We start from the raw sequence: 72089 nt of genomic DNA on the forward strand, positions 1-72089 counted from the left end.
GACGATGAAACACAGAAATTGCATCGGAATTAATTACGAAAGGAACAATGCCGACTTAAGTACAAGAAGACTGACTCTTTTAACTGACTATGTTTTGAACCATTCCTGTGACACTAGTTATAGATTCCGATGCATCACTTCACGTTAACTGTATCCCTCTGATCTTCTTATTGATGATGAAACACAGAAATAGCATGGGAATTAAATACAAAAGGCACAATGCCGACTTAAGTACAAGAAGACTGACTCTTCTTACTGTCTCTGTTTTGAACCATTCCATTCACACTAGTTACAGATTCCGATGCTTCACTCCAGGTTTACTGTATCCCTTGTACCTTCTTATTGACGTTGAAACACAGAAATTACATCGGAATTAAATAGAAACGGCACAATGCCGACTTAAGTACAAGAAGACTGAATCTTCTTACTCTCTATGTTTTGAACCAATCCTGTGACACTAGTTGTAGATTCCGATGCTTTACTTCAGGTTTACTGTATCCCTTATACCATCTTATTGACGATGAAATACAGAAATTGCATCGGAATTAAATACAAAAGGCACAATGCCGACTTAAGTACAAGAGCACTAACTCTTCCTACTGTCTACGTTTTGAACCATTCCTGTGACACTAGTTATAGATTCCGATGCTTCAGTTCAGGTTTACTGTATCCCTTGGGCCTTCTTATTGACGATGAAACACAGAAATTGCATCGGAAGTAAATACAGAAGGCACAATGTCGACTTAAGTACAAGAAGACTGACTCTTCCGACTGTCTATGTTTGAACCATTCCTGTGACACTAGTTGTGGATTCCGATGCTTCACTTCAGGTTTACTGTATACCTCTGACCTTCTTATTGACGATGAAACACAGAAATTGCATCGGAATTAAATACAAAGGGCACAATCCCAACTTAAGGACACGAAGATTGACTCCTCTGACTGACTATGTTTTGAACCATTCCTGTGACACTAGTTATAGATTCCGATGCTTCACTCCAGATTTACTATATCCCTTGGACCTTCTTATTGACGATGAAACACAGAAATTGCATCGAAATTAAATACAAAAGGCACAATGCCGACTTAAGGACAAGAAGACTGACCCTTCTTACTGACTATGTTTTGAACCATTCCTGTGACACTAGTTATAGATTCCGATGCTTCCCTTCAGGTTTACTGTATCCCTCTGACCTTCTTATTGGCGATGAAACTCAGAAATAGCATCGGAATTAAATACAAAAGGCACAATGCCGACTTAAGTACAAGAAGACTGGCTCTTCTTACTGTCTATGTTTTGAACCATTCCATTGACACTAGTTACAGATTCCGATGCTTCACTCCAGGTTTACTGTTTCCCTTGGACCTTCTTATTGACGATGAAACACAGAAATTGCATCGGAATTAAATAGAAAAGGCACAATGCCGACTTAAGTGAAAGAAGACTGACTCTTCTTACTGGCTATGTTTTGAACCATTCCTGTGACACTAGTTATAGATTCCGATGCTTCAGTTCAGGTTTACTGTACCCCTTGGGCCTTCTTATTGACGATGAAACACAGAAATTGCATCGGAAGTAAATACAAAAGGTACAATGTCGACTTAAGTACAAGAAGACTGACTCTTCCGACTGTCTATGTTTGAACCATTCCTGTGACACTAGTTGTGGATTCCGATGCTTCACTTCAGGTTTACTGTATACCTCTGACCTTCTTATTAACGATGAAACACAGAAATTGCATCGGAATTAAATACAAAGGGCACAATCCCAACTTAAGGACACGAAGACTGACTCCTCTGACTGACTATGTTTTGAACCATTCCTGTGACACTAATTATAGATTCCGATGCTTCACTCCAGGTTTACTGTATCCCTCTGACCTTCTTATTGACGATGAAACACAGAAATTTCATCGGAATTAAATACAAAAGGCACAATGCAGAACTTAAGGACAAGAAGACTGACTCTTCTTACTGACTATGTTTTGAACCATTCCTGTGACACTAGTTATAGATTCCGATGCTTCACTCCAGGTTTACTGTATCCCTTGGACGTTCTTATTGACGATGAAACACAGAAATTGCATCGGACTTAAATAGAAAAGGCACAATGCCGACTTAAGAACAAGAAGACTGACTCTTCTTAATGACTATGCTTTGAACCATTCCTGTGACACTAGTTACAGATTCCGATGCTTCACTTCAGGTTTACCGTATCCCTCTGACCTTCTTATTGACGATGAAACACAGAAATTGCATCGGAATTAAATAGAAAAGGTACAATGCCGACTTAAGTACAAGAAGACTGACTCTTCTTACTGTCTATGCTTTGAACCTTTCCTGTGACACTAGTTATAGATTCCGATGCTTCACTCCAGGTTTACTGTATCCCTTGGACCTTCTTATTGACGATGAAACACAGAAATTGCATCGGAATTAAATACAAAAGGCAAAATGCCGACTTAAGTACACAAAGACTGACTCTTCTTATTGTCTATGTTTTGATCCATTCCTGTGACACTAGTTATAGATTCCGATGCTACACTCCAGGATTACTGTATCCCTTTTACCTTCTTATTGACGATGAAACACAGAAATTGCATCGGAATTAAATACAAAAGGCACAATGCCGACTTAAGTACAAGATGACTGACTCTTCTTACTGACTATGTTTTGAACCATTCCTGTGACACTAGTTGTGGATTCCGATGCTTCACTTCAGGCTCACTGTATACCTCTGACCTTCTTATTGACAATGAAACACAGAAATTGCATCGGAATTAATTACAAAGGGCACAATGCCTACTTAAGGACAAGAACACTGACTCTTCTTACTGACTATGTTTGAACCATTCCTGTTACACTAATTATAGATTCCGATGCTTCACTCCAGGTTTACTGTATTCCTTGGACCTTGTTATTGACGATGAAACACAGAAATTGCATCGAAGTTAAATAGAAAAGGAACAATGCCGATTTAAGTACAAGAAGACTGACTCTTCGTACTGTCTATGTTTTGAACCATTCCTGTGACACTAGTTATAGATTCCGATGTTTCACTTCAGGTTTACTGTATCCCTTGGACCTTCGTATTGACGATGAAACACAGAAATTGCATCGGAATTAATTACGAAAGGAACAATGCCGACTTAAGTACAAGAAGACTGACTCTTTTAACTGACTATGTTTTGAACCATTCCTGTGACACTAGTTATAGATTCCGATGCATCACTTCACGTTTACTGTATCCCTCTGATCTTCTTATTGATGATGAAACACAGAAATAGCATCGGAATTAAATACAAAAGGCACAATGCCGACTTAAGTACAAGAAGACTGACTCTTCTTACTGTCTATGTTTTGAACCATTCCTTTCACACTAGTTACAGATTCCGATGCTTCACTCCAGGTTTACTGTATCCCTTGTACCTTCTTATTGACGTTGAAACACAGAAATTACATCGGAATTGAATACAAAAGGCACAATGCCGACTTAAGTTCATGAAGACCGACTCTTCTTATTGACAATGATTTTAACCATTCCTGTGACACTAGTTATAGATTCCGATGCTTCACTTCAGGTTTACTGTATACCTCTGACCTTCTTATTGACGATGAAACACAGAAATTGCATCGGAATTAAATACAAAGGGCACAATCCCAACTTAGGGACACGAAGATTGACTCCTCTGACTGACTATGTTTTGAACCATTCCTGTGATACTAATTAAAGATTCCGATGCTTCACTCCAGGTTTACTGTATCCCTCTGACCTTCTTATTGACGATGAAACACAGAAATTGCATCGGAATTAAATACAAAAGGCACAATGCAGAACTTATGGACAAGAAGACTGACTCTTCTTACTGACTATGTTTTGAACCATTCCTGTGACACTAGTTATAGATTCCGATGCTTCACTCCAGGTTTACTGTATCCCTTGGACGTTCTTATTGACGATGAAACACAGAAATTGCATCGGACTTAAATAGAAAAGGCACAATGCCGACTTAAGAACAAGAAGACTGACTCTTCTTAATGACTATGCTTTGAACCATTCCTGTGACACTAGTTACAGATTCCGATGCTTCACTTCAGGTTTACCGTATCCCTCTGACCTTCTTATTGACGATGAAACACAGAAATTGCATCGGAATTAAATAGAAAAGGTACAATGCCGACTTAAGTACAAGAAGACTGACTCTTCTTACTGTCAATGCTTTGAACCTTTCCTGTGCCACTAGTTATAGACTCCGATGCTTCACTCCAGGTTTACTGTATCCCTTGGACCTTCTTATTGACGATGAAACACAGAAACTGCATCGGAATTAAATAGAAAAGACACAATGCCGACTTAAGTACAAGATGACTGACTCTTCTTACTGACTATGTTTTGAACCATTCCTGTGACACTAGTTGTGGATTCCGATGCTTCACTTCAGGCTCACTGTATACCTCTGACCTTCTTATTGACGATGAAACACAGAAATTGCATCGGAATTAATTACAAAGGGCACATTGCCAACTTAAGGACAAGAACACTGACTCTTCTTACTGACTATGTTTTGAACCATTCCTGTTACACTAATTATAGATTCCGATGCTTCACTCCAGGTTTACTGTATCCCTTGGACCTTGTTATTGACGATGATACACAGAAATTGCATCGAAGTTAAATAGAAAAGGAACAATGCCGACTTAAGTACAAGAAGACTGACTCTTCGTACTGTCTATGTTTTGAACCATTCCTGTGACACTAGTTATAGATTCCGATGTTTCACTTCAGGTTTACTGTTTCCATTGGACCGTCTTATTGATGATGAATCACAGAAATTGCATCGGAATTAAACACAAAAACCACAATGCCGACTTAAGTACAGGAAGACTGACTCTTCTTACTGTCTATAATTAGAACCATTCCAGTGACACTAGTTATAGATTCCGATGCTTCACTTCAGGTTTACTGTATCCCTTGGACCTTCGTATTGACGATGAAACACAGAAATTGCATCGGAATTAATTACGAAAGGAACAATGCCGACTTAAGTACAAGAAGACTGACTCTTTTAACTGACTATGTTTTGAACCATTCCTGTGACACTAGTTATAGATTCCGATGCATCACTTCACGTTAACTGTATCCCTCTGATCTTCTTATTGATGATGAAATACAGAAATAGCACGGGAATTAAATACAAAAGGCACAATGCCGACTTAAGTACAAGAAGACTGACTCTTCTTACTGTCTATGTTTTGAACCATTCCATTCACACTAGTTACAGATTCCGATGCTTCACTCCAGGTTTACTGTATCCCTTGTACCTTCTTATTGACGTTGAAACACAGAAATTACATCGGAATTAAATAGAAACGGCACAATGCCGACTTAAGTACAAGAAGACTGAATCTTCTTACTCTCTATGTTTTGAACCAATCCTGTGACACTTGTTGTAGATTCCGATGCTTTACTTCAGGTTTACTGTATCCCTTATACCATCTTATTGACGATGAAATACAGAAATTGCATCGGAATTAAATACAAAAGGCACAATGCCGACTTAAGTACAAGAGCACTAACTCTTCCTTCTGTCTACGTTTTGAACCATTCCTGTGACACTAGTTATAGATTCCGATGCTTCAGTTCAGGTTTACTGTATCCCTTGGGCCTTCTTATTGACGATGAAACACAGAAATTGCATCGGAAGTAAATACAAAAGGCACAATGTCGACTTAAGTACAAGAAGACTGACTCTTCCGACTGTCTATGTTTGAACCATTCCTGTGACACTAGTTGTGGATTCCGATGCTTCACTTCAGGTTTACTGTATACCTCTGACCTTCTTATTGACGAAGAAACACAGAAATTGCATCGGAATTAAATACAAAGGGCACAATCCCAACTTAAGGACACGAAGATTGACTCCTCTGACTGACTGTGTTTGGAACCATTCCTGTGATACTAATTATAGATTCCGATGCTTCACTCCAGGTTTACTGTATCCCTCTGACCTTCTCATTGACGATGAAACACAGAAATTGCATCGGAATTAAATACAAAAGGCACAATGCAGAACTTAAGGACAAGAAGACTGACTCTTCTTACTGACTATGTTTTGAACCATTCCTGTGACACTAGTTATAGATTCCGATGCTTCACTCCAGGTTTACTGTATCCCTTGGACGTTCTTATTGACGATGAAACACAGAAATTGCATCGGAATTAAATACAAAAGGCACAATGCAGAACTTAAGGACAAGAAGACTGACTCTTCTTACTGACTATGTTTTGAACCATTCCTGTGACACTAGTTATAGATTCCGATGCTTCAGTTCAGGTTTACTGTATCCCTTGGGCCTTCTTATTGACGATGAAACACAGAAATTGCATCGGAAGTAAATACAAAAGGCACAATGTCGACTTAAGTACAAGAAGACTGACTCTTCCGACTGTCTATGTTTGAACCATTCCTGTGACACTAGTTGTGGATTCCGATGCTTCACTTCAGGTTTACTGTATACCTCTGACCTTCTTATTGACGATGAAACACAGAAATTGCATCGGAATTAAATACAAAGGGCACAATCCCAACTTAAGGACACGAAGATTGACTCCTCTGACTGACTATGTTTTGAACCATTCCTGTGACACTAGTTATAGATTCCGATGCTTCACTCCAGGTTTACTGTATCCCTCTGACCTTCTTATTGACGATGAAACACAGAAATTTCATCGGAATTAAATACAAAAGGCACAATGCAGAACTTAAGGACAAGAAGACTGACTCTTCTTACTGACTATGTTTTGAACCATTCCTGTGACACTAGTTATAGATTCCGATGCTTCACTCCAGGTTTACTGTATCCCTTGGACGTTCTTATTGACGATGAAACACAGAAATTGCATCGGACTTAAATAGAAAAGGCACAATGCCGACTTAAGAACAAGAAGACTGACTCTTCTTAATGACTATGCTTTGAACCATTCCTGTGACACTAGTTACAGATTCCGATGCTTCACTTCAGGTTTACCGTATCCCTCTGACCTTCTTATTGACGATGAAACACAGAAATTGCATCGGAATTAAATAGAAAAGGTACAATGCCAACATAAGTACAAGAAGACTGACTCTTCTTACTGTCTATGCTTTGAACCTTTCCTGTGACACTAGTTATAGATTCCGATGCTTCACTCCAGGTTTACTGTATCCCTTGGACCTTCTTATTGACGATGAAACACAGAAATTGCATCGGAATTAAATAGAAAAGTCACAATGCCGACTTAAGTAGAAGAAGACTGACCCTCCTTACTGATTATAGTTTGAACCATTCCTGTAACACTAGTTATGGATTCCGATGATTTACTTCAGGTTTACTGTATACCTTGGACATTCTCATTGACGATGAAACACAGAAATTGCATCGGAATTAAATACAAAAGGCACAATGCCGACTTAAGTACAAGGAGACTGACTCTTCCTACTGTCTATGTTTTGAACCATTCCTGTGACACTAGTTGTGCATTCCGATGCTTCACTTCAGGTTTACTGTATCCCACTGACCTGCTTATTGACGATGAAACACAGAAATTGCATCGGAATTAAATACAAAATGCACAATGCCAACTAAAGGACAAGAAGGCTGACTCTTCTAACTGACTATGTTTTTAACCATTCCTGTGACACTAGTTATAGATTCCGATGCTTCACTCCAGGTTTACTGTATCCCTTGGACCTTGTTATTGACGATGAAACACAGAAATTGCATCGCACTTAAATAGAAAAGGCACAATGCTGACTTAAGTACAAGAAGACTGACTCTTTGTACTGTCTACGTTTTGAACCATTCCTGCGACACTAGTTATAGATTCCGATGCTTCACTTTAGGTTCACTGTTTCCCTTGGACCTTCTTATTGACAATGAATCACAGAAATTGCATCGGAATTAAATACAAAAGCCACAATGCCGACTTAAGTACAAGATGCCTGACTCTTCTTACTGTCTATATTTTGAACCATTCCAGTGACACTAGCTATAGATTTCGATGCTTCACTTCAGGTTTACTGTATCCCTTGGACCTTCTTATTGACGATGAAACACAGAAATTGCATCGGAACTAAATACAAAAGGCACAATGCCGACTTAAGTACAAGAAGACTGACTCTTCATACTGTCTATGTTTTGAACCAATCCTGTGACACTAGTTGTAGATTCCGATGCTTCACTTCAGGTTTACTGTATCCCTTGGACATTCTTATTGACGATGAAACACAGAAATTGCATCGGAATTAGATACAAAAGGCACAATGCCGACTTAAGTACAAGAACACTGACTCTTCCTACTGTCTATGTTTTGAACCATTCCATTGACACTAGTTACAGATTCCGATGCTTCACTCCAGGCTTACTGTATCCCTTGGACCATCTTGTTGACGATGAAACACAGAAATTGCATCGGAATTAAATACAAAAGGCACAATGCCGACTTAAGTACAAGAAGACTGACTCTTCTTACTGACTATGTTTTGAACCATTCCTGTGGCACTAGTTATAGATTCCGATGCTTCACTTCAGGTTTACTGTATCCCTTGGCCCTTCTTATTGACGATGAAACACAGAAATTGCATCGGAATTAAATACAAAAGGCAAAATGCCGACTTAAGTACACGAAGACTGACTCTTCTTATTGTCTATGTTTTGAACCATTCCTGTGACACTAGTTATAGATTCCGATGCTACACTCCAGGATTACTGTATCCCTTGGACCTTCTTATTGACGATGAAACACAGAAATTTGCATCGGAATTAAATACAAAAGGCACAATGCCGACTTAAGTACAAGAAGACTGACTCTTCTTACTGACTATGTTTTGAACCATTCCTCTGACGCTAGTTATAGATTCCGATGCTTCACTTCAGGTTTACTCTTTCCCTTGGACCTTCTTATTGACGATGAATCAACGAAATTGCATCGGAATTTAACACAAAAGCCACAATGCCGACTTAAGTACAGGAAGACTGACCCTTCGTACTGTCTATATTTAGAACCATTCCAGTGACACTAGTTATAGATTCCGATGATTCACTTCAGGTTTACTGTATCCCTTGGACCTTCGTATTGACATGAAACACAGAAATTGCATCGGAATCAAATACAAAAGGCACAATGCCGACTTAAGTACAAGAAATCAGACTCTTCTTACTGTCTATGTTTTGAACCAATCCTGTGACACTAGTTGTAGATTCCGATGCTTCACTTCAAGTTTACTGTATCCCTTGGACCTTCTTATTGTCGATGAAACACAGAAATTGCATCGGAATTAAATACAAAAGGCACAATGCCGACTTAAGTACAAGAACACTGACTCTTCCTACTGTCTATGTTTTGAACCATTCCATTGACACTAGTTACAGATTGCGATGCTTCACTCCAGGCTTACTGTATCCCTTGGACCATCTTGTTGACGATGAAACACAGAAATTGCATCGGAATTAAATACAAAAGGCACAATGCCTACTTAAGTACAAGAAGACTGACTCTTCTTACTGACTATGTTTGAACCATTCCTGTGGCACTAGTTATAGATTCCGATGCTTCACTTCAGGTTTACTGTATCCCTTGGACCTTCTTATTGACGATGAAACACAGAAATTGCATCGGAATTAAATACAAAAGGCAAAATGCCGACTTAAGTACACGAAGACTGACTCTTCTTATTGTCTATGTTTTGAACCATTCCTGTGACACTAGTTATAGATTCCGATGCTTCACTCCAGGTTTACTGTATCCCTTGGACCTTGTTATTGACGATGAAACACAGAAATTGCATCGGAATTAAATAGAAAAAGAACAATGCCGACTTAAGTACAAGAAGACTGACTCTTTGTACTGTCTATGTTTTGAACCATTCCTCTGACGCTAGTTATAGATTCCGATGCTTCACTTCAGGTTTACTCTTTCCCTTGGACCTTCTTATTGACGATGAATCAACGAAATTGCATCGGAATTTAACACAAAAGCCACAATGCCGACTTAAGTACAGGAAGACTGACTCTTCGTACTGTCTATATTTAGAACCATTCCAGTGACACTAGTTATAGATTCCGATGATTCACTTCAGGTTTACTGTATCCCTTGGACCTTCGTATTGACGATGAAACACAGAAATTGCATCGGAATCAAATACAAAAGGCACAATGCCGACTTAAGAACAAGAAATCAGACTCTTCTTACTGTCTATGCTTTGAACCTTTCCTGTGACACTAGTTATAGATTCCGATGCTTCACTCCGGGTTTACTGTATCCCTTGGACCTTCTTATTGACGATGAAACACAGAAATTGCATCGGAATTAAATAGAAAAGTCACAATGCCGACTTAAGTAGAAGAAGACTGACCCTTCTTACTGATTATAGTTTGAACCATTCCTGTAACACTAGTTATGGATTCCGATGCTTTACTTCAGGTTTACTGTATACCTTGGACCTTCTTATTGACGATGAAACACAGAAATTGCATCGGAATTAAATACAAAAGGCACAATGCCGACTTAAGTACAAGAAGACTTACTCTTTCTACTGTCTATGTTTGAGCCATTCCTGTGGCACTAGTTTTGGATTCCGATGCTTCACTTCAGGTTTACTGTATACCTCTGACCTTCTTATTGACGATGAAACACAGAAATTGCATCGGAATAAAATACAGAAGGCACAATGCCAACTTAAGTACAAGAAGAGTGACTCTTTCTACTGTCTATGTTTGAACCATTCCTGTGACACTAGTTGTGGATTCCGATGCTCCACTTCAGGTTTACTGTATACCTCTGACCTTCTTATTGACGATGAAACACAGAAATTGCATCGGAATTAAATACAAAGGTCACAATGCCAACTTAAGGACAAGAAGACTGACTCCTCTTACTGACTAGGTTTTGAACCATTCCTGTGACACTAATTATAGATTCCGATGCTTCACTCCAGGTTTACTGTATCCCTCTGACGTTCTTATTGATGATGAAACACAGAAATTGCATCGGAATTAAATAGAAAAGGCACAATTCAGAACTTAAGGACAAGAAGACTGACTCGTCTTACTGACTATGTTTTGAACCATTCCTGTGACACTAGTTATGGATTCCCATGCTTCACTCCAGGTTTACTGTATTCCTTGGACCTTCTTATTGGCGATGAAACACAGAAATTGCATCGGAATTAAATACAAAAGGCACAATGCCGACTTAAGTATAAGAAGACTGACTCTTTCTACTGTCTATGTTTAAGCCATTCCTGTGACACTAGTTGTGGATTCCGATGCTTCACTTCAGGTTTACTGTATACGTTTGACCTTCTTATTGACGATGAAACTCAGAAATAGCATCGGAATTAAATACAAAAAGCACAATGCCGACTTAAGTACAAGAAGACTGACTCTTCTTACTGTCTATGTTTTGAACCATTCCATTGACACTAGTTACAGATTCCGATGCTTCACTCCAGGTTTACTGTATCCCTTGTACCTTCTTATTGACGATGAATCACAGAAATTGCATCGGAATTAAATAAAAAGGCACAATGCCGACTTAAGTACAAGAAGACTGCCTCTTCATACTGTCTATCATTTGAACCATTCCTGTGACACTAGTTATAGATTCCGATGCTACACTCCAGGTTTATTGTATCCCTTGGACCGTCTTATTGACAATGAATCACAGAAATTGCATCGGAATTACTTACAAAAGGCACAATGCCGACTTAAGGACAAGAAGACTGACTCTTCTTACTGACTTTGCTTTGAACCATTCCATGTGACACTAATTAAAGATTCCGATGCTTCACTTCAGGTTTATTGTATCCCTATGACCTTCTTATTGACGATGAAACACAGAAAAAGCATCGGAATTAAATAGTAAAGGCACAATGCCATCTTAAAGCCAAAAAGACTGACTCCTCTTACTGACTATGTTTTGAACCATTCCTGTGACACTAGTTATAGATTCGGATGCTTCACTCCAGCTTTGCTGTAACCCTTGGACCATCTTATTGACGATGAAACACAGATGTTTCATCGGAATTAAATACAAAAGTCAAAATGCCGACTTAAGTACACGAAGACTGACTCTTCTTATTGTCTATGTTTTGAATCATTCCTGTGACACTAGTTATAGATTCCGATGCTACACTCCAGGATTACTGTATCCCTTGGACCTTCTTATTGACGATGAAACACAGAAATTTCATCGGAATTAAATAGAAAAGGCACAATGCCGATTTAAGTACAAGAAGACTGACTCTTCCAAATTTCTATGCTTTGAATCATTCCTGTGACACCAGTTGTGCATTCCGATGCTTCACTTCAGGTTTACTGTATCCCACTGACCTTCTTATTGACGATGAAACACAGAAATTGCATCACACTTAAATAGAAAAGGCACAATGCTGACTTAAGTACAAGAAGGCTGACTCTTTGTACTGTCTATGTTTTGAACCATTCCTGGGACACTAGTTATAGATTCCGATGCTTCACTTCAGGTTCACTGTTTTCATTGGACCTTCTTATTGACAATGAATCACAGAAATTGCATCGGAATTAAATACAAAAGCCACAATGCCGACTTAAGTACAAGATGCCTGACTCTTCTTACTGTCTATATTTTGAACCATTCCAGTGACACTAGCTATAGATTCCGATGCTTCACTTCAGGTTTACTGTATCCCTTGGACCTTCTTATTGACGATGAAACACAGAAATTGCATCATAATTAAATACAAAAGGCACAATGCCGACTTAAGTACAAGAAGACTGACTCTTCTTACTGTCTATGTTTTGAACCAATCCTGTGACACTAGTTGCAGATTCCGATGCTTCACTTCAGGTTTACTGTATCCCTTGGACCTTCTTATTGACGATGAAACACAGAAATTGCATCGGAATTAAATACAAAAGGCACAATGCCGACTTAAGTACAAGAACACTGACTCTTCCTACTGTCTATGTTTTGAACCATTCCATTGACACTAGTTACAGATTCCGATGCTTCACTCCAGGCTTACTGTATCCCTTGGACCATCTTTTTGACGATGAAACACAGAAATTGCATCGGAATTAAATACAAAATGCACAATGCCGACTTAAGTACAAGAAGACTGACTCTTCTTACTGACTACGTTTTGAACCATTCCTGTGGCACGAGTTATTGATTCCGATGCTTCACTTCATGTTTACTGTATCCTTGGACCTTCCTATTGACGATGGAACACAGAAATTGCATCGGAATTAAATACAAAAGGCAAAATGCCGACTTAAGTACACGAAGACTGACTCTTCTTATTGTCTATGTTTTGAATCATTCCTGTGACACTAGTTATAGAGTCCGATGCTACACTCCAGGATTACTGTATCCCTTGGACCTTCTTATTGACGATGAAACACAGAAATTGCATCGGAATTAAATACAAAAGGCACAATGCCGACTTAAGTACAAGAAGACTGACTCTTCTTACTGACTATGTTTTGAACCATTCCTGTGACACTAGTTATAGATTCCGATGCTTCACTCCAGGTTTACTGTATCCCTTGAACCTCGTTATTGACGATGAAACACAGATATTGCATCGGAATTAAATAGTAAGAGAACAATGCCGACTTAAGTACAAGAAGACTGACTCTTCGTACTGTCTATGTTAGGAACCATTCCTGTGACACTAGTTATAGATTCCCATGCTTCACTTCAGGTTTACTGTTTCCCTTGGACCTTGTTATTGACGATGAATCACCGAAATTGCATCGGAATTTAACACAAAAGCCACAATGCCGACTTAACTACAAGAAGACTGACTCATCCTACTGTCTATGTTTTGAACCATTCCTGTGACACTAGTTATGCATTCCGATGCTTCACTTCAGGTTTACTGTATCCCTCTGACCTTCTTATTGACGATGAAACACAGAAATTGCATCGGAATTAAATACAAAAGGCACAATGCCGACTTAAGTACAAGAACACTGACTCTTCCTACTGTCTATGATTTGAAAGATTCCCGTGACACTAGTTATAAATTCCGACGCTTCACTTCAGGTTTACTGTATCCCTTGTACCTTCTTATTGACGATGAATCACAGAATTTGCATCGGAATTAAATACAAAAGGCACAATGCCGACTTAAGTACAAGAAGACTGACTCTTCTTACTGTCTATCATTTGAACCATTCCTGTGACACTAGTTATAGATTCCGATGCTACACTCCAGGTTTATTGTATCCCTTGGACCGTCTTATTGACAATGAAACACAGAAATTGCATCGGAATTACTTACAAAAGGCACAATGCCGACTTAAGGACAAGAAGACTGACTCTTCTTACTGACTTTGCTTTGAACCATTCCTGTGACACTAATTAAAGATTCCGATGCTTCACTTCAGGTTTATTGTATCCCTATGACCTTCTTATTGACGATGAGACACAGAAATTGCATCGGAATTAAATACAAAAGGCACAATGCCGACTTAAGTACAAGAAGACTGACTCTTCTTACTGTCTATCATTTGAACCATTCCTGTGACACTAGTTATAGATTCCGATGCTTCACTCCAGGTTTACTATATCCCTTGGACCTTCTTATTGACGATGAAACACAGAAATTTGCATCGGAATTAAATACAAAAGGCACAATGCCGACTTAAGGACAAGAAGACTGACTCTTCTTACTGACTATGTTTTAAACCATTCCTGTGACACTAGTTATAGATTCGGATGCTTCACTCCAGCTTTGCTGTATCCCTTGGACCTTGTTATTGACGATGAAACACAGAAATTGCATCGGAATTAAATAGAAAAGGCACAATGCCGACTTAAGAACAAGAAGACTGACTCTTCTTACTGACTATGAGTTGAACTATTCCTGTGACACTAGTTATAGATTCCGATGCTTCACTTCAGGTTTACTGTATCCCTTGGACCGTCTTATTAACAATGAAACACAGAAATTGCATCGGAATTAAATACAAAAGGCAAAATGCCGACTTCAGTACACCAAGGCTGACTCTTCTTACTGTCTATGCTTTGAACCATTCCTGTGAAACTAGTTATAGATTCCGATGCTACACTCCAGGTTTATTGTATCCCTTGCACCTTCTTATTGACGATGAAACACAGAAATTGCATCGGAATTGAATACAAAAGGCACAATGCCGACTTAAGGACAAGAAGACTGACTCTTCTTACTGTCTATGTTTTGAACCATTCCTGTGACACAAGTTATAGATTCCCATGCTTCACTTCAGGTTCACTGTATCCCTCTGACGTTCTTATTGACGATGAAACACAGAAATTGCATCGGAATTAAATACAAAAGGCACAATGCCAACTTAAGGACAAGAAGACTGACTCTTCTTACTGACCATGCTTTTAACCATTCCAGTGACACTAGTTATAGATTCCGATGCCGCACTCCAGGTTTACTGTATGTCTTGGACCTTGTTATTGACGATGAAACACAGAAATTGAATCGGAATTAAATAGAAAAGGCACAATGCCGACTTAAGTACACGAAGACTGACTCTTCTTACTGACTGTGTTTTGAACCATTCCTGTGACACTAGTTACAGATTCCGATGCTTCACTTCAGGTTTACTGTATCCCTTGGAGCTTCTTATTGACGATGAAACACAGAAATTGCATCGGAATTAAATACAAAAGGCAAAATTCCGACTTATGTACACGAAGACTGACACTTCTTACTGTCTATGTTTTGAACCATTCCTGTGACACTAGTTATAGATTACGATGCTACACTCCAGGCTTTTTGCATCCCTTGTACCTTCTTATTGACGATGAAACACAGAAATTGCATCGGAATTAAATACAAAAGGCACAACGCCGACATAAGGACAAGAAGACTGACTCATCTTACTGACTTTGTTGTGAACCATTCCTGTGACACTAATTATAGATTCCGATGCTTCACTTCTGGTTAATTGTATCCCTCTGACCTTCTTATTGACGATGAAACACAGAAATTGCATCGGAATTAAACAGAAAAGGCACAATGCCGATCTAAGTTCAATAAGACTGACTCTTCCTAATTTCTATGTTTTGAACCATTCCTGGGACACCAGTTGTTGTTTCCGATGCTTCACTTCAGGTTTACTGTATATCTTTGACCTTCTTATTGACGATGAAACACAGAAATTGCATCGGAATTAAATACAACAGGCACAATGCCAACATAAGGACAAGAAGCCTGACTCTTCTTACTGACCATGTTTTGAACCATTCCTGTGTCACTAGTTATAGATTCCGATGCTACACTCCAGGTTTATTGTATCCCTTGGACCTTCTTATAGACGATGAAACACAGAAATTGCATCGGAATTAAATACAAAAGGCACAATGCCGACTTAAGGACAAGAAGACTGACTTTTCTTACTGACTTTGCTTTGAACCATTCCTGTGACGCTAATTAAAGATCCCGATGCTTCACTTCTGGTTTATTGTATCCCTATGACCTTCTTATTGACGATGAAACACAGAAATTGCATCGGAATTAAATACAAAAGGCACACTGCCATCTTAAGGCCAAAGAGACTGACTCTTCTTACTGACTATGATTTGAACCATTCCTGTGACACTAGTTATAGATTCGGATGCTTCACTCCAGCTTTGAGGTATCCCTTGGACCTTGTTATTGACGATGAAACACAGAAATTGCATCGGAATTAAATAGGAAAGGCACAATGCCGACTTAAGAACAAGAAGACTGACTCTTCTTACTGACTATGAGTTGAACCATTCCTGTGACACTAGTTATAGATTCCGATGCTTCACTTCAGGTTTACTGTAACCCTTGAACCGTCTTAGTGACAATGAAACACAGAAATTGCATCGGAATTAAATGCAAAAGGCAAAATGCCGACTTAAGTACACGAAGGCTGACTCTTCTTACTGTCTATGCTTTGAACCATTCCTGTGACACTAGTTATAGATTCCGATGCTACATTCCAGGTTTGTTGTATCCCTTGCACCTTCTTATTGACGATGAAACACAGAAATTGCATCGGAATTGAATACAAAAGGCACAATGCCGACTTAAGGACAAGAAGACTGACTCTTCTTACTGTCTATGTTTTGAACCATTCTTGTGACACTAGTTATAGATTCCGATGCTTCACTCCAGGTTTACTGTATCCCTTGGACCTTCTTATTGACTATGAAACACAGAAATTGCATCGGAATTAAATAGAAAAGGCACAATGCCAACTTAAGTACATGATGACCGACACTTCTTATTGACAATGATTTGAACCATTCCTGTGACACTAATTATAGATTCCGATGCTTCACTTCAGGTTTACTGTATCCCTCTGACCTTCTTATTGATGATGAAACTCAGAAATAGCATTGGAATTAAATACAAAAGGCACAATGCCGACTTAAGTACAAGAAGACTGACTCTTCTTAGTGACTATATTTGAACCATTCCTGTGACACTAGTTATAGATTCCGATCCTTCACTTGAGGTTTACTGTATCCCTTGGACCATCTTATTGTCGATGAAACACAGATATTGCATCGGAATCAAATACAAAAGTCAAAATGCAGACTTAAGTACACGAAGACTGACTCTTCTTACTGTCTATATTTTGAACCGTTCCTGCGACACTAGTTATAGATTACGATGCTTGACTTCAGTTTTACTGTATCCCTTGGACCTTCTTATTGACGATGAAACACAGAAATTGTATCGGAATTAAATACAAAAGGCACAATGCCGACTTAAGAACAAGAAGTCTGACTCTTCTTACTGACTATGTTTGAACCATTCCTGTGACACAAGTTATAGATTCCGATGCTTCACTTCAGGTTCACTGTATCCCTCTGACCTTCTTATTGGCGATGAAACACAGAAATTGCATCGGAATTAATAAGAAAAAGCACAATGCCACCTTAAGTACAAGAAGACTGACTGTTCTTACTGTCTATGTTTTGAACCATTCCTGTGACACTAGTCATAGGTTCCGATGCTTCACTTCAGATTTACTGTATCCCTTGGACCTTCTAATTGACGATGAAACACAGAAATTGCATCGGCATTAAATAGAAAAGGCACGATGCAGACTTAAGTACAAGAAGACTGACTCTTCCAAATTTCTATGTTTTGAATCATTCCTGTGACACCAGTTGTGGATTCAGATGCTTCACTTCAGGTTTACTGTATCCCTCTGACCTTCTTATTGACGATGAAACACAGAAATTGCATCGGAATTAAATACAAAAGGCACAATGCCAACTTAAGGACAAGAAGACTGACTCTTCTTACTGACCATGTTTTGAATCATTCCTGTGACACTAGTAATAGATTCCTATACCTACTCCAGGTTTACTGTATGCCTTGGACCTTGTTATTGACGATGAAACACAGAAATTGAATCGGAATTAAATAGAAAAGGCACAATGCTGACTTAAGTACACGAAGACTGACTCTTCTTACTGACTGTGTTTTGAACCATACCTGTGACACTAGTTACAGATTCCGATGCTTCACTTCAGGTTTAGTGTATCCCTTGGACCTTCTTATTGACAATGAAACACAGAAATTGCATCGGAATTGAATACAAAAGGCACAATGCCGACTTAAGTACAAGAAGACTGACTCTTCTTACTGATTATAGTTTGAACCATTCCTGTGACACTAGTTATAGATTCCGATGCATTACTTCAGGTTTACTGTATACCTTGGACCTTCTTATTGACGATAAAACACAGAAATTGCATCGGAATTAAATACAAAAGGCACAATGCCAACTTGAGGACAAAAAGACTGACTCTTCTTACTGATCATGATTTGAACCATTCCTGTGACACTAGTTATAGATTCCGATGCTTCACTTCAGGTTTACTGTAACCCTTGGACCGTCTTATTGACAATGAAACACAGAAATTGCATCGGAATTAAATAGAAAAGGCACAATGCCAACTTAAGTACATGAAGACCGACTCTTCTTATTGACAATGATTTGAACCATTCCTGTGACACTAATTATAGATTCCGATGGTTCACTTCAGGTTTACTGTATCCTTTGGGCATTCTTATTGATGATAAAACACAGAAATTGCATCGGAATTAAATACAAAAGGCACAATGCCGACTTAAGTGCAAGAAGACTGACTCTTCTTACTGTCTATGTTTTGAACCATTCCTGTGACACTAGTTATAGATTCCGATGCTTCACTCCAGGTTTACTATATCCCTTGGACCTTCTTAATGACGATGAAACACAGAAATTGCATCGGAATTAAATACAAAAGGCACAATGCCGACATAAGGACAAGAAGACTGACTCTTCTTACTGACTATGTTTTGAACCATTCCTGTGACACTAGTTATATATTCCGATGCTTCACTTCAGGTTTACTGTATCCCTCTGACCTTCTTATTGACGATGAAACCCAGAAATAGCATTGGAATTAAATACAAAAGGCACAATGCCGATTTAAGGACCAGAAGACTGACTCTTCTTACAGACTATGTTTTGAACCATTCCTGTGACACTAGTAATAGATTCCGATGCTTCACTTCAGCTTTACTGTATCCCTTGGACCTTCTAATTGACGATGAAACACAGAAATTGCATCGGAATTAAATACAAAAGGCAAAATGCCGACATAAGTACACGAAGACTGACTCTTCTTACTGTCTATGCTTTGAACCATTCCTGTTACACTAGTTATAGATTCCGATGCTACACTCCAGGTTTATTGCATCCCGTGGACCTTCTTATTGACGATGAAACACAGAAATTGCATCGGAATTAAATACAAAAGGCACAAAGCCGACTTAAGGACAAGAAGACTGACTCTTCCTACTGTCTATGTTTTGAACCATTCCTGTGACACTAGTTATAGATTCCGATACTTCACTTCAGGTTTACCGTATCCATTGGACCTTCTTATTGACGATGAAACACAGAAATTGCATCGGAATTAAATACAAAATGCAAAATGCCGACATAAGGACAAGAAGACTGACTCTTCTTACTGACTTTGCATTGAACCATTCCTGTGACACTAATTAAAGATTCCGATGCTTCACTTCAGGTTTATTGTATCCCCATGATCTTCTTATTGACGATGAAGCACAGAAATTGCATCGGAATTAAATACAAGAGGCACAATGCCACCTTAAGGACAAAAAGACTGACTCTTCTTACTGACTATGATTTGAACCATTCCTGTGGCACTAGTTATAGATTCGGATGCTTCACTCCAGCTTTATTGTATCCCTTGGATCTTGTTCTTGACGATGAAGCACAGAAATTGCATCGGAATTAAATAGAATAGGCACAATGATGACTTAAGAACAAGAAGACTGACTCTTCTTACTGACTATGTTTTGAACCAATCCTGTGACACTAGTTATAGATTCCGATGCTTCACTTCAGGTTTACTGTATCCCATGGACCGTCTTATTGACAATGATACACAGAAATTGCATCGGATGTAAATACAAAAGGCAAAATGCCGACTTAAGTACACGAAGACTGACTCTTCTTAGTGACTATGTTTGAACCATTCCTGTGACACATGTTATAGATTCCGATGCTTCACTTCAGCTTTACTGTATCCTTTGGGCATTCTTATTCACGATAAAACACAGAAATAGCATTGGAATTAAATACAAAATGCACAATGCCGACTTAAGTACAAGAAGACTGACTCTTCTTAGTGACTATGTTTGAACCATTCCTGTGACACATGTTATAGATTCCGATGCTTCACTTCAGGTTCACTGTATCCCTCTGACCTTCTTATTGACGATGAAACAAAGAAATTGCATCGAAATTAAATACAAAAGGCACAATGCCAACTTAAGGACAAGAAGACTGACTCTTCTTACTGACCATGTTTTGAACCATTCCAGTGACACTAGTTATAGATTCCGATGCCGCACTCCAGGTTTACTGTATGCCTTGGACCTTGTTATTGACGATGAAACACAGAAATTGAATCGGAATTAAATAGAAAAGGCACAATGCCGACTTAAGTACACGAAGACTGACTCTTCTTACTGACTGTGTTTTGAACCATTCCTGTGACACTAGTTACAGATTCCGATGCTTCACTTCAGGTTTACTGTATCCCTTGGAGCTTCTTATTGACGATGAAACACAGAAATTGCATCGGAATTAAATACAAAAGGCAAAATTCCGACTTATGTACACGAAGACTGACACTTCTTACTGTCTATGTTTTGAACCATTCCTGTGACACTAGTTATAGATTACGATGCTACACTCCAGGCTTTTTGTATCCCTTGTACCTTCTTATTGACGATGAAACACAGAAATTGCATCGGAATTAAATACAAAAGGCACAACGCCGACATAAGGACAAGAAGACTGACTCATCTTACTGACTTTGTTTTGAACCATTCCTGTGACACCAATTATAGATTGCGATGCTTCACTTCTGGTTAATTGTATCCCTCTGACCTTCTTATTGACGATGAAACACAGAAATTGCGTCGGAATTAAACAGAAAAGGCACAATGCCGATCTAAGTTCAATAAGACTGACTCTTCCTAATTTCTATGTTTTGAACCATTCCTGTGACACCAGTTGTTGTTTCCGATGCTTCACTTCAGGTTTACCGTATCCCTTTGACCTTCTTATTGACGATGAAACACAGAAATTGCATCGGAATTAAATACAACAGGCACAATGCCAACATAAGGACAAGAAGACTGACTCTTCTTACTGACCATGTTTTGAACCATTCCTGTGACACTAGTTATAGATTCCGATGCTTCACTTCAGGTTTACTGTAACCCTTGGACCGTCTTAGTGACAATGAAACACAGAAATTGCATCGGAATTAAATGCAAAAGGCAAAATGCCGACTTAAGTACACGAAGGCTGACTCTTCTTACTGTCTATGCTTTGAACCATTCCTGTGACACTAGTTATAGATTCCGATGCTACATTCCAGGTTTATTGTATCCCTTGCACCTTCTTATTGACGATGAAACACAGAAATTGCATCGGAATTGAATACAAAAGGCACAATGCCGACTTAAGGACAAGAAGACTGACTCTTCTTACTGTCTATGTTTTGAACCATTCTTGTGGGACTAGTTATAGATTCCGATGCTTCACTCCAGGTTTACTGTATCCCTTGGACCTTCTTATTGACTATGAAACACAGAAATTGCATCGGAATTAAATAGAAAAGGCACAATGCCAACTTAAGTACATGATGACCGACACTTCTTATTGACAATGATTTGAACCATTCCTGTGACACTAATTATAGATTCCGATGCTTCACTTCAGGTTTACTGTATTCCTCTGACCTTCTTATTGATGATGAAACTCAGAAATAGCATTGGAATTAAATACAAATTGCACAATGCCGACTTAAGTACAAGAAGACTGACTCTTCTTAGTGACTAAATTTGAACCATTCCTGTGACACTAGTTATAGATTCCGATCCTTCACTTGAGGTTTACTGTATCCCTTGGACCATCTTATTGTCGATGAAACACAGATATTGCATCGGAATTAAATACAAAAGTCAAAATGCAGACTTAAGTACACGAAGACTGACTCTTCTTACTGTCTATATTTTGAACCGTTCCTGCGACACTAGTTATAGATTCCGATGCTTGACTTCAGTTTTACTGTATCCCTCTGACCTTCTTATTGACGATGAAACACAGAAATTGCATCGGAATTAATAAGAAAAAGCACAATGCCACCTTAAGTACAAGAAGACTGACTGTTCTTACTGTCTATGTTTTGAACCATTCCTGTGACACTAGTTACAGGTTCCGATGCTTCACTTCAGGTTTACCTAATCCCTTGGACCTTCTAATTGACGATGAAACACAGAAATTGCATCGGAATTAAATACAAAAGGCACGATGCAGACTTAAGTACAAGAAGACTGACTCTTCCAAATTTCTATGTTTTGAATCATTCCTGTGACACCAGTTGTGGGGTCAGATGCTTCACTTCAGGTTTACTGTATCCCTCTGACCTTCTTATTGACGATGAAACACAGAAATTGCATCGGAATTAAATACAAAAGGCACAATGCCAACTTAAGGACAAGAAGACTGACTCTTCTTACTGACCATGTTTTGAATCATTCCTGTGACACTAGTAATAGATTCCTATACCTACTCCAGGTTTACTGTATGCCTTGGACCTTGTTATTGACGATGAAACACAGAAATTGAATCGGAATTAAATAGAAAAGGCACAATGCCGACTTAAGTACACGAAGACTGACTCTTCTTACTGACTGTGTTTTGAACCATTCCTGTGACACTAGTTACAGATTCCGATGCTTCACTTCAGGTTTAGTGTATCCCTTGGACCTTCTTATTGACAATGAAACACAGAAATTGCATCGGAATTGAATACAAATGGCACAATGCCGACTTATGTACAAGAAGACTGACTCTTCTTACTGATTATAGTTTGAACCATTCCTGTGACACTAGTTATAGATTCCGATGCATTACTTCAGGTTTACTGTATACCTTGGACCTTCTTATTGACGATGAAACACAGAAATTGCATCGGAATTAAATACAAAAGGCACAATGCCAACTTAAGGACAAGAAGACTGACTCTTCTTACTGATCATGATTTGAACCATTCCTGTGACACTAGTTATAGATTCCGATGCATCACTTCAGGTTTACTGTAACCCTTGGACCGTCTTATTGACAATGAAACACAGAAATTGCATCGGAATTAAATAGAAAAGGCACAATGCCAACTTAAGTACATGAAGACCGACTCTTCTTATTGACAATGATTTGAACCATTCCTGTGACACTAATTATAGATTCCGATGGTTCACTTCAGGTTTACTGTATCCTTTGGGCATTCTTATTGATGATAAAACACAGAAATTGCATCGGAATTAAATACAAAAGGCACAATGCCGACTTAAGTGCAAGAAGACTGACTCTTCTTACTGTCTATGTTTTGAACCATTCCTGTGACACTAGTTATAAATTCCGATGCTTCCCTCCAGGTTTACTATATCCCTTGGACCTTCTTAATGACGATGAAACACAGAAATTGCATCGGAATTAAATACAAAAGGCACAATGCCGACATAAGGACAAGAAGACTGACTCTTCTTACTGACTATGTTTTGAACCATTCCTGTGACACTAGTTATAGATTCCGATGCTTCACTTCAGGTTTACTGTATCCCTCTGACCTTCTTATTGACGATGAAACTCAGAAATAGCATTGGAATTAAATACAAAAGGCACAATGCCGATTTAAGGACCAGAAGACTGACTCTTCTTACAGACTATGTTTTGAACCATTCCTGTGACACTAGTAATAGACTCCGATGCTTCACTTCAGCTTTACTGTATCCCTTGGACCTTCTAATTGACGATGAAACACAGAAATTGCATCGGAATTAAATACAAAATGCAAAATGCCGACTTAAGGACAAGAAGACTGACTCTTCTTACTGACTTTGCATTGAACCATTCCTGTGACACTAATTAAAGATTCCGATGCTTCACTTCAGGTTTATTGTATCCCCATGATCTTCTTATTGACGATGAAGCACAGAAATTGCATCGGAATTAAATACAAGAGGCACAATGCCACCTTAAGGACAAAAAGACTGACTCTTCTTACTGACTATGTTTTGAACCATTCCTGTGGCACTAGTTATAGATTCGGATGCTTCACTCCAGCTTTATTGTATCCCTTGGATCTTGTTATTGACGATGAAGCACAGAAATTGCATCGGAATTAAATAGAATAGGCACAATGATGACTTAAGAACAAGAAGACTGACTCTTCTTACTGACTATGTTTTGAACCATTCCTGTGACACTAGTTATAGATTCCGATGCTTCACTTCAGGTTTACTGTATCCCATGGACCGTCCTAATTACAATGATACACAGAAATTGCATCGGATGTAAATACAAAAGGCAAAATGCCGACTTAAGTACACGAAGACTGACTCTTCTTACTGTCTATGTTTTGAACCATTCCTGTGACACTAGTTATAGATTCCGATGCAACACTCCAGGTTTATTGTATCCTTTGGACCTTCTTACTGACGATGAAACACAGAAATTGCATCGGAATTAAATACAAAAGGCACAATGCCGACTTAAGGACAAGAAGACTGACTCTTCTTACTGACTTTGTTTGAACCATTCCTGCGACACTAATTATAGATTCCGATGCTTCACTTCAGGTTTATTGTATCCCTCTGACCCCCTTATTGACAATGACACACAGAAATTGCATCGGAATTGAATACAAAAGGCACACTGTCGACTTAACTACAAGAAGACTTATGCTTCTTACTGACCATGTTTTGAACCATTCCTGTGACACTAGTTATAGATTCCGATGCCTCACTCCAGGTTTGCTGTATGCCTTGGACCTTGTTATTGACGATGAAACACAGAAATTGCATCGGAATTAAATAGAAAAGGCACAATGCCGACTTGAGTACAAGAAGACTGACTCATCCTACTGACTGTGTTCTGAACCTTTCCAGTGACACTAGTTATAGTTTCCGATGCTTCACTTCAGGTTTACTGTATCCCTATGACCTTCTTATTGACGATGAAACACAGAAATTGCATCGGACTTAAATACAAAAGGCACAATGCCACCTTAAGGACAAAAAGACTGACTCTTCTTACTGACTATGTTTTGAACCATTCCTGTGACACTAGTTATAGATTCGGATGCTTCACTCCAGCTTTACTTTATCCCTTGGACCTTGTTATTAACGATGAAACACAGAAATTGCATCGGAATTAAATACAAAAGGCACACTGCCGACTTAAGGACAAGAAGACTGACTCTTCTTACTGACTATGTTTGAACCATTCCTGTGACACAAGTTATAGATTCCGATGCTTCACTTCAGGTTCACTGTATCCCTCTGACCTTCTTATTGACGATGAAACACAGAACTTGAATCGGAATTGAATACAAAAGGCACAATGTCGACTTAAGTACAAGAAGACTGACTCTTCTTACTATCTATGTTTTGAACCATTCTTGTGACACTAGTTATAGATTCCGATGCTTCACTCCAGGTTTACTGTACCCCTTGGACCTTCTTATTGACGATGAAACACAGAAATTGCATCGGAATTAAATAGAAAAGGCACAATACCGACTTAAGTACAAGAAGACTGACTCTTCCTAATTTCTATGTTTTGAACCATTCCTGTGACACCAGTTGTGGATTCCGATGCTGCACTTCAGGTTTACTGTATCCCTCTGACCTTCTTATTGACGATGAAACACAGAAATTGCATCATAATTAAATACATAAGGCACAATGCCGACTTAAGGACAAGAAGACTGACTCTTCTTACTGACCATGTTTTGAACCATTCCTGTGACACTAGTTATAGATTCCGATGCTACACTCCAGGTTTATTGTATCCCTTGGACCTTCATATTGACGATGAAACACAGAAATTGCATCGGAATTAAATACAAAAGGCACAATGCCGACTTAAGGACAAGAAGACTGACTCTTCTTACTGACCATGTTTTGAACCATTCCTGTGACACTAGTTATAGATTCCGAAGCCTCACTCCAGGTTTACTGTGTGCCTTGGACTTAGTTATTGACGATGAAACACAGAAATTGCATCGGAATTAAATAGAAAAAGCACAATGCCGACTTGAGTACAAGAAGACTGACTCATCCTACTGACTGTGTTTTGAACCATTCCAGTGACACTAGTTATAGATTCCGATGCTTAACTTCAGGTTTACTGTATCCCTATGACCTTCTTATTGACGATGAAACACAGAAATTGCATCGGAATTAAATACAAAAGGCACAATACCACCTTAAGGACAAAAAGACTGACTCTTCTTACTGACTATGTTTTGAACCATTCCTGTGACACTAGTTATAGATTCGGATGCTTCACTCCAGTTTTACTGTATCCCTTGGACCTTGTTATTGACGATGAAACACCGAAATTGCATCGGAATTGAATACAAAAGGCACAATGTCGACTTAAGTACAAGAAGACTGACTCTTCTTACTATCTATGTTTTGAACCATTCTTGTGACACTAGTTGTAGATTCCAATGCTTCGCTCCAGGTTTACTGTATCCCTTGGACCTTCTTATTGACGATGTAACACAGAAATTGCATAGGAATTAGATAGAAAACGCACAATACCTACTTAAATAGAAGAAGACTGACTCTTCCTAATTTCTATGTTTTGAACCACTCCTGTGACACCAGTTGTGGATTCCGATGCTTCACTTCAGGTTTACTGTATCCCTCTGACCTTCTTATTGACGACGAAACACAGAAATTACATCGGAATTAAATACAAAAGGCACAATGCCAACTTAAGGACAAGAAGACTGACTCTTCTTACTGACCATGTTTTGAACCATTCCTGTGGCACTAGTTATAGATTCCGATGCTACACTCCAGGTTTATTGTATCCCTTGGAACTTCTTATTGACGATGAAACACGGAAATTGCATCTAAATTAAATACAAAAGGCACAATGCCGACTTAAGGACAAGAAGACAGACTCTTCTTACTGACTTTGCTTTGAACCATTCCTGTGACGCTAATTAAAGATTCCGATGCTTCACTTCAGGTTTATTGTATCCCTATGACCTTCTTATTGACGATGAAACACAGAAATTGCATCGGAATTAAATACAAAAGGCACAATGCCACCTTAAGGACAAAAAGACTGACACTTCTTACTGACTATGTTTTGAACCATTCCTGTGACACTAGTTATAGATTCGGATGCTTCACTCCAGCTTTACTGTATCCCTTGGACCTTGTTATTGACGATGAAACACAGAAATTGCATCGGAATTAAATAGCAAAGTCACAATGCCGACTTAAGAACAAGAAGACTGACTCTTCTTACTGACTACGTTTTGAACCATTCCTGTGACACTAGTTATAGATTCCGATGCTTCACTTCAGGTTTACTGTATCCCTTGGACCTTCTTATTGACGATGAAACACAGAAATTGCATCGGAATTAAATAGAAAACGCACAATACCGACCTAAGTATAAGAAGACTGACTCTTCCTAATTTCTATGTTTTGAACCATTCCTGTGACACCAGTTGAGGGTTCCGATGCTTCACTACAGGTTTACTGTATCCCTCTGACCTCCTTATTGACGATGAAACACAGAAATTGCATCGGAATTAAATACAAAAGGCAGAATGACGACTTAAGTACAAGAACACTGACTCTTCCTACTGTCTATGTTTTGAACCATTCCTGTGACACTAGTTATAGATTCCGATGCTTCACTTCAGGTTTACTGTATCCCTCTGACCTTCTTATTGACGATGAAACACAGAAATTGCATCGGAATTAAATACAAAAGGCACAATGCCGACTTTAGTACAAGAAGACTGACTCTTCTTACTGTCTATGTTTTGAACCATTCCATTGACACTTGTTATAGATTCCGATGCTTCACTCCAGGATTACTGTATCCCTTGGACATTCTTATTGACGATGAAACACAGAAATTGCATCGGAATTAAATAGAAAAGGCACAATGCCGACTTAAGAACAAGAAGACTGACTCTTCATACTGACTATGATTTGAACCATTCCTGTGACACTAGTTATAGATTCCGATGCTTCACTTCAGGTTTACTGTATCCCTTGGACCATCTTATTGCCGATGAAACACAGAAATTGCATCGGATTTAAATACAAAAGGCAAAATGCCGACTTAAGTACACGAAGACTGACTCTTCTTACTGTCTATGTTTTGAACCATTCCTGCGACACTAGTTATAGATTCCGATGCTAAACTCCAGGTTTACTGTATCCCTTGGACCTTCTTATTGACGATGAAAAACAGAAATTGCATCGGAATTAAATGCAAAAGGCACAATGCCGACTTAAGTACAAGAAAACTGACTCTTCTTACTGTCTATGTTTTGAACCATTCCTGTGACACTAGTTATAGATTCCGATGCTTCACTCCAGGTTAACTGTATCCCTTGGACCTTGTTATTGACGATGAAACACAGAAATTGCATCGGAATTAAATACAAAAGGCAAAATGCCGACTTAAGGACACGAAGACTGACTCTTCTTACTGTCTATGCTTTGAACCATTCCTGTGACACTAGTTATAGATTCCGATGCTACACTCCAGGTTTATTGTATCCCTTGGACCTTCTTATTGACGATGAAACACAGAAATTGCATCGGAATTAAATACAAAAGGCACAATGCCGACTTAAGTACAAGAAGACTGACTCTTCTTACTGACTTTGCATTGAACCATTCCTGTGACACTAATTAAAGATTCCGATGCTTCACTTCAGGTTTATTGTATCCCTATGACCTTCTTATTGACGATGAAACACAGAAATTGCATCGGAATTAAATACAAAAGGCACAATGCCACCTTAAGGACAAAAAGACTGACTCTTCTTACTGACTATGTTTTGAACCATTCCTGTGGCACTAGTTATAGATGGGGATTCTTCACTCCAGCTTTACTGTAGCCCTTGGACCTTGTTATTCACGATGAAACACAGAAATTGCATCGGAATTAAATAGAAAAGGCACAATGCCGACTTAAGAACAAGAAGACTGACTCTTCTTACTGACTATGTTTTGAACCATTCCTGTGACACTAGTTATAGATTCCGATGCTTCACTTCAGGTTTACTGTATCACTTGAACCGTCTTATTGACAATGAAACACAGAAATTGCATCGGAATTAAATACAAAAGGCAAAATGCCGACTTAAGTACACGAAGACTGACTCTTCTTACTGTCTATGTTTAGATCCATTCCTGTGACACTAGTTATAGATTCCGATGCTACACCCCAGGTTTATTGTATCCCTTGGACCTTCTTATTGACGATGAAACACAGAAATTGCATCGGAATTAAATACAAAAGGCACAATACCGATTTAAGGACAAGAATACTGACTCTTCTTACTGACTTTGTTTCGAACCATTCCTGTGACACTAATTATAGGTTCCGATGCTTCACCTCAGGTTTATTGTATCCCTCTGACCTTCTTATTGACGATGAAACACAGAAATTGCATCGGAATTGAATACAGAAGGCACAATGTCGACTTAAGTACAAGAAGACTAACGCTTCTTACTGTCTATATTTTGAACCATTCTTGTGACACTAGTTATAGATTCCGATGCTTCACTTCAGGTTTACTGTATCCCTATGACCTTCTTATTGACGATGAAACACAGAAATTGCATCGGAATTAAACACAAAAGGCACAATGCCGACTTAAGGACAAGAAGACTAACTCTTCTTACTGACTTTATTTTGAACCATTCCTGTGACACTAATTATAGATTCCGATGCTTCACTTCAGGTTTACATTATCCCTTGGACCTTCTTATTGACGATGAAACACAGAAATTGCATCGGAATTAAATAGAAAAGGCACAATGCCGACTTAAGTACAAGAAGACTGACTCTTCTTACTGACTATGATTTGAACCATTCCTGTGACACTAGTTATAGATTCCGATGCTTCACTTCAGGTTTACTATATCCCTTGGACCATCTTATTGACGATGAAACACAGAAATTGCATCGGAATTAAATACAAAAGGCAAAATGCCGACTTAAGTACACGAAGACTGACTCTTCTTACTGTCTATGTTTTGAACCATTCCTGTGACACTAGTTATAGATTCCGATGCTAAACTCCAGGTTTACTGTATCCCTTGGACCTTCTTATTGACGATGAAAAACAGAAATTGCATCGGAATTAAATACAAAAGGCACAATGCCGACTTAAGTACATGAAAACTGACTCTTCTTACTGACTATGTTTTGAACCATTCCTGTGACACTATTTATAGATTCCGATGCTTCACTCCAGGTTAACTGTAACCCTTCAACCTTCCTATTGACGATGAAACACAGGAATTGCATCGGAATTAAATAGAAAATGCACAATGCCGACTTAAGTACAAGAAGACTGACTCTTCGTACTGATTATAGTTTGAACCATACCTGTAACACTAGTTATAGATTCCGATGCTTTACTTCAGGTTTACTGTATCCCATGGACCTTCTTATTGACGATGAAACACAGAAATTGCATCGGAATTAAAGACAAAAGGCAGAATGCTGCCTTAAGTACAAGAAGACCGACCCTTCCTACTGTCTATGATTTGAACCATTCCTGTGACACTAGTTGTGGATTCTGATGCTTCACTTCAGGTTTACTGTATCCCTCTGACCTTCTTATTGACAGTGAAACACAGAAATTGCATCGGAATTAATTACAAAAGGAACAATGCCGACTTAAGTACAAGGAGACTGACTCTTCCTACTGTCTATGTTTTGAAACATTCCTGTGGCACTAGTTATATATTCCGATGCTTCACTTCAGGTTTGCTGTATCCCTTGGACCTTCTTATTGACGATGAATCACAGAAATTGCATCGGAATTAAATACAAAAGGCACAATGCCGACTTAAGTACAAGAAGACTGTCTCTTCTTACTGTCTATATTTTGAAGCATTCAAGTGACACTAGTTATAGATTCCGATGCTTCACTTCAGGTTTACTGTATCCCTCTGACCTTCTTATTGACGATGAAACACAGATATTTCATCGGAATTAAATACGAAAGGCAAAATGCCGACTTATGTACAAGAAGACTGACTCTTCTTACTGACTATGTGTTGAACCGTTTCTGTGACACTAGTTATAGAGTTCGACGCTACACTTCTGGTTTACTGAATCCCTTAGACCTTCTTATTGGCAATGAAACACAGAAATTGCAACGGATTTAAGTACACAAGGCACTATACCGACTTAAGTAGAAGAAGACTGACTCTTCCTGCTGTCTATGTTTTGAACCATTCCTGTGACACTAGTTATAGATTCCGATGCTTCACTCCAGGTTTACTGTATCCCTTGAACCTTCCTATTGACGATGAAACACAGAAATTGCATCGGAATTAAATAGAAAATGCACACTGCCGACTTAAGTACAAGAAGAGTGACTCTTCGTACTGATTATAGTTTGAACCATTCCTGTGACCTTAGTTATAGATTCCGATGTTTTACTTCAGGTTTACTGTATACCTTGGACCGTCTTATTGACGATGAAACACAGAAATTTGGTATCGGAATTAAATAGAAAAGGCACAATGCCGACTTGAGTACAAGAAGACTGACTCTTCTTACTGACTGTGTTTTGAACCATTCCATTGACACTTGTTATAGATTCCGATGCTTCACTCCAGGATTACTGTATCCCTTGGACATTCTTATTGACGATGAAACACAGAAATTGCATCGGAATTAAATAGAAAAGGCACAATGCCGACTTAAGAACAAGAAGACTGACTCTTCATACTGACTATGATTTGAACCATTCCTGTGACACTAGTTATAGATTCCGATGCTTCACTTCAGGTTTACTGTATCCCTTGGACCATCTTATTGACGATGAAACACAGAAATTGCATCGGATTTAAATACAAAAGGCAAAATGCCGACTTAAGTACACGAAGACTGACTCTTCTTACTGTCTATGTTTTGAACCATTCCTGTGACACTAGTTATAGATTCCGATGCTAAACTCCAGGTTTACTGTATCCCTTGGACCTTCTTATTGACGATGAAAAACAGAAATTGCATCGGAATTAAATGCAAAAGGCACAATGCCGACTTAAGTACAAGAAGACTGACTCATCTTACTGTCTATGTTTTGAACCATTCCTGTGACACTAGTTATAGATTCCGATGCTTCACTCCAGGTTAACTGTATCCCTTGGACCTTGTTATTGACGATGAAACACAGAAATTGCATCGGAATTAAATACAAAAGGCAAAATGCCGACTTAAGGACACGAAGACTGACTCTTCTTACTGTCTATGCTTTGAACCATTCCTGTGACACTAGTTATAGATTCCGATGCTACACTCCAGGTTTATTGTATCCCTTGGACCTTCTTATTGACGATGAAACACAGAAATTGCATCGGAATTAAATACAAAAGGCACAATGCCGACTTAAGTACAAGAAGACTGACTCTTCTTACTGACTTTGCATTGAACCATTCCTGTGACACTAATTAAAGATTCCGATGCTTCACTTCAGGTTTATTGTATCCCTATGACCTTCTTATTGACGATGAAACACAGAAATTGCATCGGAATTAAATACAAAAGGCACAATGCCACCTTAAGGACAAAAAGACTGACTCTTCTTACTGACTATGTTTTGAACCATTCCTGTGGCACTAGTTATAGATGGGGATTCTTCACTCCAGCTTTACTGTAGCCCTTGGACCTTGTTATTCACGATGAAACACAGAAATTGCATCGGAATTAAATAGAAAAGGCACAATGCCGACTTAAGAACAAGAAGACTGACTCTTCTTACTGACTATGTTTTGAACCATTCCTGTGACACTAGTTATAGATTCCGATGCTTCACTTCAGGTTTACTGTATCACTTGAACCGTCCTATTGACAATGAAACACAGAAATTGCATCGGAATTAAATACAAAAGGCAAAATGCCGACTTAAGTACACGAAGACTGACTCTTCTTACTGTCTATGTTTAGATCCATTCCTGTGACACTAGTTATAGATTCCGATGCTACACCCCAGGTTTATTGTATCCCTTGGACCTTCTTATTGACGATGAAACACAGAAATTGCATCGGAATTAAATACAAAAGGCACAATACCGATTTAAGGACAAGAATACTGACTCTTCTTACTGACTTTGTTTCGAACCATTCCTGTGACACTAATTATAGGTTCCGATGCTTCACCTCAGGTTTATTGTATCCCTCTGACCTTCTTATTGACGATGAAACACAGAAATTGCATCGGAATTGAATACAGAAGGCACAATGTCGACTTAAGTACAAGAAGACTGACGCTTCTTACTGTCTATATTTTGAACCATTCTTGTGACACTAGTTATAGATTCCGATGCTTCACTTCAGGTTTACTGTATCCCTATGACCTTCTTATTGACGATGAAACACAGAAATTGCATCGGAATTAAACACAAAAGGCACAATGCCGACTTAAGGACAAGAAGACTAACTCTTCTTACTGACTTTATTTTGAACCATTCCTGTGACACTAATTATAGATTCCGATGCTTCACTTCAGGTTTACATTATCCCTTGGACCTTCTTATTGACGATGAAACACAGAAATTGCATCGGAATTAAATAGAAAAGGCACAATGCCGACTTAAGTACAAGAAGACTGACTCTTCTTACTGACTATGATTTGAACCATTCCTGTGACACTAGTTATAGATTCCGATGCTTCACTTCAGGTTTACTATATCCCTTGGACCATCTTATTGACGATGAAACACAGAAATTGCATCGGAATTAAATACAAAAGGCAAAATGCCGACTTAAGTACACGAAGACTGACTCTTCTTACTGTCTATGTTTTGAACCATTCCTGTGACAGTAGTTATAGATTCCGATGCTAAACTCCAGGTTTACTGTATCCCTTGGACCTTCTTATTGACGATGAAAAACAGAAATTGCATCGGAATTAAATACAAAAGGCACAATGCCGACTTAAGTACATGAAAACTGACTCTTCTTACTGACTATGTTTTGAACCATTCCTGTGACACTATTTATAGATTCCGATGCTTCACTCCAGGTTAACTGTATCCCTTCAACCTTCCTATTGACGATGAAACACAGGAATTGCATCGGAATTAAATAGAAAATGCACAATGCCGACTTAAGTACAAGAAGACTGACTCTTCGTACTGATTATAGTTTGAACCATACCTGTAACACTAGTTATAGATTCCGATGCTTTACTTCAGGTTTACTGTATCCCATGGACCTTCTTATTGACGATGAAACACAGAAATTGCATCGGAATTAAAGACAAAAGGCAGAATGCTGCCTTAAGTACAAGAAGACCGACCCTTCCTACTGTCTATGTTTTGAACCATTCCTGTGACACTAGTTGTGGATTCTGATGCTTCACTTCAGGTTTACTGTATCCCTCTGACCTTCTTATTGACAGTGAAACACAGAAATTGCATCGGAATTAATTACAAAAGGAACAATGCCGACTTAAGTACAAGGAGACTGACTCTTCCTACTGTCTATGTTTTGAAACATTCCTGTGTCACTAGTTATATATTCCGATGCTTCACTTCAGGTTTGCTATATCCCTTGGACCTTCTTATTGACGATGAATCACAGAAATTGCATCGGAATTAAATACAAAAGGCACAATGCCGACTTAAGTACAAGAAGACTGTCTCTTCTTACTGTCTATATTTTGAAGCATGCAAGTGACACTAGTTATAGATTCCGATGCTTCACTTCAGGTTTACTGTATCCCTCTGACCTTCTTATTGACGATGAAACACAGATATTTCATCGGAATTAAATACGAAAGGCAAAATGCCGACTTAAGTACAAGAAGACTGACTCTTCTTACTGACTATGTGTTGAACCGCTTCTGTGACACTAGTTATAGAGTGCGACACTACACTTCTGGTTTACTGAATCCCTTAGACCTTCTTATTGGCAATGAAACACAGAAATTGCAACGGATTTAAGTACACAAGGCACTATACCGACTTAAGTAGAAGAAGACTGACTCTTCCTGCTGTCTATGTTTTGAACCATTCCTGTGACACTAGTTATAGATTCCGATGCTTCACTCCAGGTTTACTGTATCCCTTGAACCTTCCTATTGACGATGAAACACAGAAATTGCATCGGAATTAAATAGAAAATGCACACTGCCGACTTAAGTACAAGAAGAGTGACTCTTCGTACTGATTATAGTTTGAACCATTCCTGTGACCTTAGTTATAGATTCCGATGTTTTACTTCAGGTTTACTGTATACCTTGGACCGTCTTATTGACGATGAAACACAGAAATTTGGTATCGGAATTAAATAGAAAAGGCACAATGCCGACTTGAGTACAAGAAGACTGACTCTTCTTACTGACTGTGTTTTGAACCATTCCTGTGACACTAGTTATAGATTCCGATGCTTCACTTCAGGTTTACTGTATCCCTTGGACCTTCTTATTGACGATGAAACACAGAAATTGCATCGGAATTAAATAGAAAAGGACAATGCCGACTTAAGTACAAGAAACTGACTCTTCTTACTGTCTATGTTTTGAACCATTCCTGTGACACTAGTTATAGATTCCGATGCTTCACTTCAGGTTTACTGTATCCCTCTGACCTTCTTATTGTCGATAAAACACAGAAATTGCATCGGAAATAAATACAAAAGCCACAATGCCAACTTAAGTATAAGAAGACTGACTCTTCTTACTGTCTATGTTTTGAACCATTCCTGTGGCACTAGCTATAGATTCCGATGCTTCACTTCAGGTTTACTGTTTCCCTTGGACCTTCTAATTGACGATGAAACACAGAAATTGCATCGGAATTAAATACAAAAGGCACAACGCCTACTTAAGTACAAGAAAACTGACCCTTGTTACTGACTATGTGTTGAACCATTCCTGTGACACTAGTTATAGAGTCCGATGCTTCAGTTCAGGTTTACTGTATTCCTTGGACCTTCTTATTGACGATGATTCACAGAAATTACATCGGAATTAAATACAAAAGGCACAATGCTGACGTAAGTACAAGAAGACTGACTCTTCTTACTGTCTATGTTTTGAACCAATCCAGTGACACTAGTTATGGATTCCGATGCTTCACTTCAGGTTAACTGTATCCCTTGGACCTCCTTATTGACGATGATAAACTGAAATTGCATCGGAAATAATACAAAAGGCACAATGCCGACTTAAATACAAGAGGACTGACTCTTCTTACTGTCTATGTTTTGAACCATTACTGTGGCACTAGTTGTAGATTCCGATGCTACACTCCACGTTTACTGTATTCCTTGGAACTTCTTATTGACGATGAAACACAGAAATTGCATCGGAATCAAATACAACAGGCACAATGCCGACCTAAGGACAAGAAGACTGACTCTTCTTACTGACTATGATTTGAACCATACCTGTGACACTAGTTATAGATTCCGATGCTTCACTTCAGGTTTACTGTATATCTTAAACCTTCTTATTGACGATGAAACACAGAAATTGCATCGGAATTAAATACAAAAGGCACAATGCCGACTTAAGAACAAGAAGACTGACTCTTCATACTGACTATGATTTGAACCATTCCTGTGACACTAGTTATAGATTCCGATGCTACACTTCAGGTTTACTGTATCCCTTGGACCATCTTATTGACGATGAAACACAGAAATTGCATCGGATTTAAATACAAAAGGCAAAATGCCGACTTAAGTACACGAAGACTGACTCTTCTTACTGTCTATGTTTTGAACCATTCCTGTGACACTAGTTATAGATTCCGATGCTAAACTCCAGGTTTACTGTATCCCTTGGACCTTCTTATTGACGATGAAAAACAGAAATTGCATCGGAATTAAATGCAAAAGGCACAATGCCGACTTAAGTACAAGAAGACTGACTCTTCTTACTGTCTATGTTTTGAACCATTCCTGTGACACTAGTTATAGATTCCGATGCTTCACTCCAGGTTAACTGTATCCCTTGGACCTTGTTATTGACGATGAAACACAGAAATTGCATCGGAATTAAATACAAAAGGCAAAATGCCGACTTAAGGACACGAAGACTGACTCTTCTTACTGTCTATGCTTTGAACCATTCCTGTGACACTAGTTATAGATTCCGATGCTACACTCCAGGTTTATTGTATCCCTTGGACCTTCTTATTGACGATGAAACACAGAAATTGCATCGGAATTACATACAAAAGGCACAATGCCGACTTAAGTACAAGAAGACTGACTCTTCTTACTGACTTTGCATTGAACCATTCCTGTGACACTAATTAAAGATTCCAATGCTTCACTTCAGGTTTATTGTATCCCTATGACCTTCTTATTGACGATGAAACACAGAAATTGCATCGGAATTAAATACAAAAGGCACAATGCCACCTTAAGGACAAAAAGACTGACTCTTCTTACTGACTATGTTTTGAACCATTCCTGTGGCACTAGTTATAGATGGGGATGCTTCACTCCAGCTTTACTGTAGCCCTTGGACCTTGTTATTCACGATGAAACACAGAAATTGCATCGGAATTAAATAGAAAAGGCACAATGCCGACTTAAGAACAAGAAGACTGACTCTTCTTACTGACTATGTTTTGAACCATTCCTGTGACACTAGTTATAGATTCCGATGCTTCACTTCAGGTTTACTGTATCACTTGAACCGTCTTATTGACAATGAAACACAGAAATTGCATCGGAATTAAATACAAAAGGCAAAATGCCGACTTAAGTACACGAAGACTGACTCTTCTTACTGTCTATGTTTAGATCCATTCCTGTGACACTAGTTATAGATTCCGATGCTACACCCCAGGTTTATTGTATCCCTTGGACCTTCTTATTGACGATGAAACACAGAAATTGCATCGGAATTAAATACAAAAGGCACAATACCGATTTAAGGACAAGAATACTGACTCTTCTTACTGACTTTGTTTCGAACCATTCCTGTGACACTAATTATAGGTTCCGATGCTTCACCTCAGGTTTATTGTATCCCTCTGACCTTCTTATTGACGATGAAACACAGAAATTGCATCGGAATTGAATACAGAAGGCACAATGTCGACTTAAGTACAAGAAGACTGACGCTTCTTACTGTCTATATTTTGAACCATTCTTGTGACACTAGTTATAGATTCCGATGCTTCACTCCAGGTTTACTGTATCCCTTGGACCTTCTTATTGACGATGAACCACAGAAATTGCATCGGAATTAAATAGAAAAGGCACAATGCGGACTCAAGTACAAGAAGACTGACTCCTCCTACTGTCTATGTTTTGAACCATTCCTGTGACACTAGTTATAGATTCCGATGCTTCACTTCAGGTTTACTGTATCCCTCTGACCTTCTTATTGACGATGAAACACAGAAATTGCATCGGAATTAAATACAAAAGGCACAATGCCGACTTTAGTACAAGAAGACTGACTCTTCTTACTGTCTATGTTTTGAACCATTCCATTGACACTTGTTATAGATTCCGATGCTTCACTCCAGGATTACTGTATCCCTTGGACATTCTTATTGACGATGAAACACAGAAATTGCATCGGAATTAAATACAAAACGAACAATGCCGACTTAGGTACAAGGAGACTGACTCTTTCTACTGTCTATGTTTTGAGCCATTCCTGTGTCACTAGCTATAGATTCCGATGCTTCACTTCAGGTTTACTGTATCCCTCTGACCTTATTGCCGATGAAACACAGAAATTGCATCGGAATTAAATACAGAAGGCACAATGCCGACTTACGGACAGGAAGACTGACTCTACTACTGACTATGTTTTGAACCATTCCTGTGAAACTAGTTATAGATTCCGATGCTTCACTTCAGGTTTACTGTATCCCTTGGACCTTCTTACTGACGATGAATCACAGAAATTGCATCGGAATTAAATACAAAAGGCACAATGCCGACTTAACTACAAGAAGACTGTCTCTTCTTACTGTCTATATTTTGAACCATTCCAGTGACACTAGTTATAGATTCCGATGCTTCACTTCAGGTTTATTGTATCCCTTGGACCTTCTTATTGTCGATGAAACACAGATATTGCATCGGAATGAAATAGAAAAGGGACAATGCCGACTTAAGTACAAGATACTGACTCTTCCTACTGTATATGTTTTGAACCATTCCTGTGACACTAGTTATAGATTCCGATGCTTCACTTCAGGTTTACTGTATCCCTATGACCTTCTTATTGACGATGAAACACAGAAATTGCATCGGAATTGAATACAAAAGGCAAAATGCCACCTTAAGGACAAAAAGACTGATTCTTCTTAGTGACTATGTTTTGAACCATTCCTGTGACACTAGTTATAGATTCCGATGCTTTACTTCAGCTTTACTGTATCCCTTGGACCTTCTTATTGACGATGAATCACAGAAATTGCATCGGAATTAAATACAAAACGCACAATCCCGACTTAAGTACGAGAAGACTGTCTCTTCTTACTGTCTATATTTTGAACCATTCCAGTGACACTAGTTATAGATTCCGATGCTTCACTTCATGTTTACTTTATCCCTTGGACCTTCTTATTGACGATGAAACACAGAAATTGCATCGGAATTAAATAGAAATGGGACAATGCCGACTTAAGTACAAGAAACTGACTCTTCTTACTGTCTATGTTTTGAACCATTCCTGTGACACTAGTTATAGATTCCGATGCTTCACTTCAGGTTTACTGTATCCCTCTGACCTTCTTATTGTCGATAAATCACAGAAATTGCATCGGAAATAAATACAAAAGCCACAATGCCAACTTAAGTACAAGAAGACTGACTCTTCTTACTGTCTATGTTTTGAACCATTCCTGTGGCACTAGCTATAGATTCCGATGCTTCACTTCAGGTTTACTGTTTCCCTTGGACCTTCTAATTGACGATGAAACACAGAAATTGCATCGGAATTAAATACAAAAGGCACAACGCCTACTTAAGTACAAGAAAACTGACTCTTGTTACTGACTATGTTTTGAACCATTCCTGTGACACTAGTTATAGAGTCCGATGATTCAGTTCAGGTTTGCTGTATTCCTTGGACCTTCTTATTGACGATGATAAACAGAAATTGCATCGGAATTAAATACAAAAGGCACAATGCCGACTTAAGTACAAGAGGACTGACTCTTCTTACTGTCTATGCTTTGAACCATTACTGTGGCACTAGTTGTAGATTCCGATGCTACACTCCAGGTTTACTGTATTCCTTGGAACTTCTTATTGACGATGAAACACAGAAATTGCATCGGAATCAAATACAACAGGCACAATGCTGCCCTAAGGACAAGAAGACTGACTCTTCTTACTGACTATGATTTGAACCATACCTGTGACACTAGTTATAGATTCCGATGCTTCACTTCAGGTTTACTGTATATCTTAAACCTTCTTATTGACGATGAAACACAGAAATTGCATCGGAATCAAATAGAAAAGGCACAATGCCGACTTCAGTACAAGAAGACTGACTCTTCTTACTGACTATGTTTTGAACCATTCCTGTGACACTAGTTATAGATTATGATGCTTCACTTCAGGTTTACTGTATATCTAGGACCTTCTTATTGACGATGAAACACAGAAATTGCATCGGAATTAAATACAAAACGAACAATGCCGACTTAAGTACAAGGAGACTGACTCTTTCTACTGTCTATGTTTTGAGCCATTCCTGTGTCACTAGCTATAGATTCCGATGCTTCACTTCAGGTTTACTGTATCCCTCTGGCCTTATTGCCGATGAAACACAGAAATTGCATCGGAATTAAATACAGAAGGCACAATGCCGACTTCATTACAAGAAGACTGACCCTTCTTACTGACTATGTTTTGAACCATTCCTGTGAAACTAGTTATAGATTCCGATGCTTCACTTCAGGTTTACTGTATCCCTCTGACCTCCTTATTGACGATGAAACACAGAAATTGCATCGGAATTAAATACAAAAGCCACAGTGCCAACTTGAGTAAAAGAAGACTGACTCTTCTTACTATCTATGCTTTGGACCATTCCTGTGGCACTAGTTATAGATTCCGATGCTTCACTTCAGGTTTACTGTTTCCCTTAGACCTTCTAATTGACGATGAAACACAGAAATTGCATCGGAATTAAATACAAAAGGCACAATGCCGACTTAAGTACAAGAAGACTGACTTTTGTTACTGACTATGTTTTGAACCATTCCTGTGACACTAGTTATAGAGTCCGGTGCTTCACTTCAGGTTTACTGTATTCCTTGGACCCTCTTATTGACGATGAATCACAGAAATTACATCGGAATTAAATACAAAAGGCACAATGCCGATTTAAGTACAAGAAACTGACTCTTCTTACTGTCTATGTTTTAAACCATTCCTGTGACACTAGTTATTGATTCCGATGCTTCACTTCAGGTTTACTGTATCCCTTGGACATTCTTACTGCCGATGAATCACAGAAATTGCATCGGAATTAAATAGAAAAGGGACAATGCCGACTTAAGTACATAAAACTGACTCTTCTTACTGTCCGTATTTTGAACCATTCCTGTGACACTAGTTATAGATTCCGATGCTTCACTTCAGGTTTACTGTATCCCTCTGACCTTCTTATTGACGATGAAAGACAGATATTCCATCGGAATTAAATACAAAAGGCACAATGTCGACTTAAGTACAAGAAGACTGACTCTTCTTACTGACTATGTTTTGAACCATTTCTGTGACACCAGTTATAGAGTCCGACGCTTCACTTCAGGTTTACTGTATCCCTTTGACCTTCTTATTGACAATGATACACCGAAATTGCAACGGAAGTAAATACACAAGGCTCAATGCCGACTTAAGTACAAGAAGACTAACTCTTCCTGCTGTATATGCTTTGAACCATTCCTGTGACACTAGTTATAGATTCCGATGATTCACTTCAGGTTTACTGTATCCCTCTCACCTTATGGCCGATGAAACACAGAAATTGCATCGGAATTAAATACAAAAGGCACAATGCCGACTTAAGTACAAGAAAAATGACTTTTGTTACTGACTATATTTCGAACAATTCCTGTGACACTAGTTATAGAGTCCGATGCTTCACTTCAGGTTTACTGTATTCCTTGGACCTTCTTATTGACGATGAATCACAGAAATTACATCGGAATTAAATACAAAAGGCACAATGCCGACTTAAGTACAAGAAGACTGACTCTTCTTAATGTCTATATTTTGAACGATTCCAGTAGCACTAGTTATGGATTCCGATGTTTCACTTCTGGTTTACTGTATCCCTTGGACCTTCTTATTGACGATGATACACAGAAATTGCATCGAAATTAACTACAAAAGGCACAATGCCGACTTAAGTACAAGAAGACTGACTTTTGTTACTGACTATATTTCGAACAATTCCTGTGACACTAGTTATAGAGTCCGATGCTTCACTTCAGGTTTACTGTATCCCTTGTACCTTCTTATTGACGATGAAAGACAGAAATTGCATCGGAATTAAATAGAAAAGGCACAATCCCGACTTAAGTACAGGAAGACTGACTTTTCTTACTGACTATGTTTTGAATCATTCCTGTGACACTAGTTATAGATTCCGATGCTTCACTCCAGGTTTGCTGTATCCCTTGGACCTTCTTATTGACGATGAAACACTGAAATTGCATCGGAATTAAATACAAAAGGCACAATGCCGACTTATGGACAAGAAGACTGACTCTCCTTACAGTCTATGTTTTGCACCATTCCTGTGACACTAGTTATAGATTCCGATGCCTCACTTCAGGTTTACTGTATCCCCGTGACCTTCTTATTGACGATGAAACACAGAAATTGCATCGGAATTAAATAGAAAAGGCACAATGCCGACTTAAGTACAGGAAGACTAACTCTTCTTACTGTCTATGTTTTGAACCATTCCTGTAACACTAGTTATAGATTCCGATGCCTCACTTCAGGTTTAGTGTATCCCTCTGACCTTCTTATTGACGATGAAACACAGAAATTGCATCGGAATGAATTAGAAAAGGCACAAAGCCGACTTAAGTACAAGAAGCCTGTCTCCTCCTACTGTTTATGATTTGAACCATTCCTGTGACACTAGTTATAGATTTCGATGCTTCACTTCAGGTTTATTGTATCCCTCTGACCTTATTGACGATGAAACAGAGAAATTGCATCGGAATTAAATTCAAAAGGCACAATACCGACTTAAGTACAAGAAGACTGACTCTTCTTACTGTCTATGTTTTGAACCATTCCTTTGAAACTAGTTATATATTCCGATGCTTCACTTCAGGTTTACTGTAACCCTTTTACCTTCTTATTGACGATGAAACACAGAAACTGCATCGGAATTAAATACAAATGGCACAATGCCGACTTAAGGAAAAGAAGACTGACTCTTCATACTGATAATGTTTTGAACCATCCTGTAACACTAGTTATAGATTCCGATGCTTCACTTCAGGTTTACTGTATCCCTCTGACCTTCTTATTGACGATGAAACACAGAAATTGCATCGGAATTAAATATAAAAGTCAGTATGCCGACTCAAGTACAAGCAGACTGACTCTTCTTACTGACTATGGTTCGAACCATTCCTGTGAACCGATGCTTCACTTCAGGTTTACTGTATCCCTCTGACCTTCTTATTGACGATGAAACACAGAAATTGCATCGGAATTAAATAGAAAATGCACAATGCCGACTTAAGTACAAGAAGACTGACTCTTCACACTATCTATGTTTTGAACCATTCCTGTGACACTAGTTATAGATTCCGATGCTTCACTTCAGGTTCACTGTATCCCTCTGACCTTCTTATTGATAATGGAACACAGAAATTGCATCGGAATTAAATACAAAAGGCACAATGCCGACTTAAGTACAAGAAGACCGACTCTTCTTACTGTCGATGTTTGAACCATTCCTGTGACACTAGTTATAGATTCCGATGCTTCACTTCAGGTTTACTGTATCCCTTGTACCTTCTTGTTGACGATGAAACACAGAAGTTGCATCGGAATGAAATAGAAAAGGCACAATCCCGACTTAAGTACAGGAAGACTGACTCTTCTTACTGACTATGTTTTCAACCATTCCTGTGACACTAGTTATAGATTCCGATGCTTCACTTCAGGTTTACTGTATCCCTTATACCTACGTATTGACGATGAAACACAGTAATTGCGTCGGTATTAAATACAAAACGCACAATGCCGGCTTAAGTACATGAAGACCGAGTCTTCTTACTGTCTATGTTTTGAACCATTCTCTGTGACACTAGTTATAGATTCCGATGCTTCACTTCAGGTTTACTGTATCCCTCTGACCTTCTTATTGACGAGGAAACACAGAAATTGCATCGGAATTAAGTAGAAAAGCCACAATGCCGACTTAAGTACAAGTAGACTGACTATTCTTACTGTCTATGTTTTGAACCATTCCTGTGACACTATGTATAGATAACGATGCTTCACTCCAGGTTTACTGTATCCCTGGGACCTTCTTATTGACGATGAAACACAGAAATTGCATCGCAATTAAATAGAGAAGGCACAATGCCGACTTAAGTACATGAGGACTGACTATTCTTACTGGCTCTGTTTTGAACCATTCCTGTGCCACTAGTTACAGATTCCGATGCTTCACTTCAGGTTTACTGTATCCCTTGGACCTTCTTATTGGCGATGAAACGCAGAAATTACAACGGAATTAAATACACTAGGCACAATGCCGACTTAAGTACATGAACACTGACTCTTCCTGCTGTCTATGTTTTGAACCATTTCTGTGGCACTAGTTTTGGATTCCGGTGCTTGACTTCAGGTTTACTGTATCCCTCTGACCTTCTTATTGACGATGAAACTCATAAATTGCATCGGAATTAAATACAAATGGCACTATGCCGACTTAAGTACAAGAAGACGGACTCTTCCTACTGTCTATGTTTTGAACCATTCCTGTGACACTAGTTATAGATTCCGATGCTTCACTTCAGGTTTACTGTATCCCTGTGACCTTATTGACGATGAAACAGAGAAATTGCATCGGAATTAAATACAAAAGGCACAATACCGATTTAAGTACAAGGATACTGACTCTTCTTACTGTCTATGTTATGAACCATTCCTGTGACACTAGATAAATATTCCGATGCTTCACTTTAGGTTACTGTATCCCTTGGACCTTCTTACTGACGATGAAACACTGAAATTGCATAGGAATTAAATACAAAAGGCACAATGCCGACTTAAGGAAAAGAAGACTGACTCTTCATACTGATAATGTTTTGAACCATCCTGTAACACTAGTTATAGATTCCGATGCTTCACTTCAGGTTTACTGTATCCCTCTGACCTTCTTATTGACGATGAAACACAGAAATTGCATCGGAATTAAATATAAAAGTCAGTATGCCGACTTAAGTACAAGCAGACTGACTCTTCTTACTGACTATGGTTCGAACCATTCCTGTGAACCGATGCTTCACTTCAGGTTTACTGTATCCCTCTGACCTTCTTATTGACGATGAAACACAGAAATTGCATCGGAATTAAATAGAAAATGCACAATGCCGACTTAAGTACAAGAAGACTGACTCTTCTTACTGTCAATGTTTTGAACCATTCCTGCGACACTAGTTGGAGATTCCGATGCTTGACTTCACTTTTACTGTATCCCCTGGACCTTCTTATTGACGATGAAACACAGAAATTGCATCGGAATTAAAAACAAAAGGCACAATGCCGACTTAAGTACAAGAGACTGACTCATGTTACTGTCCTTGTTTGAACCACTCCTGTGACACTAGTTATAGATTCCGATGCTTCACTTCAGGTGTACTGTATCCTCTGGACCTTCTTATTGACGATGAAACACAGAAATTGCATCGGAATTAAATACAAAAGGCACAATGCCGACTTAAGTACAAGAGACTGACTCTTCTTACTGACTATGCTTTGAACCATTCCTGTGACACTAGTTATAGATTCCGATGCTTCCCTTCAGGTTTACTGCATCCCTCTGACCTTCGTATTGACGATGAAACAAAGAAATTGCATCGGAATTAAATATAAAAGGCACTATGCCGACTTAAGTACAAGAAGACTGACTCTTCCTACTGTCTATGATTTGAACCATTCCTGCGAAACTAGTTATAGATTCCGATGCTTCACTTCAGGTTTACTGTATCCCTTGTACCTTCTTATTGACGATGAAACACAGAAATTGCATCGGAATTAAATAGAAAAGGCACAATCTCAACTTAAGTACAGGAAGACTGACTCTTCTTACTGACTATGTTTTGAACCATTCCTGTGGCACTAGTTTTGGATTCCAGTGCTTCAATTCAGGTTTACTGTATCCCTCTGACCTTCCTATTGACGATGAAACACAGAAATTGCATCGGAATTAAATACAAATGGCACAATGCCGACTTAAGTACAAGAAGACGGACTCTTCCTACTGACTATGTTTTGAACCATTCCTGTGACTCTAGTTATTGATTCCGATGTTTCACTTCAGGTTTACTGTATCCCTCTGACCTTATTGACGATGAAACAGAGAAATTGCATCGGAATTAAACACAAAAGGCACAATACCGACTTAAGTACAAGAAGACTGACTCTTATTACTGTCTATGTTTTGAACCATTCCTGTGACACTAGATATATATTCCGATGCTTCACTTTAGGTTACTGTATCCCTTGGACCTTCTTATTGACGATGAAACACAGAAATTGCATCGGAATTAAATACAAATGGCACAATGCCGACTTAAGGAAAAGAAGACTGACTCCTCTTACTGACTATGTTTTGAACCATCTTGTAAAACTAGTTATAGATTCGGATGCTTCACTTCAGGTTTACTGTGTCCCTCTGACCTTCTTATTGTCGATGAAACACAGAAATTGCATTGGAATAAAATACAAAAGTCAGTATGCCGACTTAAGTACAAGCAGACTGACTCTTCTTACTGACTATGGTTTGAACCATTCCTGTGACACTAGTTATAGATTCCGATGCTTCACTTCAGGTTAACTGTATCCCTCTGACCTTCTTATTGACGGTGAAACACAGAAATTGCATCGGAATGACATAGAAAATGCACAATGCCGACTTAAGTACAAGAAGACTGACTCTTCTTACTGTCTATGTTTTGAACCATTCCTGCGACACTAGTTGGAGATTCCGATGCTTGACTTCAGTTTTACTGTATCCCTAGGACCTTCTTATTGACGATGAAACACAGAAATTGCATCGGAATTATAAACAAAAGGCACAATGCCGACTTAAGTACAAGAGACTGACTCTTGTTACTGTCCTTGTTTGAACCACTCCTGTGACACTAGTTATAGATTCTGATGCTTCACGTCAGGTTTACTGCATCCCTTGGACCTTCGTATTGACGATGAAACACAGAAATTGCATCGGAATTAAATACAAAAGGCACAATGCCCACATAAGTACAAGAGACTGACTCTTCTTACTGACTATGCTTTGAACCATACCTTTGACACTAGTTATAGATTCCGATGCTTCACTTCAGGTTTACTGCATCCCTCTGACCTTCTTATTGACGATGAAACAAAGAAATTGCATCGGAATTAAATACAAAATGCACAATGCCGACTTAAGTACAAGAAGACTGACTCTTCTTACTGTCTATGTTTGAACTATTCCTGTGACACTAGTTATTGATTCCGATGTTTCACTTCAGGTTTACTGGTCCCTCTGACCTTCTTATTGACGATGAAGCACAGAAATTGCATCGGAATGAAATACGAAAGGTACATTGCCGACTTAAGTACAAGAAGACTGACTCTTCTTACTGACTATGATTTGAACCATTCCTGTGACACTAGTTATAGATTCCGATGCTTCACTTCTGGTTTACTGCATCCCTCTGACCTTCTTATTGACGATGAAACACAGAAATTGCATCGGAATTAAATAGAAAAGGCACAATGCCGGCTTAAGTACAAGAAGACCGACTCTTCTTACTGTCTATGTTTTGAACCATTCTCTGTGACACTAGTTATAGATTCCGATGCTACACTCCACGTTTGCTGTAACCCTTGGACCTTCTTATAGACGATGAAACACAGAAATTGCAACGGAATTAAATACACTAGGCACAATGCCGTCCTAAGTACAAGAAGACTGACTCATCCTGCTGTCTATGTTTTGAACCATTCCTGTGGCACTAGTTTTGGATTCCGGTGCTTCACTTCAGGTTTACTGTATCTCTCTGACTTTCTTATTGACGATGAAACACAGAAATTGCTTCGGAATTAAATACTAAAGGCACAATACCGACTTAAGTACAAGAAGACTGACTCTTCTTACTGTCTCTGTTTTGAACCATTCCTGTGACACTAGTTATATAGCGATGCTTCACTTTAGGTTACTGTATCCCTTGGACCTTCGTATTGACGATGAAACACAGAAATTGCATCGGAATTAAATACAAAAAGCACAATGCCGACTTAAGTACAAGAGACTGACTCTTCTTACTGACTATGCTTTGAACCATTCCTGTGACACTAGTTATAGATTCCGATGCTTCACTTCAGGTTTACTGCATCCCTCTGACCTTCGTATTGACGATGAAACAAAGAAATTGCATCGGAATTAAATACAAAAGGCACTATGCCGACTTAAGTACAAGAAGACTGACTCTTCCTACTGTCTATGATTTGAACCATTCCTGCGAAACTAGTTATAGATTCCGATGCTTCACTTCAGGTTTACTGTATCCCTTGTACCTTCTTATTGACGATGAAACACAGAAATTGCATCGGAATTAAATAGAAAAGGCACAATCTCAACTTAAGTACAGGAAGACTGACTCTTCTTACTGACTATGTTTTGAACCATTCCTGTGGCACTAGTTTTGGATTCCAGTGCTTCAATTCAGGTTTACTGTATCCCTCTGACCTTCTTATTGACGATGAAACACAGAAGTTGCATCGGAATTAAATACAAAAGTCAGTATGCCGACTTAAGTACAAGCAGACTGACTCTTCTTACTGACTATGGTTTGAACCATTCCTGTGACACTGGTTATAGATTCCGATGCTTCACTTCAGGTTAACTGCATCCCTCTGACCTTCTTATTGACGGTGAAACACAGAAATTGCATCGGAATGACATAGAAAATGCACAATGCCGACTTAAGTACAAGAAGACTGACTCTTCTTACTGTCTATGTTTTGAACCATTCCTGCGACACTAGTTGGAGATTCCGATGCTTGACTTCAGTTTTACTGTATCCCTTGGACCTTCTTATTGACGATGAAACACAGAAATTGCATCGGAATTATAAACAAAAGGCACAATGCCGACTTAAGTACAAGAGACTGACTCTTGTTACTGTCCTTGTTTGAACCACTCCTGTGACTCTAGTTATAGATTCCGATGCTTCACGTCAGGTTTACTGCATCCCTTGGACCTTCGTATTGACGATGAAACACAGAAATTGCATCGGAATTAAATACAAAAGGCACAATGCCCACATAAGTACAAGAGACTGACTCTTCTTACTGACTATGCTTTGAACCATTCCTTTGACACTAGTTATAGATTCCGATGCTTCACTTCAGGTTTACTGCATCCCTCTGACCTTCTTATTGACGATGAAACAAAGAAATTGCATCGGAATTAAATACAAAAAGCACAATGCCGACTTAAGTACAAGAAGACTGACTCTTGTTACTGTCTATGTTTGAACCATTCCTGTGACACTAGTTATAGATTCCGATGTTTCACTTCAGGTTTACTGGTCCCTCTGACCTTCTTATTGACGATGAAACACAGAAATTGCATCGGAATGAAATACGAAAGGTACAATGTCGACTTAAGTACAAGAAGACTGACTCTTCTTACTGACTATGATTTGAACCATTCCTGTGACACTAGTTATAGATTCCGATGCTTCACTTCTGGTTTACTGCATCCCTCTGACCTTCTTATTGACGATGAAACACAGAAATTGCGTCGGAATTAAATACAAAATGCACTATGCCGACTTAAGTACAAGAAGACTGACTCTTCCTACTGTCTATGATTTGAACCATTCCTGTGACACTAGTTATAGATTCCGATGCTTCACTTCAGGTTTACTGTATCCCTTGTACCTTCTTATTGACGATGAAACACAGAAATTGCATCGGAATTAAATAGAAAAGGCACAATGCCGGCTTAAGTACAAGAAGACCGACTCTTCGTACTGTCTATGTTTTGAAACATTCTCTGTGACACTAGTTATAGATTCCGATGCTACACTCTACGTTTGCTGTAACCCTTGGACCTTCTTATAGACGATGAAACACAGAAATTGCAACGGAATTAAATACACTAGGCCCAATGCCGTCCTAAGTACAAGAAGACTGACTCATCCTGCTGTCTATGTTTTGAACCATTCCTGTGGCACTAGTTTTGGATTCCGGTGCTTCACTTCAGGTTTACTGTATCCCTCTGACTTTCTTATTGACGATGAAACACAGAAATTGCATCGGAATTAAATACAAATTACACAATGCCGACTTAAGTACAAGAAGACTGACTCTTCTTACTGTCTATGTTTTGAACTATTCCTGTGACACTAGTTATATATTTCGATGCTTCACTTTAGGTTACTGTAAACCTTGGACCATCTTATTGACGATGAAACACAGAAATTGCATCGGAATTAAATACAAAAGGCACAATGCCGACTTAAGGACAAGAAGACTGACTCTACTTACTGACTATGTTTTGAACCATTCCTGTGACACTAGTTATGTATCGATGCTTCACTTTAGGTTACTGTATCCCTTGGACCTTCGTATTGACGATGAAACACAGAAATTGCATCGGAATTAAATACAAAAGGCACAATGCCGACTTAAGGGCAAGAAGACTGACTCTTCTTACTGACTATGATCTGAACCATTCCTGTAACACTAGATATAGATTCCGATGCTACACTTCAGGATTACTGTATCCCTCTGAACTTCTTATTGTCGATGAAACACAGAAATTTCATCGGAATTAAATACAAAAGTCAGTATGCCGACTTAAGTACAAGCAGACTGACTCTTCTTACTGACTATGGTTTGAACCATTCCTGTGACACTAGTTATAGATTCCGATGTTTCACTTCAGGTTTACTGGTCCCTCTGACCTTCTTATTGACGATGAAACACAGAAATTGCATCGGAATGAAATACGAAAGGCACAATGCTGACTTAAGTACAAGAAGACTGACTCTTCTTACTGACTATGATTTGAACCATTCCTGTGACACTAGTTATAGATTCCGATGCTTCACTTCTGGTTTACTGCATCCCTCTGACCTTCTTATTGACGATGAAACACAGAAATTGCGTCGGAATTAAATACAAAAGGCACTATGCCGACTTAAGTACAAGAAGACTGACTCTTCCTACTGTCTATGATTTGAACCATTCCTGTGACACTAGTTATAGATTCCGATGCTTCACTTCAGGTTAACTGTATCCCTCTGACCTTCTTATTGACGGTGAAACACAGAAATTGCATCGGAATGACATAGAAAATGCACAATGCCGACTTAAGTACAAGAATACTGACTCTTCTTACTGTCTATGTTTTGAACCATTCCTGCGACACTAGTTGGAGATTCCGATGCTTGACTTCAGTTTTACTGTATCCCTTGGACCTTCTTATTGACGATGAAACACAGAAATTGCATCGGAATTATAAACAAAAGGCACAATGCCGACTTAAGTACAAGAGACTGACTCTTGTTACTGTCCTTGTTTGAACCACTCCTGTGACACTAGTTATAGATTCCGATGCTTCACGTCAGGTTTACTGCATCCCTTGGACCTTCGTATTGACGATGAAACACAGAAATTGCATCGGAATTAAATACAAAAGGCACAATGCCCACATAAGTACAAGAGACTGACTCTTCTTACTGACTATGCTTTGAACCATTCCTTTGACACTAGTTATAGATTCCGATGCTTCACTTCAGGTTTACTGCATCCCTCTGACCTTCTTATTGACGATGAAACAAAGAAATTGCATCGGAATTAAATACAAAATGCACAATGCCGACTTAAGTACAAGAAGACTGACTCTTCTTACTGTCTATGTTTGAACTATTTCTGTGACACTAGTTATAGATTCCGATGTTTCACTTCAGGTTTACTGGTCCCTCTGACCTTCTTATTGACGATGAAACACAGAAATTGCATCGGAATGAAATACGAAAGGTACAATGCCGACTTAAGTACAAGAAGACTGACTCTTCTTACTGACTATGATTTGAACCATTCCTGTGACACTAGTTATAGATTCCGATGCTTCACTTCTGGTTTACTGCATCCCTCTGACCTTCTTATTGACGATGAAACACAGAAATTGCATCGGAATTAAATAGAAAAGGCACAATGCCGGCTTAAGTACAAGAAGACCGACTCTTCTTACTGTCTATGTTTTGAACCATTCTCTGTGACACTAGTTATAGATTCCGATGCTACACTCCACGTTTGCTGTAACCCTTGGACCTTCTTATAGACGATGAAACACAGAAATTGCAACGGAATTAAATACACTAGGCACAATGCCGTCCTAAGTACAAGAAGACTGACTCATCCTGCTGTCTATGTTTTGAACCATTCCTGTGGCACTAGTTTTGGATTCCGGTGCTTCACTTCAGGTTTACTGTATCTCTCTGACTTTCTTATTGACGATGAAACACAGAAATTGCATCGGAATTAAATACTAAAGGCACAATGCCGACTTAAGTACAAGAGACTGACTCTTCTTACTGACTATGCTTTGAACCATTCCTGTGACACTAGTTATAGATTCCGATGCTTCACTTCAGGTTTACTGCATCCCTCTGACCTTCGTATTGACGATGAAACAAAGAAATTGCATCGGAATTAAATACAAAAGGCACTATGCCGACTTAAGTACAAGAAGACTGACTCTTCCTACTGTCTATGATTTGAACCATTCCTGCGAAACTAGTTATAGATTCCGATGCTTCACTTCAGGTTTACTGTATCCCTTGTACCTTCTTATTGACGATGAAACACAGAAATTGCATCGGAATTAAATAGAAAAGGCACAATCTCAACTTAAGTACAGGAAGACTGACTCTTCTTACTGACTATGTTTTGAACCATTCCTGTGGCACTAGTTTTGGATTCCAGTGCTTCAATTCAGGTTTACTGTATCCCTCTGACCTTCTTATTGACGATGAAACACAGAAATTGCATCGGAATTAAAAACAAATGGCACAATGCCGACTTAAGTACAAGAAGACGGACTCTTCCTACTGTCTATGTTTTGAACCATTCCTGCGAAACTAGTTATTGATTCCGATGTTTCACTTCAGGTTTACTGTATCCCTCTGTCCTTATTGACGATGAAACAAAGAAATTGCATCGGAATTAATCACAAAAGGCACAATACCGACTTAAGTACAAGAAGACTGACTCTTCTTACTGTCTATGTTTTGAACCATTCCTGTGACACTAGATATATATTCCGATACTTCACTTTAGGTTACTGTATCCCTTGGACCTTCTTATTGACGATGAAACACTGAGATTGCATCGGAATTAAATACAAAAGGCACAATGCCGACTTAAGGAAAAGAAGGCTGACTCCTCTTACTGACTATGTTTTGAACCATCCTGTAATACTAGTTATAGATTCGGATGCTTCACTTCAGGTTTACTGTGTCCCTCTGACCTTCTTATTGTCGATGAAACACAGAAATTGCATCGGAATTAAATACAAAAGTCAGTATGCCGACTTAAGTACAAGCAGACTGACTCTTCTTACTGACTATGGTTTGAACCATTCCTGCGACACTAGTTATAGATTCCGATGCTTCACTTCAGGTTAACTGTATCCATCTGACCTTCTTATTGACGGTGAAACACAGAAATTGCATCGGAATGACATAGAAAATGCACAATGCCGACTTAAGTACAAGAAGACTGACTCTTCTTACTGTCTATGTTTGAACCATTCCTGTGACACTAGTTATAGATTCCGATGTTTCACTTCAGGTTTACTGGTCCCTCTGACCTTCTTATTGGCGATGAAACACAGAAATTGCATCGGAATGAAATACGAAAGGTACAATGCCGACTTAAGTACAAGAAGACTGACTCTTCATACTGACTATGATTTGAACCATTCCTGTGACACTAGTTATAGATTCCGATGCTTCACTTCAGGTTTACTGTATCCCTCTGACTTTCTTATTGACGATGAAACACAGAAATTGCATCGGAATTAAATACTAAAGGCACAATACCGACTTAAGTACAAGAAGACTGACTCTTCTTACTGTCTCTGTTTTGAACCATTCCTGTGACACTAGTTATGTATCGATGCTTCACTTTAGGTTACTGTATCCCTTGGACCTTCGTATTGACGATGAAACACAGAAATTGCATCGGAATTAAATACAAAAGGCACAATGCCGACTAAGGGCAAGAAGACTGACTCTTCTTACTGACTATGATCTGAACCATTCCTGTAACACTAGTTATAGATTCCGATGCTTCACTTCAGGGTTACTGTATCCCTCTGACCTTCTTATTGTCGATGAAACACAGAAATTTCATCGGAATTAAATACAAAAGTCAGTATGCCGACTTAAGTACAAGCAGACTGACTCTTCTTACTGACTATGGTTTGAACCATTCCTGTGACACTAGTTATAGATTCCGATGTTTCACTTCAGGTTTACTGGTCCCTCTGACCTTCTTATTGACGATGAAACACAGAAATTGCATCGGAATGAAATACGAAATTCACAATGCCGACTTAAGTACAAGAAGACTGACTCTTCTTACTGACTATGATTTGAACCATTCCTGTGACACTAGTTATAGATTCCGATGCTTCACTTCTGGTTTACTGCATCCCTCTGACCTTCTTATTGACGATGAAACACAGAAATTGCGTCGGAATTAAATACAAAAGGCACTATGCCGACTTAAGTACAAGAAGACTGACTCTTCCTACTGTCTATGATTTGAACCATTCCTGTGACACTAGTTATAGATTCCGATGCTTCACTTCAGGTTTACTGTATCCCTTGTACCTTCTTATTGACGATGAAACACAGAAATTGCATCGGAATTAAATAGAAAAGGCACAATCCCGACTTAAGTACAGGAAAACTGACTCTTCTTACTGACTATGTTTTGAACCATTCCTGTGACACTAGTTATAGATTCCGATGCTTCACTTCAGGTTTACTGTATCCCTTGGACCTTCGTATTGACGATGAAACACAGAAATTGCATCGGAATTAAATACAAAAGGCACAATGCCGGCTTAAGTACAAGAAGACCGACTCTTCTTACTGTCTATGTTTTGAACCATTCTCTGTGACACTAGTTATAGATTCCGATGCTACACTCCACGTTTGCTGTAACCCTTGGACCTTCTTATAGACGATGAAACACAGAAATTGCAACGGAATTAAATACACTAGGCACAATGCCGTCCTAAGTACAAGAAGACTGACTCATCCTGCTGTCTATGTTTTGAACCATTCCTGTGGCACTAGTTTTGGATTCCGGTGCTTCACTTCAGGTTTACTGTATCCCTCTGACTTTCTTATTGACGATGAAACACAGAAATTGCATCGGAATTAAATAGAAAAGGCACAATACCGACTTAAGTACAAGAAGACTGACTCTTCTTACTGTCTCTGTTTTGAACCATTCCTGTGACACTAGTTATATATCGATGCTTCACTTTAGGTTACTGTATCCCTTGGACATTCGTATTGACGATGAAACACAGAAATTGCATCGGAATTAAATACAAAAGGCACATGCCGACTTAAGGACAAGAAGACTGACTCTTGTTACTGACTATGATCTGAACCTTTCCTGTAACACTAGTTATAGATTCAGATGCTTCACTTCAGGGTTACTGTATCCCTCTGACCTTCTTATTGAAGATGAAACACAGAAATTGCATCGGAATTAAATACAAAGGTCACTATGCCGACTTAAGTACAAGCAGACTGTCTCTTCTTACTGACTATGTTTTGAACCTTTCCTGTGACACTAGTTATAGATTCCGATGCTTCACTTCAGGTTTAATGTATCCCTCTGACTTCGTATTGACGATGAAACACAGAAATTGCATCGGAATTAAATAGAAAAGGCACAATGCCGACATAAGTACAAGAACACTGTCTCCTCCTACTGTCTATGATTTGAACCATTTCTGTGACACTAGTTATAGATTCCGATGTTTCACTTCAGGTTTATTGTATCCCTTGTACCTTCTTATTGACGATGAAACACAGAAATTGCATCGTATTTAAATAGAAAAGGCACAATCCCGACTTAAGTACAGGAAGACTGACTCTTCTTACTGACTATGTTTTGAACTATTCCTGTGACACTAGTTATAGATTCCGATGTTTCACTTCAGGTTTACTGTATCCCTTGGACCTTCGTATTGACGATGAAACACAGAAATTGCATGGGAATTAAATACAAAATTCACAATGCCGACTTAAGTACACGAAGACCGACTCTTCTTACTGTCTATGTTTTGAACCATTCTCAGTGACACTAGTTATAGATTCCGATGCTACACTCCAGGTTTGCTGTATCCCTTGGACCTTCTTATTGACGATAAAACACTGAAATTGCATCGGAATTAAATACAAAAGGCACAATGCCAACTTATGGACAAGAAGACTGACTCTTGTTACTGACAATGTTTTGAACCATTCCTGTGACACTAGTTATAGAGTCCGATGCTTCACTTCAGGTTTACTGTATTCCTTGGACCTTCTTATTGACGATGAATCACAGAAATTACATCGGAATTAAATACAAAAGGCACAATGCCCACTGAAGTACAAGAAAACTGACTCTTCTTACTGTCTATACTTTGAAACATTGCAGTGACACTAGTTATAGATTCCGATGCTTCACTTCAGGTTTAGTGTATCCCTTGGACCTTTTTGTTGACGATGAAACACAGAAATTGCATCGGAATTAAATACAAAAGGCACAATGCCGACTTAAGTGCAAGAAGACTGACTCTTCTTACTGTCTATGTTATGAACCATTACTGTGACACTAGTTATAGATTCTGATGCTTCACTTCAGGTTTACTGTATCCCTTGGACCTTCTTATTGACGATGAAACACAGAAATTGCATCGGAATTAAATAGAAAAGGCACAATCCCGACTTAAGTACAGGAAGACTGACTCTTCTTACTGACTATGTTTTGAACCATTCCTGTGACACTAGTTATAGATTCCGATGCTTCACTTCAGGTTTACTGTGTCCCTCTGACCTTCTTATTGTCGATGAAACACAGAAATTGCATCGGAATTAAATACAAAAGTCAGTATGCCGACTTAAGTACAAGCAGACTGACTCTTCTTACTGACTATGGTTTGAACCATTCCTGCGACACTAGTTATAGATTCCGACGCTTCACTTCAGGTTAACTGTATCCATCTGACCTTCTTATTGACGGTGAAACACAGAAATTGCATCGGAATGACATAGAAAATGCACAATGCCGACTTAAGTACAAGAAGACTGACTCTTCTTACTGTCTATGTTTGAACCATTCCTGTGACACTAGTTATAGATTCCGATGTTTCACTTCAGGTTTACTGGTCCCTCTGACCTTCTTATTGGCGATGAAACACAGAAATTGCATCGGAATGAAATACGAAAGGTACAATGCCGACTTAAGTACAAGAAGACTGACTCTTCATACTGACTATGATTTGAACCATTCCTGTGACACTAGTTATAGATTCCGATGCTTCACTTCAGGTTTACTGTATCCCTCTGACTTTCTTATTGACGATGAAACACAGAAATTGCATCGGAATTAAATACTAAAGGCACAATACCGACTTAAGTACAAGAAGACTGACTCTTCTTACTGTCTCTGTTTTGAACCATTCCTGTGACACTAGTTATGTATCGATGCTTCACTTTAGGTTACTGTATCCCTTGGACCTTCGTATTGACGATGAAACACAGAAATTGCATCGGAATTAAATACAAAAGGCACAATGCCGACTTAAGGGCAAGAAGACTGACTCTTCTTACTGACTATGATCTGAACCATTCCTGTAACACTAGTTATAGATTCCGATGCTTCACTTCAGGGTTACTGTATCCCTCTGACCTTCTTATTGTCGATGAAACACAGAAATTTCATCGGAATTAAATACAAAAGTCAGTATGCCGACTTAAGTACAAGCAGACTGACTCTTCTTACTGACTATGGTTTGAACCATTCCTGTGACACTAGTTATAGATTCCGATGTTTCACTTCAGGTTTACTGGTCCCTCTGACCTTCTTATTGACGATGAAACACAGAAATTGCATCGGAATGAAATACGAAATTCACAATGCCGACTTAAGTACAAGAAGACTGACTCTTCTTACTGACTATGATTTGAACCATTCCTGTGACACTAGTTATAGATTCCGATGCTTCACTTCTGGTTTACTGCATCCCTCTGACCTTCTTATTGACGATGAAACACAGAAATTGCGTCGGAATTAAATACAAAAGGCACTATGCCGACTTAAGTACAAGAAGACTGACTCTTCCTACTGTCTATGATTTGAACCATTCCTGTGACAGTAGTTATAGATTCCGATGCTTCACTTCAGGTTTACTGTATCCCTTGTACCTTCTTATTGACGATGAAACACAGAAATTGCATCGGAATTAAATAGAAAAGGCACAATCCCGACTTAAGTACAGGAAAACTGACTCTTCTTACTGACTATGTTTTGAACCATTCCTGTGACACTAGTTATAGATTCCGATGCTTCACTTCAGGTTTACTGTATCCCTTGGACCTTCGTATTGACGATGAAACACAGAAATTGCATCGGAATTAAATACAAAAGGCACAATGCCGGCTTAAGTACAAGAAGACCGACTCTTCTTACTGTCTATGTTTTGAACCATTCTCTGTGACACTAGTTATAGATTCCGATGCTACACTCCACGTTTGCTGTAACCCTTGGACCTTCTTATAGACGATGAAACACAGAAATTGCAACGGAATTAAATACACTAGGCACAATGCCGTCCTAAGTACAAGAAGACTGACTCATCCTGCTGTCTATGTTTTGAACCATTCCTGTGGCACTAGTTTTGGATTCAGGTGCTTCACTTCAGGTTTACTGTATCCCTCTGACTTTCTTATTGACGATGAAACACAGAAATTGCATCGGAATTAAATAGAAAAGGCACAATACCGACTTAAGTACAAGAAGACTGACTCTTCTTACTGTCTCTGTTTTGAACCATTCCTGTGACACTAGTTATATATCGATGCTTCACTTTAGGTTACTGTATCCCTTGGACATTCGTATTGACGATGAAACACAGAAATTGCATCGGAATTAAATACAAAAGGCACAATGCCGACTTAAGGACAAGAAGACTGACTCTTGTTACTGACTATGATCTGAACCTTTCCTGTAACACTAGTTATAGATTCCGATGCTTCACTTCAGGGTTACTGTATCCCTCTGACCTTCTTATTGAAGATGAAACACAGAAATTGCATCGGAATTAAATACAAAGGTCACTATGCCGACTTAAGTACAAGCAGACTGTCTCTTCTTACTGACTATGTTTTGAACCTTTCCTGTGACACTAGTTATAGATTCCGATGCTTCACTTCAGGTTTAATGTATCCCTCTGACTTCGTATTGACGATGAAACACAGAAATTGCATCGGAATTAAATAGAAAAGGCACAATGCCGACATAAGTACAAGAACACTGTCTCCTCCTACTGTCTATGATTTGAACCATTTCTGTGACACTAGTTATAGATTCCGATGTTTCACTTCAGGTTTATTGTATCCCTTGTACCTTCTTATTGACGATGAAACACAGAAATTGCATCGTATTTAAATAGAAAAGGCACAATCCCGACTTAAGTACAGGAAGACTGACTCTTCTTACTGACTATGTTTTGAACTATTCCTGTGACACTAGTTATAGATTCCGATGTTTCACTTCAGGTTTACTGTATCCCTTGGACCTTCGTATTGACGATGAAACACAGAAATTGCATGGGAATTAAATACAAAATTCACAATGCCGACTTAAGTACACGAAGACCGACTCTTCTTACTGTCTATGTTTTGAACCATTCTCAGTGACACTAGTTATAGATTCCGATGCTACACTCCAGGTTTGCTGTATCCCTTGGACCTTCTTATTGACGATAAAACACTGAAATTGCATCGGAATTAAATACAAAAGGCACAATGCCAACTTATGGACAAGAAGACTGACTCTTGTTACTGACAATGTTTTGAACCATTCCTGTGACACTAGTTATAGAGTCCGATGCTTCACTTCAGGTTTACTGTATTCCTTGGACCTTCTTATTGACGATGAATCACAGAAATTACATCGGAATTAAATACAAAAGGCACAATGCCCACTGAAGTACAAGAAAACTGACTCTTCTTACTGTCTATACTTTGAAACATTGCAGTGACACTAGTTATAGATTCCGATGCTTCACTTCAGGTTTAGAGTATCCCTTGGACCTTTTTGTTGACGATGAAACACAGAAATTGCATCGGAATTAAATACAAAAGGCACAATGCCGACTTAAGTGCAAGAAGACTGACTCTTCTTACTGTCTATGTTATGAACCATTACTGTGACACTAGTTATAGATTCTGATGCTTCACTTCAGGTTTACTGTATCCCTTGGACCTTCTTATTGACGATGAAACACAGAAATTGCATCGGAATTAAATAGAAAAGGCACAATCCCGACTTAAGTACAGGAAGACTGACTCTTCTTACTGACTATGTTTTGAACCATTCCTGTGACACTAGTTATAGATTCCGATGCTTCACTTCAGGTTTACTGTATCCCATGGACCTTCGTATTGACGATGAACCACAGAAATTGCATCGGAATTAAACATAAAAGGCACAATGCCGACTTAAGTACAAGAAGACTGACTCTTCTTACTGTCAATGTTTTGAACCATTCCTGTGACACTAATTGTAGTTTCCGATGCTTCGCTTCAGATTTACTGTATCCCTTGGACCTTCTTATTGACGATGAAACACAGAAATTGCATCGGAATTAAATACAAAAGGCACAATGCCGACTTAAGTACAAGAACACTGTCTCTTCCTACTGTCTATGATTTGAACCACTCCTGTGACACTAGTTATAGATTCCGATGCATCACTTCAGGTTTACTGTATCCCATGTACCTTCTTATTGACGATGAAACACAGAAATTGCATCGGAATTAAATACAAAAGGCACAATTCCGGCTTAAGTACATGAAGACCGACTCTTCTTAATGTCTATGTTTTGAACCATTCTCTGTGACACTAGTTATAGATTCCGATGCTACACTCCAGGTTTGCTGTATCCCTTGGACCTTCTTATTGACGATGAAACACTGAAATTGCATCGGAATTAAATACAATAGGCACAATGCCGACTTATGGACAAGAAGACTGACTCTTCTTACAGACTATGTTTTGCACCATTCCTGTGACACTAGTTATAGATTCCGATGCTTCACTTCAGGTTTACTGTATCCCTGTGACCTTCTTATTGACGATGAAACACAGAAATTGCATCGCAATTAAATAGAAAAGGCACAATGCCGACTTAAGCACAAGAACAGTGACTCTTCTTACTGTCTATGTTTTGAACCATTCCTGTGACACTAGTTATAGATTCCGATGCTTCACTCCAGGTTTACTGTATCCCTTGGCCCTTCTTATTGACGATGAAACACAGAAATTGCATCGGAATTAAATAGAAAAAGCACAATGCCGACTTAAGTACAAGAAGACTGACCCTTCTTACTGGCTATGCTTTGAACCATTCCTGTGCAACTAGTTATAGATTCCGATGCTTCATTTCAGGTTTACTGTATCCCTTGGAGCTTCTTATTGACGATGAAACACAGAAATTGCATCGGAATTAAATGCAAAAGGCACAATGCCGGCTTAAGTACATGAAGACCGACTCTTCTTACTGTCTATGTTTTGAACCATTCTCTGTGGCACTAGTTAAAGATTCCGATGCTACACTCCAGTTTTGCTGTATCCCTTGGACCTTCTTACTGACGTTGAAACACTGAAATTGCATCGGAATTAAATACAAAAGGCACAATGCCGACTTAAGGAAAAGAAGACTGACTCTTCTTACTGACTATGTTTTGAACCATCCTGTAACACTAGTTATAGATTCCGATGCTTCACTTAAGGTTTACTGTATCCTACTGACCTTCTTATTGACGATGAAACACAGAAATTGCATCGGAATTAAATATAAAAGTCAGTATGCCGACTTAAGTACAAGCAGACTGACTCTTCTTACTGACTATGGTTTGAACCATTCCTGTGACACTAGTTGTAGATTCCGATGTTTCACTTCAGGTTTATTGTATCCCTTGTACCTTCTTATTGACGATGAAACACAGAAATTGCATCGGATTTAAATAGAAAAGGCACAATCCCGACTTAAGTACAGGAAGACTGACTCTTCTTACTGACTATGTTTTGAACTATTCCTGTGACACTAGTTATAGATTCCGATGCTTCACTTCAGGTTTGCTGTATCCCTTGGACCTTCGTATTGACGATGAAACACAGAAATTGCATGGGAACTAAATACAAAATTCACAATGCCGACTTAAGTACACGAAGACCGACTCTTCTTACTGTCTATGTTTTGAACCATTCTCAGTGACACTAGTTATAGATTCCGATGCTACACTCCAGGTTTGCTGTATCCCTTGGACCTTCTTATTGACGATAAAACACTGAAATTGCATCGGAATTAAATACAAAAGGCACAATGCCAACTTATGGACAAGAAGACTGACTCTTGTTACTGACAATGTTTTGAACCATTCCTGTGACACTAGTTATAGAGTCCGATGCTTCACTTCAGGTTTACTGTATTCCTTGGACCTTCTTATTGACGATGAATCACAGAAATTACATCGGAATTAAATACAAAAGGCACAATGCCCACTTAAGTACAAGAAAACTGACTCTTCTTACTGTCTATACTTTGATACATTCCAGTGACACTAGTTACAGATTCCGATGCTTCACTTCAGGTTTAGTGTATCCCTTGGACCTTCTTGTTGACGATGAGACACAGAAATTGCATCGGAATTAAATACAAAAGGCACAATGCCGACTTAAGTGCAAGAAGACTGACTCTTCTTACTGTCTATGTTATGAACCATTACTGTGACACTAGTTATAGATTCTGATGCTTCACTTCAGGTTTACTGTATCCCTTGGACCTTCTTATTGACGATGAAACACAGAAATTGCATCGGAATTAAATAGAAAAGGCACAATCCCGACTTAAGTACAGGAAGACTGACTCTTCTTACTGACTATGTTTTGAACCATTCCTGTGACACTAGTTATAGATTCCGATGCTTCACTTCAGGTTTACTGTATCCCATGGACCTTCGTATTGACGATGAAACACAGAAATTGCATCGGAATTAAACATAAAAGGCACAATGCCGACTTAAGTACAAGAAGACTGACTCTTCTTACTGTCAATGTTTTGAACCATTCCTGTGACACTAATTGTAGTTTCCGATGCTTCGCTTCAGATTTACTGTATCCCTTGGACCTTCTTATTGACGATGAAACACAGAAATTGCATCGGAATTAAATACAAAAGGCACAATGCCGACTTAAGTACAAGAACACTGTCTCTTCCTACTGTCTATGATTTGAACCACTCCTGTGACACTAGTTATAGATTCCGATGCATCACTTCAGGTTTACTGTATCCCATGTACCTTCTTATTGACGATGAAACACAGAAATTGCATCGGAATTAAATACAAAAGGCACAATTCCGGCTTAAGTACATGAAGACCGACTCTTCTTAATGTCTATGTTTTGAACCATTCTCTGTGACACTAGTTATAGATTCCGATGCTACACTCCAGGTTTGCTGTATCCCTTGGACCTTCTTATTGACGATGAAACACTGAAATTGCATCGGAATTAAATACAATAGGCACAATGCCGACTTATGGACAAGAAGACTGACTCTTCTTACAGACTATGTTTTGCACCATTCCTGTGACACTAGTTATAGATTCCGATGCTTCACTTCAGGTTTACTGTATCCCTCTGACCTTCTTATTGACGATGAAACACAAAAATTGCATCGCAATTAAATAGAAAAGGCACAATGCCGACTTAAGTACAAGAACACTGACTCTTCTTACTGTCTATGTTTTGAACCATTCCTGTGACACTAGTTATAGATTCCGATGCTTCACTCCAGGTTTACTGTATCCCTTTGCCCTTCTTATTGACGATGAAACACAGAAATTGCATCGGAATTAAATAGAAAAAGCACAATGCCGACTTAAGTACAAGAAGACTGCCCCTTCTTACTGGCTATGTTTTGAACCATTCCTGTGCAACTAGTTATAGATTCCGATGCTTCATTTCAGGTTTACTGTATCCCTTGGAGCTTCTTATTGACGATGAAACACAGAAATTGCATCGGAATTAAATGCAAAAGGCACAATGCCGGCTTAAGTACATGAAGACCGACTCTTCTTACTGTCTATGTTTTGAACCATTCTCTGTGGCACTAGTTAAAGATTCAGATGCTACACTCCAGTTTTGCTGTATCCCTTGGACCTTCTTACTGACGTTGAAACACTGAAATTGCATCTGAATTAAATACAAAAGGCACAATGCCGACTTAAGGAAAAGAAGACTGACTCTTCTTACTGACTATGGTTTGAACCATTCCTGTGACACTTGTTGTAGATTCCGATGCTTCACTTCAGTTTTACTGTATCCCTCTGACCTTCTTATTGACGATGAAACACAGAAATTGCATCGGAATTAAACAGAAAATGCACAATGCCGACTTAAGTACAAGAAGACTGACTCTTCTTACTGTCTATGTTTTGAACCATTCCTGCGACACTAGTTGGAGATTCCGATGCTTGACTTCAGTTTTACTGTATCCCTTGGACCTTCTTATTGACGATGAAACACAGAAATTGCATCGGAATTAAAAACAAAAGGCGCAATGCCGACTTAAGTACAAGAGACTGACTCTTGTTACTGTCCTTGTTTGAACCACTCCTGTGACACTAGTTATAGATTCCGATGCTTCACTTCAGGTGTACTGTATCCTCTGGACCTTCTTATTGACGATGAAACACAGAAATTGCATCGGAATTAAATACAAAAGGCACAATGCCGACTTAAGTACAACAAGACTGACTCTTCTTACTCACTATGTTTTGAAGCAATCCTGTGACACTAGTTATAGATTCCGATGCTTCACTTCAGGTTTACTGCATCCCTTGGACCTTCGTATTGACGATGAAACACAGATATTGCATCGGAATTAAATACAAAGGCACAATGCCGACTTAAGTACAAAAAGACTGACTCTTCTAACTGACTATGATTTGAACCATTCCTGTGACACTAGTTATAGATTCCGATGCTTGACTTCAGTTTTACTGTATCCCTTGGACCTTCTTATTGACGATGAAACACGGAAATTGCATCGGAATGAAATACAAAAGGCACAATGCCGACTTAAGTACAAGAGACTGACTCTTCTTACTGACTATGCTTTGAACCATTCCTGTGACACTAGTTATAGATTCCGATGCTTCACTTCAGGTCTACTGGTCCCTCTGACCTTCTTATTGACGATGAAACACTGAAATTGCATCGGAATGAAATACGAAAGGCACAATGCCGATTTAAGTACAAGAAGACTGACTCTTCTTACTGACTATGATTTGAACCATTCCAGTGACACTAGTTATAGATTCCGATGCTTCACTTCTGGTTTACTGCATCCCTCTGACCTTCTTATTGACGATGAAACACAGAAATTGCGTCGGAATTAAATACAAAAGGCACTATGCCGACTTAAGTACAAGAAGACTTATTCTTCCTACTGTCTATGATTTAAAACATTCCTGCGACACCAGTTATAGATTCCGATGCTTCACTTCAGGTTCACTGTATCCCTTGTACCTTCTTATTGACGATGAAACACAGAAATTGCATCGGAATTAAATAGAAAAGGCACAATCCCGACTTAAGTACAGGAAGACTGACTCTTCTTACTGACTATGATTTGAACCATTCCAGTGACACTAGTTATAGATTCCGATGCTTCACTTGAGGTTTACTGTATCCCTCTGACCTTATTGACGATGAAACAGAGAAATTGCATCGGAATTAAATACAAATGGCACAATACCGACTTAAGTAAGGGAGGACTGACTCTTCTTACTGTCTATGTTTTGAACCATTCCTGTGACACTAGATATATATTTCGATGCTTCACTTTAGGTTACTGTATCCCTTGGACCTTCTTATTGACGATGAAACACTGACATTGCATCGGAATTAATTACAAAAGGCACAATGCCGACTTAAGGAAAAGAAGACTGACTCTTCTTACTGACTATGTTTTGAACCATCCTGCAACACTAGTTATAGATTCCGATGCTTCACTTCAGGTTTACTGTATCCCTCTGACCTTCTTATTGACGATGAAACACAGAAATTGCATCGGAATTAAATAGAAAATGCACAATGCCGACTTAAGTACAAGAAGACTGACTCTTCTTACTGTCTATGATTTGAACCATTCCTGCGACACTAGTTGGAGATTCCGATGCTTGACTTCAGATTTACTGTATCCCTTGGACCTTTTTATTGACGATGAAACACAGAAATTGCATCGGAATTAAAAACAAAAGGCACAATGCCGACTTAAGTACAAGAGACTGACTCTTGTTACTGTCCTTGTTTGAACCACTCCTGTGACACTAGTTATAGATTCCGACGCTTCACTTCAGGGGTACTGTATCCTCTGGACCTTCTTATTGACGATGAAACACAGAAATTGCATCGGAATTAAATACAAAAGGCACAATGCCGACTTAAGTACAAGAAGACTGACTCTTCTTACTCTCTATGTTTTGAAGCAATCCTGTGACACTAGTTATAGATTCCGATGCTTCACTTCAGGTTTACTGCATCCCTTGGACCTTCATATTGACGATGAAACACAGATATTGCATCAGAATTAAATACAAAGGCACAATGCCGACTCAAGTACAAAAAGACTGACTCTTCTAACTGACTATGTTTTGAACCATTCCTGTGACACTAGTTATAGATTCCGATGCTTGACTTCAGTTTTACTGTATCCCTTGGACCTTCTTATTGAAGATGAAATACAGAAATTGCATCGGAATGAAATACAAAAGGCACAATGCCGACTTAAGTACAAGAGACTGACTCTTCTTACTGACTATGCTTTGAACCATTCCTGTGACACTAGTTATAGATTCCGATGCTTCACTTCAGGTCTACTGCATCCCTCTGACCTTCGTATTGACGATGAAACAAAGAAATTGCACCGGAATTAAGTACAAAATGCACAATGCCGACTTAAGTACAAGAAGACTGACTCTTCTTACTGTCTATGTTTGAACCATTCCTGTGACACTAGTTATAGATTCCGATGCTTCACTTCTGGTTTACTGCATCCCTCTGACCTTCTTATTGACGATGAAACACAGAAATTGCGTCGGAATTAAATACAAAAGGCACTATGCCGACTTAATTACAAGAAGTCTGACTCTTCCTACTGTCTATGATTTGAACCATTCCTGCGACACTAGTTATAGATTCCGATGCTTCACTTCAGGTTTACTGTATCCCTTGTACCTTCTTATTGACGATGAAACACAGAAATTGCATCGGAATTAAATAGAAAAGGCACAATCCCGACATAAGTACAGGAAGACTGACTCTTCTTACTGACTATGTTTTGAACCATTCCTGTGGCACTAGTTTTGGATTCCGGTGCTTCAATTCAGGTTTACTGTATCCCTCTGACCTTCTTATTGACGATGAAACACAGAAATTGCATCGGAATTTAATACAAATGGCACAATGCCGACTTAAGTACAAGAAGACGGACTCTTCCCACTGTCTATGTTTTGAACCATTCCTGTGACACTAGTTATAGATTCCGATGCTTCACTTCAGGTTTACTGTATCCCTCTGACCTTATTGACGATGAAACAGAGAAATTGCATCGGAATTAAATACAAAAGGCACAATACCGATTTAAGTACAAGAAGACTGACTCTTCTTACTGTCTATGTTTTGAACCATTCCTGTGACACTAGTTATATATTTCGATGCTTCACTTTAGGTTACTGTATACCTTGGACCTTCTTATTGACGATGAAACACTGACATTGCATCGGATTTAATTACAAAAGGCACAATGCCGACTTAAGGAAAAGAAGACTGACTCTTCTTACTGACTATGTTTTGAACCATCCTGTAATACTAGTTATAGATTCCGATGCTTCACTTCAGGTTTACTGTATCCCTCTGACATTCTTATTGAGGATGAAACACAGAAATTGCATCGGAATTAAATACAAAAGTCAGTATGCCGACTTAAGTACAAGCAGACTGACTCTTCTTACTGACTATGGTTTGAACCATTCCTGTGACACTAGTTATAGATTCCGATGCTTCACTTCAGGTTTACTGTATCCCTCTGACCTTATTGACGATGAAACAGAGAAATTTTATCGGAATTAAATACAAAAGGCACAATACCGACTCAAGTACAAGAAGACTGACTCTTCTTACTGTCTCTGTTTTGAACCATTCCTGTGACACTAGTTATATATCGATGCTTCACTTTAGGTTACTGTATCCCTTGGACCTTCGTATTGACGATGAAACACAGAATTTGCATCGGAATTAAATACAAAAGGCACAATGCCGACTTAAGGACAAGAAGACTGACTCTTCTTACTGACTATGTTTTGAACCATTCCTGCGACACTAGTTGGAGATTCCGATGCTTGACTTCAGTTTTACTGTATCCCTTGGACCTTCTTATTGACGATGGAACACAGAAATTGCATCGGAATTATAAACAAAAGGCACAATGCCGACTTAAGTACAAGAGACTGACTCTTGTTACTGTCCTTGTTTGAACCACTCCTGTGACACTAGTTATAGATTCCGATGCTTCACGTCCGGTTTACTGCATCCCTTGGACCTTCGTATTGACGATGAAACACAGAAATTGCATCGGAATTAAATACAAAAGGCACAATGCCGACATAAGTACAAGAGACTGACTCTTCTTACTGACTATGCTTTGAACCAATCCTTTGACACTAGTTATAGATTCCGATGCTTCACTTCAGGTTTTCTGCATCCCTCTGACCTTCTTATTGACGATGAAACAAAGAAATTGCATCGGAATTAAATACAAAATGCACAATGCCGACTTAAGTACAAGAAGACTGACTCTTCTTACTGTCTATGTTTGAACCATTCCTGTGACACTAGTTATAGATTCCGATGTTTCACTTCAGGTTTACTGGTCCCTCTGACCTTCTTATTGACCATGAAACACAGAAATTGCATCGGAATGAAATACGAAAGGTACAATGCCGACTTAAGTACAAGAAGACTGACTCTTCTTACTGACTATGATTTGAACCATTCCTGTGACACTACTTATAGATTCCGATGCTTCACTTCTGGTTTACTGCATCCCTCTGACCTTCTTATTGACGATGAAACACAGAAATTGCGTCGGAATTAAATACAAAAGGCACTATGCCGACTTAAGTACAAGAAGACTGACTCTTCCTACTGTCTATGATTTGAACCATTCCTGTGACACTAGTTATAGATTCCGATGCTTCACTTGAGGTTTACTGTATCCCTCTGACCTTATTGACGATGAAACAGAGAAATTGCATCGGAATTAAATACAAATGGCACAATACCGACTTAAGTAAGGGAGGACTGACTCTTCTTACTGTCTATGTTTTGAACCATTCCTGTGACACTAGATATATATTCCGATGCTTCACTTTAGGTTACTGTATCCCTTGGACCTTCTTATTGACGATGAAACACTGACATTGCATCGGAATTAATTACAAAAGGCACAATGCCGACTTAAGGAAAAGAAGACTGACTCTTCTTACTGACTATGTTTTGAACCATCCTGCAACACTAGTTATAGATTCCGATGCTTCACTTCAGGTTTACTGTATCCCTCTGACCTTCTTATTGACGATGAAACACAGAAATTGCATCGGAATTAAATAGAAAATGCACAATGCCGACTTAAGTACAAGAAGACTGACTCTTCTTACTGTCTATGATTTGAACCATTCCTGCGACACTAGTTGGAGATTCCGATGCTTGACTTCAGATTTACTGTATCCCTTGGACCTTTTTATTGACGATGAAACACAGAAATTGCATCGGAATTAAAAACAAAAGGCACAATGCCGACTTAAGTACAAGAGACTGACTCTTGTTACTGTCCTTGTTTGAACCACTCCTGTGACACTAGTTATAGATTCCGACGCTTCACTTCAGGGGTACTGTATCCTCTGGACCTTCTTATTGACGATGAAACACAGAAATTGCATCGGAATTAAATACAAAAGGCACAATGCCGACTTAAGTACAAGAAGACTGACTCTTCTTACTCTCTATGTTTTGAAGCAATCCTGTGACACTCGTTATAGATTCCGATGCTTCACTTCAGGTTTACTGCATCCCTTGGACCTTCATATTGACGATGAAACACAGATATTGCATCAGAATTAAATACAAAGGCACAATGCCGACTCAAGTACAAAAAGACTGACTCTTCTAACTGACTATGTTTTGAACCATTCCTGTGACACTAGTTATAGATTCCGATGCTTGACTTCAGTTTTACTGTATCCCTTGGACCTTCTTATTGACGATGAAATACAGAAATTGCATCGGAATGAAATACAAAAGGCACAATGCCGACTGAAGTACAAGAGACTGACTCTTCTTACTGACTATGCTTTGAACCATTCCTGTGACACTAGTTATAGATTCCGATGCTTCACTTCAGGTCTACTGCATCCCTCTGACCTTCGTATTGACGATGAAACAAAGAAATTGCATCGGAATTAAATACAAAATGCACAATGCCGACTTAAGTACAAGAAGACTGACTCTTCTTACTGTCTATGTTTGAACCATTCCTGTGACACTAGTTATAGATTCCGATGATTCACTTCAGGTTTACTGGTCCCTCTGACCTTCTTATTGACGATGAAACACTGAAATAGCATCGGAATGAAATACGAAAGGCACAATGCCGATTTAAGTACACGAAGACTGACTCTTCTTACTGACTATGATTTGAACCATTCCATTGACACTAGTTATAGATTCCGATGCTTCACTTCTGGTTTACTGCATCCCTCTGACCTTCTTATTGA

The sequence above is a fragment of the Schistocerca americana genome, chromosome 4 (genome assembly GCF_021461395.2).
Source record: "Schistocerca americana isolate TAMUIC-IGC-003095 chromosome 4, iqSchAmer2.1, whole genome shotgun sequence".
Lineage (NCBI taxonomy): Eukaryota > Metazoa > Arthropoda > Insecta > Orthoptera > Acrididae > Schistocerca > Schistocerca americana.